The sequence below is a fragment of the Chrysochloris asiatica genome, unplaced genomic scaffold (assembly GCF_000296735.1).
Source record: "Chrysochloris asiatica unplaced genomic scaffold, ChrAsi1.0 scaffold00054, whole genome shotgun sequence".
Taxonomy (NCBI): Eukaryota; Metazoa; Chordata; class Mammalia; order Afrosoricida; family Chrysochloridae; genus Chrysochloris; species Chrysochloris asiatica.
Window position 1 is genome coordinate 12763708 of NW_006408572.1, and position 50479 is coordinate 12814186.

General features: G+C 45.7%; 1 protein-coding gene and 1 pseudogene across 1 annotated transcript; one reads left to right on the top strand and one right to left on the bottom strand.

Moving 5' to 3' along the window:
• Nucleotides 1-3142: 3142 nt before the first annotated feature.
• MYH3 (myosin, heavy chain 3, skeletal muscle, embryonic) lies at nt 3143-31987 on the bottom strand. Its single transcript, XM_006863430.1, has 39 exons — nt 31784-31987; nt 30171-30314; nt 29140-29296; nt 28180-28207; nt 27663-27771; nt 26941-27033; nt 26184-26247; nt 26001-26099; nt 24072-24175; nt 23832-23970; nt 22643-22761; nt 22410-22559; nt 21031-21201; nt 20624-20930; nt 20461-20531; nt 19696-19783; nt 19494-19611; nt 18811-18934; nt 18579-18715; nt 18234-18489; nt 17807-18049; nt 17541-17717; nt 17294-17439; nt 17123-17213; nt 16045-16434; nt 15801-15927; nt 14943-15061; nt 14600-14796; nt 12882-13065; nt 12098-12263; nt 10938-11062; nt 9200-9508; nt 8897-9100; nt 8693-8818; nt 6290-6460; nt 6084-6188; nt 5684-5779; nt 5458-5595; nt 3143-3169 (listed from the first exon to the last, which is right to left on the bottom strand). The coding sequence occupies exons 1-39, from the start codon at nt 31985-31987 to the stop codon at nt 3143-3145; spliced, it is 5823 nt and encodes a 1940-aa protein (XP_006863492.1).
• Nucleotides 31988-40119: 8132 nt separating this feature from the next.
• On the top strand, nt 40120-40566 carry LOC102828541 (annotated as a pseudogene).
• Nucleotides 40567-50479: the final 9913 nt, after the last annotated feature.

Consider the following 50479-nt stretch of genomic DNA (forward strand, 5'->3'; position numbering starts at 1 on the left):
GTGGTGGTGATGGTGATGATGGTGGTGGTGGTGGTGATGGTGGTGGTGATGGTGATGATGGTGGTGGTGATGGTGCTGGTGGTGAAGGTGATGGTGGTGGTGATGGTGATGATGGTGGTGCTGGTGGTGAAGGTGGTGGTGATGGTGCTGGTGGTGATTGGTGTGCTGTCGAATTGATTCTGACTCACAGTGATCCTGTGCAGGATTTCCCAGGTTATAAATCTTTACAGGAGCAGAAAGCCTCATGTTTCTCCCATGGAACAGCTGGTAGACTTGAACATATAACTCACTACACTACCAGGATTCCTTGGTAGGTTCATTGTATCTCTTTTAATCTGTAGATCTCCCCTTCCATTTCTTTTATGTTATTCCCTTGCAATTTATTTAAAAAAACAAAACTAGATGGCATGTCCAGTCAAGTTCCCCAGATCCTAGGTTCTATTGGCTGCATGTTGTCTCTCTCCCCTATGTTTCCCATGAACTGAAAATCATACCTAGAGGCTTGACCAGTCCCAAATGAGCTCTTTGGGCAGGAACTCCTCACAGGCAATGCCTACTTCTATCAAGAGGAGGCATATCATGTCTGGTTACCTTCTTTTTTTGTGCTGTTTGTTCTTGTTAAGTGCTGTCAAGCCGATTCTGACTCACAGCGACCCAGATAGGGTTTCCGAGGAGCGGCCGGTAAGTTTGAACTGCCAACCTGAGGTTCAAACCAACCTTATAGTCTAGTGCTTATCCTACAGCACCACACCAGGACGCCACTGTTGTTGTTAAGTGCTATGGAGTTGGTTCTGACTCACAGCGATGACCTGGTATAGGATTTCCAAGGAGCCACTGGTAAGTTTGAACTGCCAACCTTGCTGTTCAAACCAACCTTGTAGTCCAATGCATTATCCCACAGCAGCACATTAGGACTCCAGGATGCCAGTAGGGATTACAAAATAGTGAGATTTCTCTTCTTTGATTCCTCCTTTATTTATTTGTTGGACTGTGAGGAGAAACTTCCTTTGTTTTATCTATGACCTGCTTTCCCCTGCAGGTGGCAGTGCATTCTGAGAGGGTCTTAAAGGCCATGACCTTTGGGCCTCTTCTCATTGTCGCGACTTCCTCTCAGCGACAGCCACTATCAGAAGGACACGCCACTTCTTAATCATCAACCCGGCCATGAAATATAGTTATGTTTGAGAAAAAATGGTCTGAGATCAAAGATAAGTCTCACCTGACTCCTATTATGACAAATCAATAGCTGTTCGGCCTTTATGGCAAAGTCAAGGAGTTGTTCAGCTTGGTATTGGGTGCTGGAAAGATCTCCCTGTTCGTCTTCAATTCCTAACAGAGTCAAACGAAGCCGCCATCTAATCTTTTAGAATCAGATGCGGAAAACCTGGCGACTATTTCTGATCGGCTTATGATAATCAACCAATTATTCCAGTTAGAATGTGCAGTTTCCAGGGGTAGGACAGCTCCTTATTCTGAACCCTCCCACAACATAGTATTGTCAAGGAACCCATGGTGGTGCAGTGGGTTAACTGTTGGACTGCTAACCAAAAGGTTGCTGGTTGGAACCCACCAGCTGCTCTATGGGCGATAGATGTGCAGTCTGCTTCTTGGGAACCCTATGAAGGCATTCTCCTCTGGGTTTCAGTCATAAGTAGGAATCGACTTGATAGTGCTGGGTGGTTTCTCTTCCTAAGATACAGACAGGTTTACTCGAGGCACAGGGCAAGCTCTTCCATGACTCAGATTTGAAATAGTGCCAACCCAGCCAAGAAAAAAGGCCTGATGCTATTTGAAAGAACCAACAGATCTGTGTTGGAAGAAGCGCAGCCAGAGTGCTCCTTAGAGGCCAGGATGGCCAAACTTCGTCTCTCATACTTTTGGACATATTGTCTGGAGGGACCAGTCACTAGAGTAGGACATCATGTTTGATACAGTAGAGGGTCAGAGAAAAAGAGGAAGACTCCCAAAGAGATGGATTGGCCAAGTGGCAGCATCGATGGACTCAAACGTGGCAACAGTAGTGAGGTTGGCCCAGGATCGGGCAGTTTTTCGTTCTGCTGTGCATAGGGTCGCTATGGGTCAGTACCGACTCGATGGCACCCAACAATGGTTGTTAGGAGTCCTGGTGAGGTGCTGTGAGTTAATGTGCCAGCCTGCAAAGCCGTTTGAACTGCAAGGTCAGTGGTTCAAGCTCACCAGCTGCTCCTCGGAAACCCTATACAGGGTCACTATGAGTCGGAACCGACTCGACAGCACGTGACAACAAGTGCCCTCGAGTCAGTTCTGACTCATAGCAATCCAGTACGGGCTTTCCAAGGAGTTACTCGTGAGTTTGAACAGCCGGCCTTGTGGTTCAAAACGACCTTGCAGTCCTGTACTGCTAGTTAGCACGATTAGGAATCCTGGTGTGGCATTGTAGGATAAGCACTAGACTGGTAACCATAAGGTTGGCAGTTCAAATCCACCAGCTGCCCCCTAGAAACCATACACAGGGTTGCTACCTAACAACAATAGTTAGCACAGAGCTAGTTGCCCCAATAGACTATGTTGCCATTGCTGTTAAGTGCCATCGAGTCAATTCTGACTCATAGTAACCATGTATAAGGTTTCCAAGGAGCAGGTGGTGGGTTTGAACCATCGACCTTGAGATTCGAAGTCCAGTGTTGATCCTACAGCACCTCCCCAGGCCATAGATGAAGAGAATCTGGTCTCCTTTCCTAAACCAGTTCTTTAACTTGAGACATGGGTTTGCTGAACTTAACTTTTGTATTTCCTTCCTGGTATATTTCAAGGTGGCTTTTTTGACAACCCCTGCACCCTAATACTAGGAGTATTTTTTTTCTTTAGAATCTAATCTCAGATTTAAACCAAAAGCGATCTCTCCTTCCCTCCCTCCCTCCCTCCACATATACACACCAACTGAACTCATCAAGCCATCTGCGTTCTGAGATTTCAACATTAGAAATACAAATCACCAACCTAGGAACCATCTCTGAACAGGGAAGTGGGGCAAAAACTCCAAATTGAAAACAAAGCCAAGTTTATTGCATGTGAAAAGCAGTCACATGAAATGAAAGAATAATAGTCAGGAACCATGAAAATAGACATTGTGTGTATTTTCCATCCTGCTATAGAAGGCTACTCACTCTTCACTCTCATGCACTGCCATCTGGAAAGAAAGCACACTTGTTGGTTTATGTCAGAGACCAGAGAGATATTCCCTCCCCCACCCTCTTCCACATCATCATGGAGTGTTCTGACACATTTTATCAAACACAAGGGTATTTATTCTTTTGGGCCTCAAGAAAATACAAAATTACATGTTGTTGTTGTTTAGTGCCATCAAGTCAATTCCGAATCTGCAACCTTGTCTAGAGTTCCCAAGGAGCGGCTGGTGGGTTCAAACCACCAACCTTGCAGTCCAGTGCATTATCCTGCAGTGATACCACAATTGTATACCTACAAGAAATTCCTCATAGCCTGAGAAACTGGCCCTCAAAACTCTTCCATTAAAACAGCCCCATACTCAGTCAGCAGCAATCTGCCTACCTGGGTAGGGACTGACTACGCAAATCTCAGGGCCATGGTGGCGCACACTGTAGGATAAGCACCAGATTTCTAACCGCAAGGTTGGTAGTTCAAACCCCACAGCCACTCCGTGGGAGAAAAATGGGGCTTTCTGCTCCAGTCAAGATTTACAGCCTCTGAAATCCTATTCAGGGTCTCCATGAGTCAGAATTAATTTCACAGCAGTGGGTTGGGTAGGGTTTGATTTTTGGACTCCTGGTGTGGCACTGTAAGGTAAGCACTGGGCTGCAAACCCTAAGGTTGGTGGTTCAAACCCACAGCTGCTTCTTGGAAGCCTTGTACAAGGTCTCTCTGAGTCAAAACCCACTCAATGGCACTTAACGACACTCAATCGACTCTGGAAGGCACCCACACAGTGGCCAGAAGAGGGCGCTTGAGAGCTCTCAGGGGGACAAAGTTCACGCTTTTTCAGGAGAGTGTTTTTGCTCTCATTTCTTTTCTCTTCTTTTGTTTTAACTGGGTTACTTTCCCTTATCTTGCCGTCAAGTCTATTCCAACTCCTAGAGACCCAACTGGACTGCCCCACATGGTTTGGAAGGCTGGGTTTGGGATCTTTACAAGAGCAGAACTCCATATCTTTGGGTTGAACCACGAACCTTTCAGCTAGCAGCTGGGCTCTTGACCACGATGCCACCAGGTAAGTATATAGATAACAAAACATTTGTCATTTCAACATTTTTGACATTTGTCACTCAGGAGTCCTGATGTGTAAGATAAGCCTTGGACTACTAACCACAAGGTTGGCAGTTCAAATCCACCAGCCACTCCTTGGAAACGCTACGTAGGGTCACTGAGTCAGAACTGACTCGACAGCACTCAACAACACCTCAGTAGCATTAATAATGTCCATCATGTGGTGTAACCATCACTACTCTCCGTCTCCAGATTTTCCCATCATCCTTCACTGACCCCTCAGCAGTGCCTCCCCTTCTCCCTCTCTCTCCTTGGATATTGCTAGCAAGCTTTGGTCTCTAGACACTTGCCTATTGTAGCTATTTCATATATGTGTCATTGTTGTTAAGTAAGTACAGTGAAGTCAGTTCCTGTGTAGGGTTTCCGAGGCTGTAAATCTTTATGGGAGCAGAAAGCCTTATCTTTCTCCCACTGAACCTAGTAGATTTGAACTACTGACCTTTTGGTGAGCAGCCCAACTCATAACCCACTAGGCTACCAGAGCTCCTTCCTTCATACACGTACGTGGTGGTGGTTATTCACCGTGGAGTTGGAACCGACTCATAGCGGCCCTGTGCAGGGTTTCCAAGGCTGTAAATCTTTACAGGAGCAAAAAGCCTCATCTTTTTCCCACAGAACAGCTGGTAGTTTCGAACTGCTGACCTTGAGGTTCACAGCCCGATTCGTAACCACTATGCTATGGACCAGGAAATACATGTCCTGTTGTGCCTGACTTATATCATCAGCAGCACGCATCCCAGGTTGTTCCAGGTTGGAGCATGTATCAGAACTTCATTTCTCATCGTGGCAGACTATACATATGAGGGGGCTTCAAAAAGTTCGGGGGAAAAGGTAATGGAATTTTTCCACAAACTTTTTGAAGCCCACTCATACGTGCCACACTTTGTTTATACATTCGTCTGTTGATAGACATGCAGGTTGTTTCCAGAGAGTCTTTAATTTTTTAATGTGACCTGCAGATCTGGGATCTAGCTGTGCTCTGTCACAGCTCAGATCATGACATTAAGCAAGCCCCTTAAAACAAATCTTTCTGAGTCTGAGATTCCCCATCTCTAAAACAAAGGGATCTCTAAGATTCCTTCCAGCTCCAAACATCCGATGGTCACTGTGGATTCCACCCCGTCACCCAGGAACACATAGCTGCTGCCCTCCATTTCGTGCACAGCGAGGACTCACCCTGCTGGAGGAGAAGTTTCGGGTCTTAGCTCGAAGCTTATTGACTTGAGATTCCGCAATATCAGCTCGCTCTTCGGCCTCCTCGAGCTCATGCTGAGCTTTTCGGAATTTGGTGAGATGAACATTGGCTTGTTCATCCTAAAACCAAACAGCCCAGGCCAGTGAGGTCAATGTGTCCCTCCCTCACTGAGAAATGGTTCTGAAGCCACAAATGGATAGAACTTACAGCCTCCTCAGCCTGCCTCTTGTAGGATTTCACCTTGACTTGCAGTTTATCCACCAGATCCTGCAACCGTACCACATTCTTCCTGTCCTCTTCACTCTGAACATGAGGACACAGGACTGTAACTACAGGGGACGGGGGCATTGTTGCACAAGGCTGACACTTTCTACCCAGAGACGTCATGGTGGGATTTGCATTTTACAGAAAACATGAACCAATTCTGCCTCATGGCAACCCTCTGTGTGTCAGAGTAGAAATGGGCCTTCTAGGGTTTCCAGTGGCTGATCTTTCAGAAGGGGATCACTAGGCCCTTCTCCTGAGGCGTCTCTGGTGGATCCAAGCCACCAATCTTCCATTAGTGGCCAAGTGTCCGTACTGCCCGGTGATCCCTCTTTCTGCTTACCTGGTACGTTAACTCCTTGACCCGCCGCTCGTATTTCCTCAGGCCCTTGACAGACTCAGTGTTCTTCTTCTGCTCCCCTTCAAGTTCAAACTCCAGCTCTCGGATCTGCGGGAAATGGTTGGGCCATCATCAGTCTGGGGCTGTAGCCTGAAAGGGAGAACTCTGGAAAGTTCTGCCTCCCGTGGTGGGATTCTTCCCACAATTACCCGCGTCTCCAGTTTCTGGATCTGCTTCTTGCCTCCCTTCAGGGCCAGCTGCTCAGCCTCATCCAGACGATGCTGCAGGTCCTTCACCGTCTGCTCCAGGTTCTTCTTCATCCGCTCCAGGTGGGCGCTGGTGTCCTGCTCCTTCTTCAGCTCCTCAGCCATCATGGCCGCCTGAAAAGCAACCAATTAAACCCACCAAGAGTTAAGTGTGTTGGAGCTTAAGTCCCAGTTATGGCCCAAACCTGGGTATCACAGAGAACCAAGGATGTTCAAAAGCAAAACGGACAACAGGTAATATAATGAGCAAGCAACCTTTCCACCATGACTATGAGAAGAGCTCCACCAATTTTAGGAGATGATACCCACAAGGATTGGATTGCAGTGATTTCTTCCCTTTCTTAAATGGGCCTCCTTGGGACCTTCATTCCACTCTGAGAAAAATCTCTCATTTTCACTGTTGAATAGAAAGTAACTACAGATATTCCCTCTCTTTGAAAGTTCATTTTTCACACCACTTGGCTTTTATGAAAGAACTGTTGTTCGCTAACTGAAAGATCCAAAGAGGATTTTTGCTTTTACCAAAACAAGTGTTCAGCACCCCGCACAGTTATAGTAGGGTCCCCAACTTCCTTCCTCAGAGGCTACACTCAGCATCTCAGCATTAAGCCATCATAGCTCTGAACTGTGTCTGTGAGCTCTTGTTCCGGTTGCTGCCAAGTGCTGTGAAGTCAGTTCCAACTCATAGCGACCCTGTATAATGTTTCTGAGGAGCAGCCTGTGTGTTTGAACCACCAACCTTGCGGTTAGCAGCCCAGTGCTTATCCTACAGTGCCACACCAGGACTCCTGTATGTTAGGGTTATATTAGGTTTTATGTGCTGTTTAGTGACTTTGGTAGGTTTTTTTGGGGGGTTTGGGCCTGCTCAAAAATGTTTACATATAAATGAATATTAATTGCATCTTTATCTTATGCCATTTCAGTTTCTGAGAGTTTCATAGGAACGCTGTACTTTCAGATAGTGGGGAAAACCTATTATTTTCAAAGATCCTGAAACTTAAAGGAGTTTGATCTGATTTATAGGATAAGCACAGGACCATCAGGTTGGTTTGAACCACATGGTCGGTGGTTCAAACTCACCAGCTGCTCCTTGGAAATCCTATACTGGGTCGTTATGAGTCATAACCAACTCTACAGCACTTTAACAACAACAACAAATCATAGGCTTGTGTGCCGTAGGATAAGCACTGGACTTCTCACCACAAGGTCGGTGGTTAAACCCACCAGTTGCTCCTTGGAAACCCTGCACAGGGTTGCTTCAAGTCGAAGCCAACTAACTCAACAGCACGTAACAACAATCACAGGTTTGGGAATAGGGGTATTAAAGGACGGCTTCATGAAAAAGATGAAGCCATCTGCTCTCATAAAGATTTGGTGGTGGTGGTTATGTGCCGTGGAGTCAGTTCCGACTCATAGCAACCCTGTACAGGTTTCCGAGGCTGTAAATCTTTATGGGAGAAAGCCTCATCTTTCTCCTGCGGAACAGCTGATAGTTTCGAACTGCTGACCTTGCGGTTCGCAGCCCGATTCATAGGATTCGTAACCACTACCCTACCTGAGCTCCTACCATAAAGATTTACCGTCTTGGAAATCCTAAGGAGCAGTTGGACTCTGTCCTATAGGTTTGCTGTGAGTCAGAATTGACTTAATGGCTCTGGTGGGGTGGGGGGGAGCGTCTTGAGACTTATGGGGTGTGAATGTGCTGAGCAAGTTGAAGCTGAGTGGTGATGTTCTCTCATCCACAGCAGGTGGCGCTGTTGTAGCTGTGTATGTCAGGGAGAAGGCCAGCTACGAGATGCAGGAAGGGGTTTGATTGGCGGTGTGAGGGAAGCTGGCTCCCTGGGAGGTGAAATTTGGTGAGGTATTAACATGAGAGGGTCTCGGTTTCATATCTGGAATAAGTTAAATGTTGGAGGAAAGATGAACACACCTCTTAAGACATATAAAGAAAAAACCAGAATAGAATCCCTTTCTATCCTTTTTTCATGCTCTTATTTCTCATGGAGTTGTAGTGTGGTGCTGTGGGTTAATGCACAGGACTGCAGGGTTGGTTTGAACTGCAAGGTCAGCAGTTCAATCTCCAGCAGTCACTTCTCAGGAACCCTATACATGGTTGCTATAGGTTGGAAGGGACGCAACAATTATTTCTCATGCCCTCCTTTGAAAACCTGCACAGTCAGGAAGAAGCTGAGTTTGAGGAGAGTTGGAGCAGAATCCACACCTCATGTGTCCTGGGAGAGGCCCCAGCCTGTCTAATAGCATTAAACTCCAGTTTGAAGCAGGGAGGAGACTTTCATGCATACTAATCCCAGCAGCCAAACAATGGGCAGGAATGAAAAACCTTACATCTGTGATTGACTTCTTTGCTTTCTCTTCAGCATTTCTTGCATCCCTGCTGGCGTCTTCAACCTCACTTTGAAGCTGCGCGAGGTCTGTCTCCAGCTTCTTTTTGGTGTGAATGAGGCTGGTGTTCTGGGACAAGAGATGTGGTGTTAGCCTGGTGGATTGGCCTAGCTGGCACCTCTTGTCTGTTCCTCTCCCTCCTCTTACCTGAGTGTGCAGCAGCTGCACTCTCTCATTGGAATCTAGCAGCTCTTGTTCAGCCAGTTTTCGGGCTCGCTCCGTCTGCTCCAAAGAGGCCCGCAGCTCCTCCACCTCGGCCTGCAGCAGGCTGCCTCTGCGCTCCACAATTGCCAACTGCTCCTTCAAGTCCTCCTGGCCCCGGAGAGCATCATCCAGATGGAGCTGGGTATCCTAACCAGAGGGAAGAGGAAAATTCCACGTGAAGTTGAGGCATGAAGACCACTAGCCTAATCCACATCTTCAAGTACGTATCACGGAGTCTTCTCAAACCTTCAGCTGTCCCTGGACACTCCGAAGGTGCTTAAGGGTCTCGGCAGCCTGGCGATTGGCGTGGTTCAGCTGGATCTCAATTTCATTCAGATCTCCCTCCATCTTCTTCTTGATCCTGATGGCCTCGTTCCTGCTCCGCACTTCTGCATCCAGGGCACTTTGCATCGCCTCCACTGTCCTCTGGTAGTTCCTCTTCAGTTGCTCGTTCTCTTCGTCTTTCTCAGCCATCTTTCTGTCGATTTCCGCTTTTACCTGAGTCAGTTCAAGCTGGATTCGGAGGATCTTGGCCTCTTCGTGCTCAAGAGCAGCCTTGAAAGAACAAAAACAACACAGAAAGACCCCAGTGGCGCTACAGAGCCTGCCATACTACCCTCTTGGGTAACACTACCCTTTGGGGGAATAGTCAGTGGGCTAGTCCGAACTCCAGACAGTGGTGGTTCAGTGGAACAATTCCATGTGGGAGAACCACATTTGAGTGCTGGCAGGTGTGGCCGTCGCCTGTCTGTCAGTGCAAGCTTTTGTGTTAGTTTGGTGCTTAGCAAATTTCATCAGAACTTTCAAATTAGGAAGTCTAGGAAGAAAGGCATGGCAATCTGAGTCTTAAAATTGTTATTAAGTGCCATCAAGTCGGTTCTGACCCATAGCAACCCCATATAGGGTTTCCTAGGAGTTACTGGTGATCTGGTATCATAGTGGTTACAAATCAGGCTGCAAGCTGCAAGGTCAGCAGTTCGAAACTACCAGCTGTTCCACAGGAGAAAGATGAGGCTTTCTGCTCCCGTAAGGATTTACCGCCCCAGAAACCCTGTTCAGGGTCGCTATGAGTCAGAACCGACTCCATGGCACTTAACAACAACAACTGGTGATCTTGACTCGCCGACCTTACGGTTCAAACAACTTTGCAGTCCAGTGCATTAACCCACAGCGCCACACCAAAATTAACCAGTAAAAACCATATGGAACACAACAGTCCAATTTTTTTTTGCATGGGATCACCCTGAGTTGGGGACCAACTGAACAGCAGTTCACCACAACACGACATTCCTAACTCTAACTCAATACTACTTAAAACTACACAGTGGCAGCTGTGATGGATTCATTCAAACGTAGCAACGATTGTGAGATTGGTGCAGGACTGGGCAGTGTTTCATTCTGTTGTGCATCGGGTCACTATGAGTCAGTACCAACTCAATGGCACCTAACAACAACAATTTATCTTCAGTGCAGAGATAAAATCTGTTCATTGTTATGTTTCTGATAAAACCATCAAACAATGAATCCATATTTAAGTCATTGTCCTGGTGTGGCGCCGTAAGATAAGCACTGGACTGCAAGCCACAGGTCAGCCATTTGAACCCATCAGCCGCTCTTTGGAAACCCTATACAGGGTCACTATGATATGAGTCGGAACGGACTCAATGGCACTTAGTTAGCAACAATGAGATTCCTAAGCTTCAAGCACTTTATATTTTTAATGCATCTAAGATCTTCATAGAAATCTCATTTTTTACCTCATTTTAGTACAGTGCCTTTCTGCAAGACATTCAACATCATTTACAAACATTGTATCATTTTCCTTATGGCGGCCATTCAATTTGACAGGAAAAGAGCAGGCATGAGGAATATGGTTTTACAGAAGCAGAAATGGGGCTGCTGAGTGGGGTCAGCGAGCCCCCAGACCACAGCTCTGGTGTCATCGCATGTGTACCCACTGCCCCTCCCCAGGGTCCATGCTCACCTCTGCTTCCTCAAGAGCCAGCTGGACGTCAGCCTTCTCCAGCTCCGTCTGCTTTCTGGATTTCTCCAGTTCGTGGATGGTTTTACCATTTTCAGCGATCTGTTCTGTGAGATCTGCTATCTCCTCTGCAAAGAAACAAGTTTCAATAACAGGGTTTGGGCAGGATAAGCACCAACTAAGTGCTTTTTAACTAGTTTATTATAATTTTAAGAATTCATGTTTCCTAAAATCCTGGTGTGGCGCTGTTGGATAAGCACTGGACCGCAAGGTCTGTTTGAACCACAAGGTCGGCAGTTAAAACCCACCAGCCACTCCTCAAGAGACTGTACACTTGGTAACTATGCATCGGAACCGACTCCATGGCCCTTAACAACAACAACAAAATTAAGATACTGTATATGTAAAACCAACCAATTGCCATGGAGTCGACTCTAACTCATAGTGACCTATGTGTGTCGGAGTAGATCTATGCTTTGCAGAGTTTTCAATGGCTGATTTTTAAAAGAAAATGGCCAGGCCTTTCTTCTTAGGTACCTCTGATTGAACTCTAATCTCTAATATTTCAGCTACAGCCAAGCAACATCAACCATTTGCAATGCCACGGACACTCCTGTGTATATATAAGAACCAAATCCATTTCCATCCAGTTGATTCCATGACAATCCCCATGTTACAGGTTAGAACTGCTCCATAGGGCTTTCTTGGCTGTAATCTTTATGGCAACAGATTGCCAGGTCTTTCTTCCACAGCACCACTGGGTGGGTTTGAACCACCAACTGCTAGGTCAATTATTGTTGTTGTTAAGTGCCGTCGAGTTGGTTCCGACTCATAGTGACTCTGTATAGGATTTCCAAGGCTGTAAATATTTTGCAGGAGCAAAAAGCCTCATCTTTCTCTCAAGGAGCAGCAGGTGGGCTCAAACTGCCGACTTTATGGTTTGCAGTCCAATACTTATCCTACAGAGCCACCACGCTCCCATTTAGGTGAATAGCCAAATGCAATTAGTTTATGTTGCCCAGTATAACCCCTCTAATGACAAACATTTTCTGAGCACACAGGTAGGGACCAAGTGGTCTAAGGAATGATCAAGTAACAGAGTCATACCCATTCTAGCACACTGTCTGACCATGCAGTGTGAAGGTAGGTTTCAAACTACTTACGCTCTAGGTTCTTATTTTCTCGTTTCACAGTTTCAAGTTGATCTAAGGCTTCCTCATAGGCGTTCTTCAGCTTGAAGAGCTCTGTGCTCAGCGAGCGAGATTCCTTTAACGACGCTTCCAGCTCTGCTTGGCTCTCCTCACACTTTGTCTTCCACTCGGCTAGCACCTGAAACACCAGGTTGGGAGGCATTCCTTTTACTAGCATGTCTCCAAACGTCCATTCAATAGCACAAGTAGGGGGAGTATTCTTGGATTAGGGTGAAACATGGAGTATTCTTGGATTAGGGAGAAACATGGAGGTCTCTCTTGCCTGGCCCCTTGTTCTTGATTATTAGACCAACCAAGATTTTGTTTCATAAATTTACTCAAGATAAGCAGCCAGTCACAAGTAAATTTGCTTCAATAAGCAAATTGATCCTTTAAGAAGGAAATCAACTGGGCATATGCTGCACTTTTTAATATTTCATTAAGACTCAAATCATCCTTGCTTACCACACTGAAAGAAGAAGGGCTTCCAGAAAACTTTCTCATGGTGCCTAAATTAGATTCCCACATGTCAACCCAGCAACATGGGGGAAGACAAAATGTTTCAGACTGAACAGCACTGCAAAAATTCATTTGCTTCCAGTGACTGTGTTTAAAAGGGTGTTTAAAAGCCCTCTCCTATTCCTGTTCTGGTTTACAGGTGAGGAAACCACATCCCAGCAAAGTTCAGGGACCTGGCCAAGGTCACAGGGCTAGTGTGGGAGAGTCTAGACATTCCAGTGTGGGGCAGACCACTCACCTTGTCAAAGTTCCTCTGCTTCTTGTCCAGGGCAGCGGCCAGGGAGTTGGCTCTTTCAACATCAACCATCAGGTCCTCGACCTCTCCTTGCAGCCTCTGCTTGGTCTTCTCCAAGGAAGCACATTTGGCATTCACTGCCTCAACCTGTTCCTCAGAATCTTGAAGGCGCTGAGCAAGTTTTTTCCTAAAGGAAGATCAGCAAAGGAAATGCTATTTAAGTTGCCAGGCTTGAACATCTCGATTCATCAGGTTGGAATTGCTAATCTCAGTGATTCAAATACACCCACTCCTCTTTCATCCACAAAACTTCCAAAGACCAGGTCATTATTTGAAAATCAGTTATGCAGAAACGGAGGATGACCACTTCACCTCACCTGTACTGATAATGGCCACCTCACTCCTGCAGAGGTCTCCTGCCATGGTCTCCTCCCCTTCTCCCACAAGGCCCCCAGGAAAGCTCAGCCCCCATGACCACCCACAGGGGAGCTCTGGCTAGTCTTCCAGAGCTAGAACGGTCCAAGTGCCACCCCTTCCCCATCACTGGGGGCCCCTCCTTTTCCTGTCCTCACCATATTTTCAGATGGGTGACCCCAGTTCATTCTCTCAATGACCCCCAAATGCCCTTGGTGGCTGTCAGGCCCAGGAGACTCCCTTTTCATGGGTGGGATGGGTGCCATGTAGCGGGGTGCATGCTGACCATGAGGTTCCCTGTCCCCTAGTCTGAACATCCCCTAACTGTCACTGGGCAGTCCTGTCCCCTCTTTGTCCTCATGTCCTGTGAGGATGGACACTCCAGAGCTTCCACTGAGGTTGTGATGACCAAATCTGGACTCTGCCCTGATCCTTAAACTGCAGCTGCTGCTGACCCCTCAATCGCTGACCGCACCCTCACCTGGATAGTGTCTTGCCTTTGCCTATGTTCACCCCGGAGGGAGCATCAAAAAGTGTAACGGGCTTTCCAAGTGCCACAAATGAGGTCTCACAGGCCCTGGGCACCCGAATGTCCCATTTCAGGTCTCCTTGTGACCACAGTCGACCCATCCCTGATGTCCCTTGGGGCTGGAGCTGGGGCTAGATCCCAGGGTCCTGCTTCCTCCTTGCCATGAAGACAGTCCACCATCAGGACACTGGTTGCCACTGTCCGGGCCTCAGCCCCAAGACCCCAAGACCCTCCAGGCAGCATCCCGTCCCCACCAGCCTCACTCCAGCCCTCCTCCATTCTGCCCTGTACCCTGGTAGCTCAGAGAGAGCACGCCCCCCTTCCCTCCAGGGTGGTAAACATGCACAGGGGGCCCACCAGTCAGGAGCCTGTCAAGGACTTAGGTGTTCATTACTGCCAGACTGGTGTCGTTAATGCGCACAGTGGTTGGAAGTAGATTTGTTACTATTGGCATAATGCAAAATGTCAGATAATGAGATCATCGATAAGTGAGGAAGGAGTAGGCATACTGTTTTGCTTCCATCTGTCCAAGAGAATTTCTTGTCTGCTAAGAATCCATCATCAATAACTGCCTTGTCTCTAACTATGATCAAAGCTGTTCTTCTTAATGAAATGTGTCAGGTCCCTCTAATGAAACAGTATTGCATTCAAAGAGAAAGGAGATGAGGAAACATCTATTATCAAGACAAACTCATCCCCAAGTCGTTCTATAGTCAGCCCTCTGGCATGTGATTGTTAAAGGGTTCCAGTGCTCCTAAAGACAGACAGAGTAACATACTTAGCCTCCTCCAGTTCCTCCGTGCGCTGGATGGCGTCCGTCTCGTATTTGGTCCTCCACTGGGCAACCTCCGTGTTGGCCTTGGACAGCGCCCTCTGCAGCTCAGCCTTGGATTCCTGCTCCTCCTCATATTGTTCCCGCAGCAGGTCACAGTCGTGACGGGAGGACTGCAGGGCGTGGGCCAGGGCGTTCTTGGCCTGTGGAAGTAGATTCAAATCAATGCCTTGTGCATGATGCAACCCAAGCCTGCTTCTGCTGATGTCATCTACTGAATAAAATGGCTTTAGTTTCTGCAGGTGCTATCTGAAAGGTGGGTCTGGAAGCATTCCCTTATAAAATATACCTTGTTCTCTTCTTCTAGCTGCCTCTTGAGCTCTTCTATTTGTTGGGTAAACGCCTGCTTACTTCTGGAAAGATGGGATACGATGCTTTCCTTTTCTTCCAGTTGACGGCCCAGTTCACCTGTGTCCAGAGGTAAATATTTAAATTTTATTCACAAATACAACGTGTTCTAAAAGCTGGGGAAAACATAAGTGATAAAATGTAGTCCCTTCCTGGGAGGGAAGGGAGATGTCCAGAAAAGGGAAATTAAAAGCACAGCTTGATTTAAAAAAACAAAACATGGTTGGGGGGAGTAGGTAATCTTACATTCCAAGAACAGAGGCCCCTAGGACCATCAAGAGAGAAGAGCATGAGCGGAATGTGGGACTCTATCCAGAGAAGCAGTGACACCAGAGATGGAGGCAGAGGTGAGCACATGGAGAAAGGGAGCAGCTGAGGACTCTAGCCTCATGGAAAGAGAAAGGCTGTGTGCTGGTGGCCAGGAGGCAGGCTCACCCTTTGGTTGCTTAAATGATTCCTGAGTGTTTTTGTGCATAGCACCCCCCACCACACCCCCCCCAAAAAAATACCCAGAGGAAATAGAAGCAAATACTGTTGAATGATGATGCATGGAGGGGATTGTAATCATTGCAATAAAACAAAATACGATAGGATGTGTGTAAAATTGATGTTCTCCCATGTAAACTATCACTCAATTCATAATAAAAACTAAAAAACAAAAAGTGATCAGCATGTAAAAAATCACAAACAAAACACCATGATTATACACTACTGGAAAATCAGAGTGACTTCTACCCTTGGAGAACAACCTTGAATGTGAAACCTCTTACAGTGTCGGCATTTCCTGTGCAATGCTTACCCGCTTCCGTTTGCAGGCGAGACTTCTGGGTAGTTAGCTCACTCAGGGCCCTCTGAATTTCCTCATTCTTGCTCCGGGATTCACTTAGTTGATCCTCCAGAGTTCGGCATATCTTTTCAAGATTTGCCTAAAGGATTAAGGTGGGGAGTGGGAAGGAAGACATTAAGCCAACATTCCGATTTTCATAACCACAGCGATAGAGCTTTCTTGTCAAAAGCCCTGGGTGGCATCCCGCTCGGAGCACCTTGGATTTCGAAACGCTTTCCACGTTGCTGGAGAGGTCATCGATCTCGAGCTTGAGGTCGCTCTTCTCCTTCTCCAGCTTCTGCTTGACCCGCTGCAGGTTGTCAATCTGCTCCCCGAGCTCCACCGTGCTGTCCCCGTGTTTCTTCCTCAGCGCGGCAACCGTAGCCTCGTGCTGCAGCGTGGCCTCCTCCAGGTCCCTGCGCAGCTTCAGGAACTCGGTCTCTCGCTTCTTGTTCAGTTCGATTTGCGTGGAGGTGACGCCTCCCGCCTCTTCCAGCCGCTCGCTCAGCTCCTCCAGTTCCCGGGCGTAGTCGCTGCGCTGCTTCTCTGCCTTGGCACGGGTTGCCCTCTCGGCCTCAATCTCTTCCTCCAGCTCTTCGATTCGAGCCTGCACAGGACAGACACACAGCCAGTCGCCCCAGAATGACCGAATGTCAAGAACGGGCTCCTTTCCATTCCCATTAGATAAACAGATTCTTGGACTTCTCCCAGACAAGGGTGAATGTTGTCATTTCCTTTAGTATGCCTTTGGGTTTTTTTTCCCCCTTCAGCCCCCAAAGTGGTTATTACCCCTGAAGTAACCAATTCAGGATCTTTTCCCATTCTATTAAACATTAACCAAAATTGTCTTAAGTATGTATTTGTTTTTTTTAGTTTATGGAGAACATGTGCGACACTACTGTTGATGCTGTGTGCCATCCATAGTGACCCTATCTAGGGTTTCTGAGAGTAGCTAGTGGATTTGAACTGCCAAGCTTGTAGTTACCAGTCCAATGTTTATCCTATAGAGTGCCAGCCTAGAACAAAGGGAACCAATGAGACAGGAAAGACCCACGACCCTGCCCATGTGCTCCACCTGGCTCACAGCAGACAGCATCCAGCTCACTGTGTGTGACCAAACCCAGTGCCTTGGAGTCAGTTCTGACTCACAGCCACCCTATGTAAGGGCTCCAAGGCTATATAAACCTTTACCCAAACATCTTTCTCCCATGGAGTGGCTGGTGGGTTTGAACCATTGACCTCGTGCTTAGTAACCCAATGTCTAACCTACATTGGAAAGGAAAATTCCCCCTTACCTGGAGTTCTTTGATTTTCTTCTGAAACTGGAGGCCCAATGTCTGCTCATCTTCCACTTTGCTTTGTAGTTGACTATATTCAAAATCCTTCCTGTAAGGAGAAACACAGACCACATGAAGACAAACTATCTGAGAACTTGCCACATTGTAATCAGGGCTTGGGGCCCTTACTTCTTGAGTCTTTCATCTAGTTGCTGCTTGTCATTCTCCAGATCCAGTATGGATTCCTGGGCCAGCTTCAAGTCTCCCTCAAGCTTCCTTTTGTTCCTTTCCAGGTCCACACGGAGCTTCTTTTCTTGTTCTAAGGAGCTCTCCAGCTAAAAAGGGCATTGAGAATCAATGTCTTACACCAAGAGGACCCTTGGAGGCACTTCCAACCCTGAAGGTCTAGACCTCCCAATGAATGTTATTTACTTACATCATCAACTTGTTGTTCTAGTTTGGTCTTGATTTTACTCAAAGAATTGACTTTGTCTTCTTCAGCTTGGAGGTCATCCAGGGTCTGCTGGTGGGCCTCTTGGAGGGCTTTCTTCTCCCTGGTTAACTTCGCTATTGTTTCATCCAACCCGGCAAGTTCCTCAGTAAGGTTTTTAACCTAAGAAGAAATCACAACCTATTGTAAGAAGAAAGAAAGTTTCAACAACCGTGACTACATCAGGCTAGAAAGACCTACAAAGAGAAGACCTTGTTCTCCGTGGCATGCTTCTCCTTTTCAACCTTGGCCAGTGTCAGCTCAAGGTCATCTATGTCTTTCTTGAGCTCTGAACATTCATCCTCCAGTTTCCTCTTCTTGGCCGTCAGCTCAGCATTGATCTCCTCCTCATCCTCAGCTCTCTCTGTCACCTCTTTGATTTTGGCCTCGAGTTGGAACTTGGCTTTGATCAGCTGGTCACATCTTTCCTCTGCATCCAACAAGTTTTCACTTTCCTTTTAAAAAAGACGATTGTAACATCATTTATTAAGATAATGTGTGTGCTATTCCAGTAGTTTGTTATAGATGAAGTCCTTTATAAAGCATTCCAGCTGAAAAGTGAAAATCCCTGCCAATGGCCCAGTTTTCCTAAATAATCAAATCTAGAAATTAAAAAGAGAAAAAATTTTAAATACTTACAGCTTGCACCTGGAGCTGCAGGTCATTTTTCTCTTGTACCAATGTTACCAATTTTTCTTCTAGCTCCTTCCGTTTGGCCTCTGACTTGGCGAGTTCTTCTTTGGTTTTTGCGAACTCCTCCTTCATGGTGGCCATCTCCTTCTCGGTCTCCGCACTCTTGAGAAGGGGCTTGATCTTGAAGAACAGCTTCATCCAGGGCCAGTGTTTGACATTCATGAATGAACGAATGTTGTACTGAATGCAGAAGATGGACTCCCTAAAAGCAAAGTCTTGGTTATTCCCCAAAAGGGACTCATCCCTTTCCCCGCCCAAAGAGCTCATGTTTGAACAATGATGCTGCTGGACCTTCTCTGCACCATCTTCTGGAATTCCACACGCATGAGAAACCCTCTGCATACAGCTTGGGTGCGGGTGATCAGTTTGGCCAGGCGGTCATCCCGCATCTCTTCCAGTGTTCCCAGCAAGCCAGCCTTGAAGAACACCTGGTGAGGAGTTGAGGGGAGAAGGGTGACGTGAGTCCGTTTTCTGGAGGAGTTGGTAACTAAGCAGCCAACATCTGTCAGAACAGATGCATTACCTTGGTGTGGCCAAACTTGTACTGAGTGTGGTCAATGTCAATGGAAGCCAAGAGCTTTTCGCAAGCCTTCTTGCTGTCGATGAATTGTCCCTCGGGGATTGCACTGGCATTCAACACTCGGTATCTGCCATTGTTGACACAGAAATCATCACAGATGCTTAGCATAAAGAGATGGCGAGCATCTCTTCCACTAAGGCAATGAGCTCAAGGTCCAGAGTGGTAAAGAAAGTTGCCCAAAGCCACACAGCTAGATGATGGCCTAGAATGGAGACCCCCCTGACTCTTAACTAGTACCAGTAACAGTACCAGTTCTGACTCATGAAACTCTAGATGTGTCAAAGTAAAACTGTGCTCCATTGAGTTTCCAATGGCTGCTTTGGAGGAGGGTTTTCCTCTGAGGCACCTCGGAGATGCCTTGAACCTCCTCACTATTGGTTAGCAGTCATACAAATGAACCATATGCACTTCCCAGGGATCACCCTGATTCCTAGGCCAAATTGTATACAAGTTAAGCTCCTGAGAAAAGAAGAAGAAGCAAGTATCACACTTTTGTCAAGTGGTAGAATATTCATGTTTATAATTGTTCTTTTGATAAAGGTCTTTTCACATCTATCTTTGTCCCTCTCAAATTATACCATTTGCGTATCTCACTAGGAAGCATGTAGGACCTTTACATGACACACCTTTGTTTAAAATCTCCATAGAGAATTCTATTTGGGAATCCTTTCCTGCAAATGCGGATGCCTTCCAATACACCGTTACACCGCAGCTGATGGAGGACAAGGCTGTGTTCCATCGCCCCTTAGAAGAGAAGCCAGAAACGTGAGCATCACACACAACTTCTTCAACACTGAGCGCCACCTGGAGAGTCGGCGGGTGTCTTACCTGGGGTTTTGGTTTCGTTGGGAATGATACAGCGCACAAAATGAGGGTGAGTCGTTCTTAAATTTGACATCAGCTTGTTCAGGTTTTCCTAAAAGAAGATTAAATTTGACGGCTTATTTTGTTGTTGCTTAGTGTCGTCAAGTCCGTTCCGACTCATAGTGGCCCTGTTTAGGGTTTCCAAGGAGCAGCTGGTGGGTTTGAACTGCCGACCTTATGGTTTGGAGTTCAGTGCTAATCCTACAGTGCCACACCAGGAGAAGCCTAGAAGACTTTACAAATCTAATTTGTGATGAAATATAAGATACAGGCTTTTAATTCATTATGAATTATCAGAAATAGCAAAATGAACTCCTTCTTTTAATTCTTGCCATGGTTTGGAGTGAACTTAGCGGCAATGAGAGTGGTTTGGGGTTTTTTTGGGATATGGCTAGAGGGGGTGACAAACCAGAGACTAACATAGTACAAAATTCTTTCTGAAATCAACTCAAGGATGTATCTATCTAACTCTCCTGGAAGCATGGGGTATCATTTTATCCTTACAACATCAGAGTGTACTGACGATCCACCTTCCAGCCCAGGACAAAATGGTCATTAAATTCTGGACCTGTCTTTCTTAGACCTCCTGATTCTATATTATTATATTCTCATTCAACCTTACTAAGTGACAGCAAATAGATCAGGACATTACTCTTCTACATTGTCCATTTTGAGATGGTATAAACCAATCACAAACAAGCAAGCAAACTGTGTGGCATTTTCTCCTACCCTGAAAAGGGCAGACACGGTCTGGAAGGAAGAACCCTTCTTCTTGGCAACTTTCTTCTTCCCACCGTCCGCTGCAAGAAATGAAAGGCAACACAGACTGTTAGCATAAGGAACAAGTGACTGGAGACAGCATGAATACAAGACCTTTCTGAGAGTCCATTACCATCTGTTGTAGCAAAGGTGGCATAGAGGTGAGCCAGAAGCCTGTTTGAGGACTTTTGGTACAGCCCGACCACAGTCTCATTCAGGGGATCCTTGTTTTTCTCCAGCCAGCCCGAGACACTGTAGTCCACTGTGCCGGCGTAGTGAATCAGTGAGAAGTGGGCTTCAGCCCTCCCCTTCACCACCTTGGGCTTTTGGAAGTTGCTGGACTTGCCCAGGTGTTGGTCGTACAATTTGTTCTTGAAGGAAGTGTCTGTAGCCTTGGGGAACATGCACTCCTCTTCCAGGATGGAGAAGATGCCCATGGGCTGGATTTGAAGACACATGGAGTAAGTATGAATGGTAGTAATGATCAGCAGAATGAAGGAGAAGAAGCTACTGAGTGGAGAGGTGGAGAGGGGAGGATACCTTCTCGATGAGTTCAATGCAGGCCGCCAGGTCCATCCCGAAGTCGATGAACTCCCACTCGATGCCCTCCTTCTTGTACTCCTCTTGCTCCAGCACGAACATGTGGTGGTTGAAGAACTGTTGCAGTTTCTCGTTGGTGAAGTTGATGCACAGCTGCTCCAGGCTGTTGTACTAACATCAAAATATAATGTTAACATGAGAAGTCCCACTTCTTTCAAAATCAAACGCCCATCAACATTCCTTCTCCTGGCCTCAGGCTGCCACCAACTCATTTAGTTAGGGTCCCTTCAAAGTCCAGCTGAGGTCACTTCACGGGACTTTTTGGACTTCCCACTAGAAGGTGTTTCTCCCTTTTCTGATTAGCCAGGGTCTTTGAAATTACTTAACAACAACAACAAGGCATCTCCTAGAAGTCCTGGTATTGCACTGTGGGTTAATATGCTGGACTACAAAGTCAGTTTGAACCACAAGGTTGGCAGTTCATGCACACCAGCTGTTCCTTGGAAACCCTATACAGGGTCGCTCTGGGTCGGAACCGACTTGACATCACTTAACAACAACAGCAGGTATCTCCTAAGGAGCTCTAGTAGTGTAGTGATTACAAGCCAGGAGCTAACCTCAAGGTCAGGAGTTTAAAACTATCAGTCATTCCGCAGGAGAAAGATGCTTTCTGCTCCCATACAGATTTACAGCTTCAAAAACCCTATACAGGGTCGCTAAAATTCGGAACTGACTCCACAGCACATCACCACCATCACGGGGCAGCTCATGAACACCAACCATGTTCTGTCTTATTTTGTGGTTCCCTGGTGTGTGCCTTATGTGTTTCTCTGCTTCCTCTACCAGGAGTATTGTAGTTAGGTTTAAGCTTATCGGTTCAAGCTCACCAGCCACTCTTAACAACTAAGTGAATAATTGCGTTTGTCGTCTTTTGTTTTGTTTTGTTTTGATCCATTTGACAACGTTCTCTGAAATTCCACTTAACAGGAGCCACCCTCTCTCTTAAAATCGCACAAACCCCTCCTTCCTAACTGGAACTTCCATTCCACCTCCATCAGTTAGTTGATACCTTCCCTCTTACATTTAAAAAACAAAACACAGTTTTGTGTTTATTGAGTCCAGTCTGACTCCCGGCTACGTCATGCATGTCAATGTAGAACTCCGCTCCCTAGGGTTTTCATGGTTGGTTTATTCAGAAGCAGATTCCAGGTACCTCTGGGTGAACTCAAGCTTCCAGCCTTTTGGTTAGCAACCAAGTGTTATCCATTTGTACTACCCAGAGACTCCGTCTTTCCTATAGGCTGATGAGAGACAGCCTCCAAACCCAACACACACACAAAGCCGTATGAAAACACAACATGGCTATAAGTAACACAAACCTCGAAGATTTCAAACCCTGCAATGTCCAAAACCCCGATGAAGTGCTGTCTCGGGAGCTTGGTGTCCAGTTGCTGGTTGATACGGGTGACCATCCACAGAAACAGTTTTTCATAAACAGATTTGGAGAGGGCATTCACGGCATGGTGCACCTGTCAGGGGAAGAGAGGCTGATGGGTCACTCACAAGTCCATGGGTACCTGCGCCCCTGCCTGGCCCCAGAGCAGCCCCTCACCTGATCCACAGTTTGGCCTTTGGTAACATACTCATTCCCAACTTTCACTCTGGGGAAGCACAAAGCCTTCAGGAGGTCTGATGAGTTCAAGCCCATCAGGTATGCTGTTTTGTCAGCCACTGTTAGAATAGAAGGGTAATTATGGAAGGGCGCTCCAGGTGCTTGGAAAAGCAGAAGAGCGACTCCAAAATTCCACCAGGTATTTCAAAGCTTGGAGAGGCCCACTACTGTACGGTTCTGTGCTTTGGGGTTTTGTTTTTTTCATCCTGAATAATACCCAATGCAAATGAGTATTTCATTTTTCTTTTTTCTGTCAACACTCACCATTTCTTACCAAAATGTTTTCATTGCCCCAAATAGAAACTCTGCACACATTAAGCAATAATTCCCTATTTCCACCCCCACCCCCAGTCCCTGGTAATTACTAGTCTATTTTCTGTCTCTATGCATTTGCCTAAGGAGCTCTGGTGGCGTAGTGGTTACGAATCGGGCTGCGAACCTTAAGGTCAGCGGTTTGAAACTACCAGCTGCTCCGCGGGAGAAAGATGAGGCTTTCTACTCCCGTAAAGATTTACACCCTCGGAAACCCTGTACAGGGTCGCTATGGGTCGGAACCGACTCGACGGCACTTAACAACAACAACAATGCATTTGCCTAGTCTAAATTTTTCTTGTAAGGGGGATCCTACAATATTTGCCCTTTTGTGTTGCCTCAATGTGTTTTACCTTCCATATCCCTAAACTGCTTATGAAGCCCCAGGGTGATGAAAACGGTTCTGAGGTTCGAACCTGCCAAGAGGCTCTTCAGAAGACGGACCTAGTGATCTGCTTGTGAAAACCCAGTGGAGCACAGTTCTACTCTGACACATGGGGTACTCACGAGTAGGGATACACCAGGCAGCAACTAACAACAACAACAAAACTGCTTCTATGTGGCCAATGGAAACAAAATCACTGAGAATAGGAAAGAGTTTCTGAAAAGGCAGGATCAGAGTCCAGAAAACCCCGGACACTTCTCACTGTGTCTGAAATAGGGATATTCCCTGTGATTTTGCAAATGTGGATGCCAATGGTACCGGAAGCCATGTGAGCCAGGTGGAAGAGGTACCAGATGATGTCAGCGGAGCCATTCCGCTCCTAGCCCCACACCCCCAAACTCTGGCTTCCGGTTCATTGCCTTGGTTTTTTACCTTCCGTGCCATCTGGCTCTGCCTGCTCCTCTCGCTGTTTCTGCTTGAACTTCATGTTCCCATAATGCATCACAGCCCCGGTCAGCTTGTAGAGCCCAGATTTCTCTTCTGGGGTGAAGCCCAGGATGTCAATGGCACTCTGGCATTCACAAAACAGTGCGTCGATTGTTGTCCCGAGTGATGGAAGAGGAACACTCCCCCCCCACACACACACACACCTTTCTCTGGGCCCCTACTTACATCTGTGGCCAACAGCTCCTCAGCGTCGTCAATGCTGGCCACCAGGATCTCCCCTTGGCTGATGAATGGGTAGTCGTAAGGGTTGGTTGTAATAAGCAGCAGCTCTGTAATGATAAATAGTCTGGGATTCTATAGATGTGAAGAACGTATCCACCTAGTTGGTTTGAGCTCCTACACCCTGAGCTGGATGTCCACAGGTGTTGAAAGCTTGACTGAGTCTACCCAGAGACATGAGGAAGAAAGGTTTGGCATTCTACTTCTGAAAAATCAGCATTGAATGGAACACAGTTGTATTCTGACTCACAATCAATTTCATAGCAACTGTTCTTGGTTTTTCTTCTTTCTTTCTTCAAATTTTTGTTTTTTTTCTTAACTTTGGTCTGTGCTTTTACTGTTGGATCCCAAATTGAATTTTGAGTGAGTTACAATTTTGTTTTTAGACAGCCTCATATACTCAGCTGTGGTTAAAGGGAAACTCCAGGGAAACCTTTGCAAGGTGTGTGTGTGGCACTGTAGGGTAAGCACTCCACCACAAAGTCAGTTTGAACTGAAAGGTTGGCGGCTCAAACTCACCAGCTGTTCCTTGGAAAGCCTATACAGGGTCGCTATGACTGGGGACATACTGGAGGGCACTTAACAACGACAAAATGCAAGGTAGTGATGAAGCCTCCAGAGACCATTTAAATTCTGTTGCTTTGCATATATTCATATGCCCACTATTCAGTGCCCAGCAGTGGTTGGGAAAGACTAATAGTGGAAACTGACTGGGATGGGTTAGGACTCATGAATGGGCTCATGAAATGGGTTCATGAGCCCATTTGTGTATACTGTTGTTGTTAAATGTCTTGGAGTTGGTTTCAGCTCATAACAACTCTATATAGGTTTTCCAAGGAGCAGCTGCTGAGTTTCACTTTGCAGTTCAAACTGACCTTGTAGTCCAGTGCTTATCCTACAGCATCACACCAGGATTCCCTATGTAGTATTTGTTGTTGTTGTTAAGTGCTGTCGAGTGGGTTCCAACTCATAATGACTTTGTGTAGGGTTCCCAAGAAGTAGCTGATAGGTTTGAACTGCTGACCTTATGGTTTGTAGTCCAGTGCTGATCCTACAGCACCACACCAGAAGTCCAGTGTGGAATGCTGTTGTTAAGTGTCATCGAGTCAGTTACAACCCATAGAAACCCTGTATAATGTTTCCAAGGAGCAGCTGGTGAGCTTGAACCCCCAACGTTACGGTTCAAACCAAGTTTGCCGTCAAGCGCATTAACCCACAGCGCCACACCAGGACTCCCAGTGTGGTATAGTCATACATAACCTTTTCCAGACTTGCTGCTGCCAACACTGGCTCCAGGCTGGAGACCAGCAAGCTGAATGAGCACCGCCAAAGTGCAAGGCAGTCAAGGTACGTGAAAGCTTCCAGGGTGTGCACATCAAAGAGCAGAGTAAATATCCCCGGGTTAGATTTTTTATCTAATTTTAGACTCGAATTTGGTGACAGGCCATTTCCATTCTAGAACACAAGGGGGAACAGGACACATGCTTACTTGTTAAGGTTTTTTGATTAATCAGCTGAATTTCGAAAGGTGCTCAGCAGCTAAACAAAAAGGTTGAAGGTCACTAACGAAAGGCCTAGTGATCTACGCCCCCCAAATTAGCCATTGGAAACCTCAGGAAGCACAAATTTACTCTAACACTCATGGGATTACCATGAATCAGACTAGACGCAACAGCAACTGGTAACATTCAATTTGATTGTTTTTGTCTACACTGGCATTCCATTATCCAAGTACCACCCTCCCTTTCTAAAATAAACTCCATTGCCTGTTGAGTTACCCGTGCACAAGAACAATGAACTCCCATTGGTCGAGGGATCTAGGAGCCAAAACACCGAACAGGCCCAGCCCACAGACGGAAGCACGTATTTCCTCACCTATGAGCTCAGGCTTCTTGTTGGAAAGAATCTGGTAGAAGATATGGTAGCTTCTCTCCGCCTTCAGCTGAAAGGTCACTCTTGATTTTTCCAGCAGATCTATGAACACAAGCACAAGACTGCTTTCCCAGGCCGCTCCCCTCCTCACCTTGAGACGTGGTCTGATCCCATTCATTTACTCACAAGTTTCAATATCCGCAGAGGCCAGCTTCCCAGTGGTGCCAAAATGGATTCGGATGAACTTGCCCTGTGGGAGGAGGAGGACGGGATCTCACGGGGTTGCAAATGGTTCTGACTAGCCTCCTGGAAGGAGTCACTGGGCAGCACAAACGGTTAATGTGCTTGCTGAAAACAGAAAGGCTGGAGATTCAGATCAACCCGGAGACCCGTTGGAAGAAAGACTCAGCCATAGATGTCCAGTAAAAACCCTGTCCAGCCCAGTTCTCCTGTGGCACACCAGGGATGGCGAGAAGCAGGTGTCTTCCTACCTCTTCTGCCTTATCTGTCTTATAGCTGCCCCCTTACCTACCTCTCCACAGACACAGGGACCTTCTTTAGGTCACCTCAGAGACTGCACAAGCTCTTCCCTCACTCCGACCCTTGTCCTTCCTGTTCTTTTCAAGTCAACCTGGCTACTTCTCATTGTGCAGGTCTCATCCTGCGCCCCCATAGATGCCTCCCTGCCAAGCCTGCCTCAGTAAAATGCCTCCCAGGTACATCTGTGTGAAGTTCGTATCCCAGGGCTTACCCATTTGCCTCACCCAGGGACTCCTGTGTTCCTCACACATCACTCATACCTGCTTACTTAACTCCTCCTTTGTCATTATCTGAAATGGTTTTAACTTATTTGTTCCCAGTAGTCAGTCTGTAAACTCTGTGAGGAGCCCAGCCTAGCCTGTAGAACACAAAGAAGGTCCCTCTTAACAGAATCCAGACTCACAAAGCGAGAAGAGTTGTCGTTCCGCACGGTCTTGGCGTTCCCGAAGGCCTCCAGCAACGGGTTTGCGCTAATGATTTGATCTTCCAGAGTTCCCTAATGCAAGAAATCAAGAGAGGAAGCAGAAACACGTTTTAGGTCCCAGAATGGTCAGCAGAAGTGCTCATCAGCTCTGTCTCCTGCCTGCCCTTGCCAACTCCTCTCTAATTGTCCAATTTGAAGACCTACCAACTCTACAGCCTATCTTACACAGAACACTTCTGCCACTCAGATATCTTGGACTATTTTGTTATATATTTCTTCACTTTTAAATTCCTCCAATGCTATGATTCCTCGATTTTCGGCAGGTTGTCTGCTTTTGTGAAAATACATAGGTTTACAATTTTCTCAAGCTGATAGATGTGATTCTGCCATAAAAGGACAGCCATGAAGCTGCCCCCAAACTTATCTTCCCCAGTTAAGCTCGAAAGCTTAACTTTTTAGGATATCACAGGTGCTGGTCCCAAAAGAGCACACACAAACACACACACACACACTGTTGTCTAAGATGACCCACAATCCCCTGATGTTTTAAATCCCAAACTGCTTTTCTTTCCTTGAAGAGGTCCAGTGCTCTGCTACCAAGAGTGTTTGTTGCCAGCCTCTGCCTCCTCATTCTGAAGTCAAGACAAAAGTTAGAAATGGAAGCAAAGCAGGACTTTCTCCCGGCTCTCCCCATCCCATACCTTCATTTTGGACTCCTTCTTCTTGGTAAGGTCCCCAGTTGCTGCAATTGTTGCAAAATACTGGATGACCCTCTTGGTATTCACAGTCTTTCCTGCCCCGGATTCTCCACTATCCGGAGCGACCGAAAGAAAGAAAGCAAAGATAATAAGCTGTTAGTATGAACAGTTTCCCCCAGATGGCACCCTCATTTTGTTTGCTTGGGAGCTCAGGAAGGTGGCCAGTCACACCAAAGTCTGAACATACTCTGAGCCACACTGGACACACACCTATCAACATAGGGACCGGGAGAAGATTCATCACAGCCACCACTGAAGGTGATCCAAGAATGGCTAACTCCACTTTTCCAGGGCCTTAGACATACCTCCTTGCCCATCCCCAAATCTATGTTTTCATCATAGACTGAGTTCCAAACACTTTTGAACTAACAGGCTATAACAAGTAGTCTATTAATTCATTGCCTTCAGCTTTGGTGACAGTGGCCACATCTATGAAACCATGTGTGCTGTGGATACTTACGTGATCAGAATCGACTGGTTTTCACGATCTGCCAAAGAAGAAAGACAGTAAAGCAGAGTTGACGGCGATACGTAAAAGTTTCACAACTCTACTCTGTTTCTCGAGCAGTCAAGAGTGGAAGTGCACACTCCTTCCTCCCTGTAATGTGTTCTTCGCTGATAGATGAGAACCTAGAGTCCCTGGGTGGTAAATGGTTAATGCACTCAGCTGCTAACTGACAGGCTGGAGGCTCAAGTCCACCCGGAGGTACTGCAGAAGAAAGGGCTGGACACCTACTTCCAAAACATCAGCCATTAAAAATCCTACGGAGCACAGTTCTACTCGGATACACATGAGGCCGCTATGAGTCAGAGTGGACTTTCAGGTAACTGGTAGATGGGAATTGAGCCTTTTTGAGAATGACACTTGAAGAGATTAAGCCCCTCCTTAAAGCTAGTCAGTGGTGTCTTACCAGTTAATGGCTTTTAGGTTGAAGGATAATGCACATGACTGCAAGACCGGCGGTTCAAACTCATCAGCTGCTCCTTGGAAACCCTAAACAGGTTCGCTGTAAATCAGAACTGACTCGAGGGCACTTAACAACATATGAGATTACCAATCCTTGTCTTTGACCCACTAAAATTTCATAGGGTTCAGTTCGTAAGCCGGTTGCCTGATTGTTTTCCTGAGTTATCTCCGAATAATGGCAGCCTCATGTATGCAGAGTCAAATTGCACTTAGAGGATTTGCAAGGCCTTTTCGAAGCAGATTGCCAGAACTTATTTTGAGGGACCTCTGAGTGGGTTTGAATCACTAGGCTTTCAGTTAGGAATTGAATACCTAACCAGTTGTACCACCCAGAGACTCCAAACTTTCACCCTCCTATGCCCCGTGCTGGGTGGCATAATACTAGACAGGCCCAGGGCCAGAGCAGCTCTCTTGAGCCCTGTCTAATGCATGTGCCCTCATATGGAAACATACCAGTCAGCATGAACTGATAGGCGTTGTCAGAGATGGAGAAGATGTGGGGCGGAGCCTCCTGGCGCTTTTTGCCTCGGTAGGCATCCACCACCTCGGGGTTGTACACCGGCAGCCACTTGTAGGGGTTGACGGTGACGCAGAAGAGGCCTGAGTAGGTCTGTGGAAGTTAATAATAGTAATTGTAATTATTATTATTATGTATGAATATATGTGCATGTGTATATAAAAACTTGTGCCTTCCCAACATTTTGGCTTCTATCACCTCTCCCATGCTGGATGCCCTAATGCCAGACAGCCACCGCCCCAAGGCCAGAAAGCAGCTCTCCTAAAATCCTTCCTCGTTTCCTGCTTCATCCTCAACCGTCGAAGTCAGTCCTGACTCATAGAGACCCTGCATAGGGTTTCTGAAGAGCAGCTGGTGGGTTTGAACTGCCGTCCTTGTGGTTCACAGTCCAGTGCTGATCCTACAGCGCCACACCAGAAATCTGTTAGTGCCGCATTTTTCTTTATGAAAACCTTCTAGAGGAGAACATTACAATCTCTATGTACAGAAGGCAATCCTGGTGTGGCGCTGTGGGCTAATGCACTGGACTGCGAAGTCGTTTGAACTGCAACGTTGGCGGTTCAAGCTCACCAGCTGCTCCTCATACACCCTCTACAGGGTCGCTATGGGTTGGAACCAACTTGACAGCACTTTACAACAACAACAACAATGTGTAGAGGAGGCAACTGAGACTCAAACTGAGATATAACGGGACCTCACACAGATCATAAGTGTAATGCCAAGACCCAAACCTAGGCCCCATCCTTTCTGTTCTCCCGCTTTCCCTCCTCCGAACGCTCTTTCCAACCCCTCTTCCTTCTATCCTGTCCATGCCCTGCTTTCTCATCTTCTACCTGCCTTGATTCTCATCCACTTTTCTGCTTTTTCTTTTTCCTGTCGTTTTCAACAGTCTAGTCAAGCCAGCATCTGTGGAAACCCTTCTCCCTCCCTCCAAGGACCTAGAAAGTGTGGTGAGATGGGCACTGACGTAGATCATCCAGGAGGTGTAGCGGTCCTTGAGGTTGTACAGCACCGCCGGCTCATTCAGGTGGGTGAGCATGGCCATGTCTTCGATCCTGTCGAACTTGGGAGGGTTCATCGCATACACGTCCTCAGGTCTGACCACCAGGGTCTGAAAGAGAAGCAGCGCAGCCCCCCAATGGTATTCTCTGTTGCAGAGTCTGCCACCCAGAAAGAGACTCAACCCCTGGTCTAGAGGGGAAACGCCTAGTTCACAGGGAGGTGAGGTTGTAAGGATAGTTAGTCCTGGTGCGGATGGAATGAGCTTTATGTCAGTTATTCATGATTCTTCTTCATCTCCAAGGGCCTAAGGTGGAGGGAAGGATAAAGGAAGTTAGAAAAGAGGCTTTCTGAGGGAGGATGAGGAAGGGAGCTAGCAGGAGCCCTTTAGCTGGTGGAACCAAAATTCAACTCTAACAGCCAACCGGGCAATTTCCCATCTAATCATAGGAAATAACATACCTATTGGTGCTTCTCAGGGAACACAAGAAAAGGACGGGGTGTGTTGGACCACCAGGCTAGCATGCATGGTATTAACCAATGTTCTGAGTGCTCTGGAGGTAGCGGCCCAGGCCCCCACCTGCCCAGATGTGCTCCCCCTCACCCTTCATCGCTCCCTGGATGGAAGAGTGTGACAATCCAAGGCAAAGGTACAATGAGGCAGAACAATGGTTCCAAATGCTTCCCTCTAAGGAAAAGCCCCTTGCCCCAATGCCCTCAGGCCCTAGGTGTGTGGGGCTGGTCTTCCTCTCCCCTGCCCCACCCGCACTTTCTTCTTTCTTCCTCCCTCTGAAGATGGTGGCGGTTCCTTCTGGGTCTCTGAACAAGGTGGGAGAAATACCTTTTTCGTGCATGCAAGCAGTAACCGCTTAAGTCACCCCATGCAACTGACCCTTCTTCTGAATGGGCTCTTGTATTAACTTTTCTTTTCATTCATTAGGTCTAACTCACATCCTTCCTGCTACTTTGTAAGCTTATTCTTAACTAGTTCGTCTGAACATGCTGTCTCACAAAACCACAGTGCAATTAGGGTCCCTTACATGTTTGGTAAGGTGGAGGGTCAGAGAAAAAGAGGAAGACCCCCAGCAAGATGGATTGGCAAAGTGGCAGCATCAGTGGTCTCAAGCGTGGCAATAATAGTGAGGTTGGCCCAGGACCGGGCAGTGTTTCGTTCTGTTGTACATAGGGTCACTATGAGTTCGTACCAACTCGATGGCACCTAACAACAACAACAACTTCCCTGAGTGGGTACCTTAAACTGGAAGAGATTAAAAGGGAAACCTAATCTATCCAAGCAGTGTGTTCTGAAACAGCGCCTTCTAGTGTTGGAGCTCAACTCCACACCCTGGGCATGAATGGAGCTGGTCTCTTGACCTGGAGCAGCTTGCTCGTTGACAAAGGCTCCTGAACTCTAATTGCTTTGCTCATCTACAGTCAGATTCTTCTTCCAACCCACGATCTGAGGGCAGTACTGCTGGAAAGGTTAAGGTAGTGTGTGGTAGGTACGTTGGGAAGTGGGCACAGTATGAAGAACAGAGAGAGGGGCTGGAGGCCTTGCAAAAGGGAGAGATCAAGGCTTACCCTGTTGTCTTCCGTTTCCACGGTGACCTTCCCATCTTGAGTACTCTTAATTTTCCCCTTGGCATATTCTTGCTTGGAGTCGACCACAAAGCAGTAGGTTTTGGCATCAAAGGGCTGGTTCTGAGCCTCGATTCTCTCTTTCTCCGACTTCCGGAGAAATAGAGCGGCAGAGCCGAACACTTCCATGTCTGTATCACTGCTCATGCTCTAGCTGGAAGACACGCACATCAAGTGTGCTAAGTAAGCCACCTCGGCACCCGCACCTGGCTTCCTTCCGCCTTAGACTGCAGAGCCCACACAAACCAAGTCTCAGTGGCCCTCCCCCAGTAGGATTTCAGAGCTGAGAAAATCCAATGGGCGCCTATTTGTTGCAAGGAGTCCCTGGGGTGGGGGCGGGGAGAGATTCATTACATGCTGGGCTGCATTGGAGGTGCCTTTGAAGAAAGGTATGGTGATTTGCTTCTGAAAGATCGGTCATAGAAAACCCTATGGAACACAGTTCTACTCCGACACACAAGGGGTCGCCATGAGTCAGCATCGACTTGGTGGCACTTGGCAGTACTCTGTACCAAGGACACAGAGAGCAGATTTCATCCAAGCGCCTCGAAGATCTGAGGCTTAGATTGGAGGAAAGTCCTTGTAGTGCTTAAGACTCGGGCTGCAAACCTCAAGGTCAGCAGTTCAAAATTATCAGCCGTTCCATGGAAGAAAGATGAGGCTTTCTTCTCCCATAAAGATTTACAGCCTCAGAAATCCTGTACAGGGTTGCTATGAGTCAGAACTGACTCCACAGCACATAACCACCACCACCTCAAAAAGAAGTGCCCTTCTCTGAACCTCATTTGTCTCTGCTGTGAAACTCAGGCTAAGGGAAGTCTTAAAAATAAAATCATAGAAAAATAAATAAAGTATGAGAGTGGCTTCAAAAAATGTGTGGAAAAATTCTATTCCCTTTTGATTCCATTTTCCACGGACCTTTTTTGAAGCCTCCTTCTTCAAAGAGAATGTTTCGTACTCCGTGGAAAAGAGTTCTTGAACTATTTTGATTCAAAGTGTCTACCTCCACGGACAAATAAATCAGCCTTTTGTTAAGAATAGAAGCTAAGTCTGACCTCACACCATTTGGAAAGTCTCAGATCTCCTTTCTGATCCTCTCCAGCTTAGCCTTCCCTGATCTGAGAGCTCTAGCTCCTTGGGGTCTCTGTGCTCTAATGCAATGGACAGGAGGAGAAATTGACAAGCTTTGACCATCTGGAGACTTCCTACAGCAAAAGGGGCATGATCTGAAGTCTCACCTGGAGTCACACCCACAGGAGGATAGCAGATGACAACAGGAACTGCAGAAATTCCCACCTGCAATAAATACACAAAACAAAACTTAGTCTCACCTGGGAGCGCTTGGTTCAGTGATGAATCAACTCTTGACAAGTTCATTAATAAGGATGTTGTCACTAGCTGTCACTGAATTGGCCCATGACGATCCTTGAAAAACTAGATGGAACTGCTGTGATCTGTAAGATTTTGCAAACAGATCGCTGGGCCTTTTTCCCAGTTCGTTTTAGTGAAGAATCTCTCCTAAAACCTGTTCAGCATCATGGCAACATGCAAGCGTCCATGGACAGATGGGTGGTGGCCATGCAGGAGATGGATCCAGTGGCCGGGAATTGAACCTGGATCTCCCATACGGAAGGCAAAAATTCTATCACTGAGCTGCCACTGGCATCTATTAATAAGAATAATGAACTCGTAATTTTGAAAAGCAGATGGGACATGACCCACTGCCTACCAACTGCCCTGAAATCTGTCTCCTCCCATCCTACCATGGCGGCTTCCTCAGTTCCTGCTTACTCCTCAGGCCACAAGGACAGAATCCCTGTTAAACAGCTTGTCTCATCAGGAAAAGCTCAGATGCCCTTGTTGCCTGTGACCATGGAGAAACTTCTGAGACTGGCTCCCAGGGAGCTACTGCAAGTGGACGACACACCCAGCAGGCAGAAAACCCAGGTAGGGAAGGTCAGGACAGGGGAGGGAGTCCCATTGGCCACTGCACAGATTAGAGAGGCACCAGAGATAGGCAGATGCCTTTGGCCTGTCCAAATGCACTCTGCCTCACATAGCCCTGAAAGAAGAGGACCAGGGAAGATGGAGAAGAGCAAACAGCCTGAAGGACAGCCAGGTGCTGACCTCAAGCAGGCGTGGGAGGCGAGGGTGTGCCGGCATCTAGGCCTGGGGATCTATCTTCACATCTTGCCATGGAGTCAGCTCTGACTCATGACACCCCCATGTGTGGCAGAGTCCAACTGCACTCCATGGGGTTTCTAATGACAGATTTTCCAGCAGATGGCTAGATCTTTCTTCTGAGGTGATCTTTTCAGTTAGCACCTGGGGACTCCAATTCTACACCATCTTAGAAACAGACATGAGATGCTGCCACACAGAGCCTGCAGGGCCATGCTAAGGTGGCTTAAGCAGCCTTTGCAAGAGGAGGTCAAGACTTACCTCTGCCTACCCCGAGCCAGTGAGCGAGCCACAAAGGGGCTGCTGCTCATCCTGGGCTTTTATAAGCCACTGCTCACACCCTGGGTTCATTCCTGCTCTATATTTGGAAAGAGAATGACCGACAACACAGGCTGAGAAGCAGCTCCTTCCTATTTTTTTTCTGTCATTGCCAAGGGAAAGGTATATATAGAAATGAACAGGGTCGACAACCATTTTTCCGACTGTAGAAAAGTTGCAAGTTTGAGATGCCTTTCTCTGAAAGTGGAGCTGCCATATCTTCCCTTGAAGTGAAGGGGCCCATCGCTGTGGGGAGCCCACCCCGCCAGGACTGCTGGATCCATCACTGTGAGACCCCACCCTCATGTGGACTAGAGGCCACCCCATGGGGCAATGTGCTTGGAAACCCCATCATCTGGAAAATGAGTGATGCGGGAGATGAAAATCTTAAATTCTTCTAGGCACTTGGAGTGAGGTTCTGACAGCACCATGTGACTATAACACTTGTGCCCAGATATTTTCTTTTCTGTTTGTTATGTTTTGTTTTGTTTGTCATGATGTGACTTTCTGCCTCATTAGACTCATTACTAACTTAATCCTTTCTTATGCACCAGTAGGACCAACAAGTTAATTAATGACAGGGAGCTTTTGTGTCAGTTAGTGCTCACAACAACAGCTGTTCTAGGATCCGTTCTTATTAGGATAGATCACCAATTAGGAAAGGCCAGCTGCTGGCCTAGATGGGGGGCGAAGGGGGGGTGGCCTGCAGAGAAAGGGAGGGCTGGGGGCAACAAATGATTCGATTCTAAATCAAGATTGAGAGGAAGCCTGAGGAGAGGGACAAGGTTAGACTGAAAGCTTTCGTCTATTCCAATTCTGTTTTGTTAATGTGTTTTCCTTTATTTCTAACCACATCTCTGAGAAGGCAGCATGGTGAGTGCCTAGGGCTAATTCGCTCAGAATAGAACTGCCTCTAAGTCAATTTCCACTTGAGGATGAAGACCCTTTGTCATGTTCCCAGTACACCCATGCCAAGCCCAGACTCAAATAAGGGAGGAAACCGAAAAGGAACAGGGCTGCAATCCCTACGATAAAGGGACTTTTATTAAATACCTGCTGTATGTTGACCCCTATAGAGACTATGAAGTCCTAGTGTGGCACTGTAGGATCAGCACTGGATTCTTGGCAGTCTAAACCCACCAGCTACTCCTTGGAAACCCTATACAGGGTAGACATGAGTCGGAACCAACTCGACTGCACTTAACAACAACTTCACAGCAATACAAAGCATTACTAGAGGAAACAGCCTTTACTCTGAGATCATTTATCTTATAAATGATGAGTCACATGGATTACACAGACTCATTCTGAAGATTTCAGTGATTTCGTAGTGAGGCGACACTGACTTAGTCTGTGCCTTTTGTGTGTCTGCTGCAGGAATAAAGTTGAGACAGCCCCCATCTCAGTACCCCACTTCCTCAATTTGCACTGGAAAAGAGAAGCCCGTCCTCACCCAGGAAGAGAACACCGGTGCTCCTTAAATGTCCATCCATGTCCTAGAACAGATACGGGATGGGGACAGTCATGCCTAACTCACAGACCTGCAATGAGAACTGTCCACATACGGACACATCCTGTCTAAGTGCTGTGTTTGGCTTTATTGCAGGTGTCCGAAGGTTTCCATGGACCATAGGACCACTGGATTTCTTAATGACCACCCCCAGTAGAGTACATTTCTCCTCTGACACACACACACACACAGGGTCATCATAAGTCAGAACCCATTCACAACCATTGATAGCTGTTGAGATGTGGGAGGCAGAGACGGACACATAGACTATTAATAAAATAAAACAGAGTTCCAAAGAGGTAGAAATCTTGGAGGAGACACCCTCTTACGGCTCAAAGAGGCCTCTTTCCCTGACTACCTTGTTTGGAATTAATTCCTCCTCTGATGAATGGGGGACAGATGATTTATCAGATGATGATTCTCAGTATATTCTGAGCCAGTTTGGGAACAGGAGGAGCTCTTGTTCTTTCAGCCATCACACAGCAAGCGATAATCCCCACAGCAGGGCAGAGAGCTGCATTTATCGGGGCAGGAACCAAGAAAAAAATGTATTGTGTCTAAAGAATGCACGCCAGGCTCCGGAGGAGACAAATTGAGCAGAGAGGGCCCTGGGATGGGCCCTGCCGTTCCTCTGGCGTGGTTTCTGTTTGGTATGCTATGCTGCCTCGGGAGCAGGCCTCTCAAGACCACCTCTCTGCCAGCACATGAAGTCACTCTGGGGAACACAAGCTTCCTGGATCAAGTGGCTTCTCCGTGTCCCACTGCGAGGGGATTAGGTGTCACCGGAACTGGAGTATTCTGGGCCAACACCGCTCTCTGACTCTGAGGTGGAGGCTGGGGGTCTGGAATTAGCTCTTGGGGGTCCCAAAAAGAAATAATTCATTTCAAACAAGCACTCACTTTTCCCATTGCAAAAATTTCAAACATAGGGCTAAATGAATGAGCATCCTTTTTCATCTCTTTATTAGTTGCCAGGGAGTTGGCCCTCATCATGGTAACTCACGTGTAACAGAATAAAATACTACCCAGTTCTTCACCATCCTCCTGATGGGTTGACTATTCCATCATTGGAATCCATAGGATTTCCCTTGTCTGATTTTCGCAAGTAGATCACAAAGCCATATGTTGTTGTTGTTGTTAGGTGCCATCGAGTTGGTACCAATTCAAAGCAACCTTATGCACAGCAGAACGAAACACTGCCCAGTCCTGGGCCAACCTCACCATAGATGCTGCCACTTTGCCAATCCATCTCATTGGGGGGTCTTCCTCTTTTTCTCTGACCCTCCACCTTATCAAACATGATATCCTTCTCTGGCGACTGGTTCTTCCTGACAATATGTCTGAAGTATGAGAGATGAAATTTGGCCAGCAAAGCCATAAGTTGTTATTGTTAAGTGCCGTCGAGTCAATTCCGACCCATAGTGACCCTGTATAGGGTTTCCGAGGAGCAGCTGGTGAGCTTGAACTACCAACCTTGCATTTCAAACGGCTTTGCAATCTGGCACATTAACCCACAGGGCCACACCAGGACTCCAACAAATTTACTCTCCATTGAAATTCAACATCTGATCATGATTTGCCAATTTGTTGTCGGTCTCTTTATCTACACACACGCGTACATATAAGGAGTCTCAAAGAGTTTCTGGGAAAATCCAGTTACCTTTCAATTCCATTTCTTCACCTTTTAAGCACCCTGCTCGTGTGTGTGTGTGTGTGTGTGTATATATATATATATATATGATGTTGTTGCCAAATGCTGTTGAGTTGGTTCCTACCCACAGCGACCCTGTATAGGGTTTCTGAGGAGCGACTGGTGAGCTTGAACTGCTGACCCTGTGGTTCAAACTGGCTTTGCAATCCAGCACATTAACATTAACCCACAGTGCCACACCAGGACTCCATATATATATATATATGTGTGTGTGTGTGTGTGTGTGTGTATATATATATGTGTGTGTGTGTGTATATATATGTGTGTGTGTGTATATATATGTGTGTGTGTGTGTATATATATGTGTGTGTGTGTGTGTGTATATGTGTGTGTGTGTGTATAGTTCTTTTTTGTTGTTGTTGTTGTTGTTGTTTGAGAGTGTATGAAGCTTCACCCACAAATACTTCAATATATATCTCAAAAAAAAAAAAAATGCCCCATTTCCACCTACAAAAATTAGCAGTAACTTTGTAATATCATCTTTCATGCCGTCTGTATTCAATTTTCCCTAATTTTTTCCAACAACTGCAATAACTATATAGCTTTTATTTTTTTCAAATCAGGATCTAATGTAATTTGGGGAATTACATTTGGTGGTTATGTTTCTTTGGTTTCTGTTAGTCTAGACCGTTCTCTCCATCTTATATTTTTGAAATAATCAAATTATTTATCACTTTTATGTGCTAAGTACTCAACACCATGCAGAACACAGAGATGTGTGTGGCCTGGCCTTTGCCTTCATGCAGGTCTGCCTCTAGGGGTGGGAAAAGGGATTAAGAGAAATTTCATCTGAATGAACTGTGTAGTACCTAGGACATTCAAACAAGGGAGGAATCGTTCACTGCCAGGTGAGTACGCCTCCAGCAGGGGGCATGAAAGAGCAATTCGGAACAAGACTTTAGAGTTGGACTTTGAAGCGTGAATGGAGCAGCAACTTGAAAGACAGAGGTTGCAGAAAGACGCATTCTTGGTGAGAGGAAGGTAGGAGTAAATACACAAAGGTAGGAAAGTTTGCAGAGCGCTAAGGTGTGGTGCTGTGGGTTAATGTGTCAGACTTGTAAAGCCATTTGAACTGCAAGGTTGGCAGTTCTGCTCCTTGGAAACCCTTACAGGGTCGCTGTAGGTCGGGATTGACTCGATGGCCCTTTACAACAAAAAGGAAACGTAGGGACTTCTAGCCTGCAGTCCAGTGAAAGACAAGTCCATCGGAAGCAAATCTCTTACTGATTTTTCAGAAGTTCCGTTTCTGGAGAGGAGTACCAGATGGCTGAGAGGACAGAGGAGACAGATTTACGAGTCGGGCTGTTAATCTCAAGGTCAGCAGTTCGAAACTACCTGCCTGTCCGCAGAAGAAAGATGAGGCTTTCTGCTCCCATAAAGATTTACAGCCTCGGAAACCTTATACAAGGTCACTATGAATCCGAACTGACTCCGTGGCACGTAACCATTTACCATTGTGGCACTTCGTACCTGGTACATGTATGAAAGGTTTCAAAAAGTTCATGAAAAAAATTCCACCATCTTTTAATTCCATGAACTTTTTGAAGACCCCTCGTATAATCTATTCCAAAAAATTAATTAATTAAAATGGAAAAAAGATATCCTATGAAAAATGGTCCAACATAAAACTACACGTTATGGCTGCTTTCAAGAGTGTGCTTGCCACAGAAAATGCATTCTGTGGTTTGTTGAATCTCATTAAAGATGGGAGTGAGGTGAAGGGGTGCATCACAGTTCTCCATTTCCCCCTCCCTTGTCCCCTCTTTCCAGATCCACTCACTCACTACCCTGAAACCCCAGAACTGAAAATCTCTCTTGGTTTATGCCAAGTGGCTTCGTCATCATCCTAAACCTGGACGCAAACCCACCAGGGGGGAGGGGGGATGGCGAAATTGCACCCCAGGTAAAGCATTTCCTTACAAAACCAATTCCACTCTTAAGACAGAGTCTCACAATAAATGATTCTAAAATAGCATTCTCTCCATTTTCTGACCCCCGACCTGCCTTTGACACTCAGGGTTGCACCCTGGAACCCAACAGCAAATGGCTCTAAGGGGCCTATAGGGTGTCAGCTCTCCCCTGCCATGAACCTGCTGTTGCCACATCACTGTTTGCCACCTCACTGTCAGTTTGCCTCACCAATTCCTGTACACCTGATTTTACAGCTTCCCTCTCAGAGGGATGGGAACAGTCCTGTTTCCTTGTGGTCAAGGTGCACGGGTTCTCACCACGCCAAGCATTGGATGAATGCAGAGCAGCCTCCCATCAGCCTCGTCCTGCGAGGGCCCTCAGGCACCATGCTGCCCTGTGTCCCATGCTTCTTCTCTTTCCAAACTGTGGAAACTCAGTGACTTTTCCAAATCCTGTAATGGTCTGGAATCAGGGCCCTGGCTAAGACTCATCCCTTCAAGAAAAATATATCATGGGGGAAACAAGATGGCCGACTTACCGTAAGGAGCTGTCAAGGGCTGGAAATAGGTGTGCCTAGCAGCAGATTTGAAAAGCAGTTTCTCTTCACAGCATCTCTTTTTATACCATCTGATAGCATCTTGATTCACCATGGCAGTGGCAGCAGTAAAATGGGCTCTATCAAACAGAACTGCTTTGAAACATTTACTTCCAGTTCAAAATGGCGCTTTATATTGTGTTTGTCATAAATCTACATATTCTTCTCTTCCAGATGACTATAATTGCAAGGTAGAGCTTGCTTTGACATCAGACGGCAGGACGATAGTATGTTACCACCCTTCTGTGGACATTCCATATGAGCACACAAAAGCTATCCCTCAACCAGATCCTGTGTATAATAATGAAGAAACACATGATCAAGTGCTAAAAACCAGACTAGAAGTAACGGATGAGCCCCTTGAGCAAGGACCCATGATAGAACAACTTAGCAAAATGTTCTTTACTACTAAGCACCAGTGGTATCCTCATGGATTGTATCACAGACGTCATAAGAAATTGAATCCTCCAAAAGACAGATCATTTCAAGGTTCTCATTAGGAATCAGAGAAGAATGTTATACTTTGCTCATTTGCCACTTGAGAAAATATGATCTGGTGTAGTCACTACTATGTTAAATAATAAAATAATAATAATATAATATAAATATATATATATATAATGGGTTCTCTAGGAAACTGGGAGGCCTGATGTGGCACTGTGGGATAAAACACTGGACCACAAAGTTGGTTTGAACCACAAGGTCAATGGTTCAAACTCACCAGCCACTTCTTGAAAATCCTATACAGGGTTGCTATGAGTCGGAACCGACTCACCAGCACTTAACAACAACAACAACTAGGAAGGGGCCTTGGTGGGACTGTAGGATAATCACTGGACTGCAAATCACAAGGTCAGTGAGTCAAAGGGATTTCTGTGAGTTGGAATCGACTCAATCGTAGTGGTTACGGAACTGGGAATGGGAATGACAAGGGGTGGGAAGAAGAGTAAATGTTAAATGATTTGGTAATCAGACTTTGATTTCCCAAGTTTTGTTTTCCTGATTACAAACCTAATATCCACATAAAATTTTTCATTACTGGAAAGTATAAAATAAAGAAGATAAACCATTTTTGTCTTTGCATGCAGTGCTGTTGTTGTTGTTAAGTGCCTTGGAGTCGGTTCCTACTCATAGCGACCCTGTACAGGGTTTCTGAGACTGGAAATCTTTACGGGAGCAGAACGCCTCTTTGAGTTCTTTGAGTTTGAGGGGCAAAAAGAAATTTGAAGGAGCAAGATTAGGGCTGTAGGGTGGATGGGGTAAGGTTTCCCAATGAAATTCTTATAGTATAATGCGGGAGTCCAGCTCTCGCAGGGTCGGGAGATTCTAGAGGAGATGCGGAATTGGTGAAAATGAAAGTAATTGAGGAGTCTCTGCTTAGTTGGCTGATGGAGCTCAACTGCCCCAGCTTAGCAACAGTCTTTATTTATACTTAAAGTTACACAATGCATAACGATCTGACACATTAATATTTTTCCTTGAAGTACTACACATTTTTGATTATATCAATCATTCTTTTACCTTGTGATTATAAAATATTAACAAACGTATTTCTACAATGTCCCACTTGACCTTTCCATATCCTGTTCGTTTTCTTATCATTAGATACTTTTCTTCTGATATCATCTCTTCTTCTACATAAGTGATAAACTGTCTTTTCTTATTCCTATTAAAAGGTCAAGTTAAACTTTAGACAGATGATTTTTACTTTTTAGACTTTTAACTACATTCTTTTTCTAGTATAAGTTTCTGTTGACTCAATTATCTTTGCTTACACTATCCCATTGTTTTTTCTAGCTATTCATTAATCTTTACCCTACATAAGGTACTACTCATATTCTCTATAGCAACAGCATTGCCAACATTTATTCAATTGTTTTGTCTTTCTAAAGTATTCATTAAATTGCCTAGCAACAGTGTTTCTATGTTTCTTTCTTACTTCTGGGGTCATGAGGCATGCTGAAGGGCCCAACCTGGCTAATTGGTGCAGAAAAGGAAGACTACTAAAATGTGTCCACTTTCCATTTATGTTTACCATTCTCTGCCCATCTATGTAGGCTCCTGTATATGTTAGTGGGGGGTTTATGGGTTCTGGTCAGTAATAGGTAGTCCACTTTCCTTGAGAGGGTCACCATAATTTACCACCTATCTTAAGTGAGATCCATGGGGGTTGGTCAGCTTCACTTTTGCTTTTTATCTGCTTCTATGATCTCATAAATGCAGCTGCTTTGTATTCGGGTTTTTCTGTGGGAGGGAATAGGTCATGCTGCCTTGATTTATTTACAATTCCCTTTGAATCTAATCCAGTGAAGTTGAGACAATTTTGCAAGACTGGTTTTTCCTAAGCTCTGCAGAACTCACAGTGGAAGCCGTGAATGTGGCAGTACACTCTATCTCCACAAGTGGTATCAGAACCATCCCAAAGAAGAGAGATAAAGGGTGCTCTCCCAAAAAACACCTGCCATGCGGATGCTTCTTTGCTGGGGGACTATGTCAAACGGCAATAGGGGGCTGGCTCCCAGCAGGATAACCTTTGCTGCCTGGGAAGAATGAGCATTGTTCTTCAGCAATACTTTCCTGGCCTTTTTCTCACCAGTGTAGTGTTCAGTTTTCTTAAAACTTCCTCCAAATAAGTCCCTGTGCTCATCCTTTGAGAAAAATCTCTTGAGATGGCTCTTTTTTTTTTTTTTTTTTTGAGATGACCCTTTTCGATTAAAAAAAAACACCCAGTTGCCGTAACCTTCTGAATTGACCTTTCTGCCTTCAGAGGCCACTGTTTTGATACGATTTTAGCGCTGTAGGATAAAGCCCTGGCTCACAAGGTTAGTTGAACCACAAGGTTGGCAGTTTAAACTCACCAGTCGCTCGCTCCTTGGAAACCCTATACAGAGTCACTATGATTCAGAACCGACTGGACAGCACTTAACAACAACAACAACAATAAAGTGTGGTGCTGTAGGATCTGCAAGGTCAGCAGTTAAAACCCACCAGTCACTCCTCAGAAACCATATACAGGGTGGCTATGATTCAGAATCGACTCAATGGTACTTAATAACAACAACAACGAAACTAAGACAAGTTTATTACTGAGAGAACGTGTTTGAAGCCCTCCACTGATGGCAGAGACATGCTTAAAGATGTTTTGTTTAGAATAAACTGGAGCATATATGAACTAGAACCCAAGTAGCAGTACTTTTTGACTCTTACTCTTGTGAGTGTAAACTTGTATCTTTTGAGCATTTTTCCAGTTATTTCTTTACGATAAACACCAGAAGCAGGGTTCCTGAATCATGCTTTTGGAACATGTAACCATATTACTCTTCTATATGATCAACTCCATTTGCCATTCTCCCCTCCACATGCATACACACAAACATGTACACACACGTCTATGCATACAGACTCACTGTGCGAGGATTTATCTCCCCACATCTTTGCAACTGTATATCACCACACAAATTTTGCCAATGTTATAGTTGAAAAAAATAATTTACTAGGGTTTTCATCTTTTTTTAAAAAAAACTGACCATGTGTGGAACTGAACTTCATTTCATATGCATTTTGGTCACATGGTTCTTCTATGAATAACCTTCATATTCTTTGGCAATTTTTGTGGTTTATTTAAAGGACATTCCTGAGTCTAAGATGGTAGTAATCCCTCTCGCATATTGCAGATGTTTCCCCCATTTAGACATTTGTCCCTTATCTTACTTGAACCTCACAATAATCCCATGGGCTAGGCAAAGCAGCTGGCATGATCCCCACTTAATTGATGTGGAAACTATGACTCAGCGAGGAATGGGTTGCCCAAGGTAACAACACTCTTGAGGTATACCAAGCTGTTCTGTTGCTCAGAATTCTGCCCACATCCTTAGGGATTCTGGGTTAGGCATTTGTCTTGTTAATCAAAAGGTGACCAGTTCAGATCCACCAGCTGCTCCAATGGAGACCTATAAGGCAGTTTGCTTTCATAAAGACGGGCAGTCCCAGAAACCTATGAGGCAGCTCTATTCTGTCCTATACGGTTGCTGTCAGAATGGACTCAATGGCAGTCGATTTTATTTTTATATAAATTTAATTAAGCCTTGGGCTGCTGACCCAATATGTTGATGGGTCAAACCCATCAGCTACCCTGCAAGTAAAGGAAGAGAATGTCTGCTCCCGTAAAGATTTACAGTTCTGAAAAACATACAGGCTCTCTATGAGTCACAGTTGACTCAGTGGCAGGGTTTGCTTTGGGTATATAAATTTAAATTTCTTAAATATCTGGGCTTCTGTTTTCTTCCTGCGTCAGAAAGGGAGCTGAACTAAATGATCTCTCTCAAACTCTCTTCAGCTCTATTGTCTTCAGATTCTGTGATTTCAGGAACAAGAGTGAATCACATGGATACAAGGGCAGTCTTTATCCTCACAGCACAGATGTGACTGTTGTGTGGGTGGGCGTAGGCACAGCTGAGTTACCCTCCTAGTGGCCCTCCCCTCCTCCACGTCTGCAGAGCAGGAAGGTTCCCATGACTAAGGGTCATGTTGTCACCCCCAGGTGGAGAATGAGGTGAGTGAGGGCCTTCAGACCTGCCACGCCTCCCTTTTATCAAAAGGAACCAAACAGGGCAGCAACAATCAACTTCAGCATTGTTTTTTTTTTTCTTTCCAGGATTGGAAAATACTAGATCAAAGGAGCAGCTACTTCTTTCCATGACCTCAGCAGACATCATTAATGGATGCCTGCACACACCCTCTGAGCCTGCCTTCATCATCTTCCTTAGCACTACATAGCATGAAGCAACTACTATTGACTGAAATCAACAATGAGGGTAGGGGTGGGGGTGGGGGTGGGGGAGGGGAGTAAAACCTTGCTTCCAAAGTGCAGCTGACTAAGGGATCTAATCATTGACTTCTCCATTAGCAGCCCGGCACTTAGCCCAGCACACCACCAGAGCTTAGAAAATAGATCCTCAAAAATCAGAAGACACATAGTTAAGCTTTGTTAACCGCGAGAAAGATGAGGCTTTCTGCTCCCGTAAAGATTTACAGCCTTAGAAACCATACAAGGGGTTGCTATGAATGGGAACCAATCAACCAACCAACCAGCCAATAGAATGAACAAATCATTCTTAGGGGAAATACATCCAGAATAGTCCTTAGAAGCAAGAATGGTGAGATTTCAACTTGCTTGCTTTAGACACAACGTTAGGAAAGCTCAAACTCTAGAAAACGCCATTGTGTGTGTTAAAGTCGAAGGTTAATGAAGCTGAGGGATGGACTGATACATCAGCTGCAACAGTAGTCTCCAACCTATCAACAATTAGGAAGATGCCGCAGGACCACTGATTGTTTCTTTCTCCATGAGTTGGAGCTGACTTCATGACAAATAACAATATGGCCCTTTCTATGGAAAATTCATAAAGGCAGAGTGGTTGACTTGCTACATGTTGATAAATTTCCATCCAAAAAAGTGGTCACATTTACCCTGCCACCAGTTGTATGACTATACATTTTCCCATATCCTCATCCTCAATGGGTAGCATTATTCTTTTGATTGTTTTATCAACCGGAAGGGAGAAAAAGTCGACTCTTAATTGCATTTGATCAATACTAAGGTTATTTTTTTTTTAATGCAGCTATTTAACTATTCTTTTGTGAATTACCTGTTTATATCATTTGCCATGATTTTTCTTGGGGTGTTCATCTTTTATTTCCTTTTGGATTTGCAAATATTCCTTATACATTAGTGATAGTAATTATTTGTCATATATATTTTTGATCAAGTCTAGCAATGTTTTGGAGTCTTGGTGTGGCGCCATAAGACAAGCACTGTACCACAAGGTCGGTGGTTCAAACTCACCAGCCTCTCCTTGGAAACCCTATACAGGGTTGCTGTGAGTCGGAACTGACTCAGGGGCACTTAACAACAACAGTAATGTTTTACTTTATACTTTCTGCCTTTAAAATCGTGTTTACAAAACTCTTCACTGTTGTTTTAGTCTTGGGTTTTTTTGGTTGTAAGAAACACGGTTATTCAGAACCTTCAAAGGAAGTTGGGTTACTGTAAGAATAGGTGAGTTTCATAAATCACAACTCAATGTAAAGAAAGCAAAAGTCTTCACAACTGGACCAATAAACAGCATCAAGATAAAAGGCGAAGATATAGCTGTCAAGGATTTTATTTTGCCTTGATCAACCATTAGTGTTCATTCATGAAAACAGCAGTCAGTCAAGATGCCAAACAGCATATTGTATTGGGCAAATCAGTGTGGGGGAAAAAAAAAATTTTTTTTCCCTGTTTATTGTATTCGGGTAAGCTCTCTTTTTAATTTAGGATTGCTCTTTTTTTCTTTTAACTATTTCCTGGAGTAAAGAATTTATGATCGCTCTCATTTTCTTTTCCTAAAGTAGGAATACGCACCTTAAAAATTTGAACTAGCCAACCGGGTAAGGGAAAAGATTGTGAGGTCAAAACCCTAGCCAATAGGGTGAGACACAGCCTTGAGACTCGCATCAGGGATTAAAAACCCGAGTGGACTGCCCACTCGGTGTGCTCACTGGCCTGTTCCTGTATGTACGGCTATGCGCACGCACCCTCTTGCAGGAGTAAATTTTGCTATGCCAAGATAATTTAGTCTCACCGAGTGTCTTTTATGTGACATCGGTATTCATTTCTAATAATTTGGGGGCCCTTCCGGGATTTCCCATTCCCTTTGGGAAGCAGCGTCAGCCTTCTCCTGCTGTCAAGTTACAGAAGCCGTCAGATGAGATCTGCTGAAGTCTCCCAAGGAAGAGAATAAATCCTGACCCTTGGCAAAGTAGCAAAAAGGCCTACTAAAGAACCACGTGGCACCCAGATAACTTCGTGCACAGATCGAAGGTAAGGAAAAACCGCGGGGGCGAACCTTTGGTGGTTGGGACATCCCGGAGGTTGTGTGTGTGTGAAAGAGACGTGCCCTGGGCACGAAGCGAGTGTGGAGTCTTGATCCGCAGTTCCGTGACCACCTTATACCGCTGAGGGCGGTCTCGAGTCAAGGACTCGATCCCAGTCGGGGGTTTATACCTACACGCCAATTGCTAAGAGGGAACCAATGTTCTCACTAGGGAAGTGGCCAGAGATAGACGAAGAGAAAATAAAAGACAGCAAGAAACCACCAAGTATAAGGGTGGATTGATCCTCTTTGTAAACAGCCAGGTAGCTGGGATGGGAAATTACACTAGTAAAAGAATCTCTAGAGAAAATGGAACCCAAAACAACAAAATCCCCCTTGCTAGTCCATTGGGATTAATGTTAAAATCCTGGAAAGAGAACCCTCGGACTAAAGGGAAGAAAATGGTTAGATATTGCTGTTTTATTTGGACACAGGAACTCATCCTCAAACCCTCTTCTATCTTTGGCCCAAATTTGGCACATGTGAGGATCGGATTTGTCAACTCTTGATTGAGTATGTAAAGGATAACAGCCCTGTGTCCCAGGAAGAAATTGACTATGCTCTCTGTAGGAGGCAGGGCCCAGTTGTCCTTTTCCCCCTTAAAGCTAAAAATAAGGAAGGAGAAAGGGAAGGAGGAGGATTGGCCCAAGAAACCAAACCCCCTTAATGGGATCCCCTCTCTTCCCTTTATAATCCTCCCCCCCAGCCTGTGTCCCAAGCTTCACCTGATTAACCCACCCCCACTCTTGACCCTGCACTAGCCTTCCCGAAAAGCTCCCCCAGTCCCCTTGTCCCCATTAAATAACCCTCATTGCCAAAACTTAGAAAAGAAATCGAACAATGCCAAAAGGATATCCAAAATTTCCCCTTTCCTCCTCTCCCCGAGGCTCACCCTCAGCCGTTTTTTCCACCGAGAGAACTTCCTTTAGGGGGAGGAGGAATTTGTTAACACACCCTTAACTAGCTTCGAAGTAAGGACTTTTTAATAAAAGAATTGAGACCATTACTTGAGGATCCACATGGGGTCGTGGACCAAGTGGATCAGTTCCTGGGTCCTCAGTTATACACCCGGGCAGAATTAATATCCATCCTTGGGATCCTCTTTTCAGGGGAGAAAAGGGCAGGGATCCGTAGAACAGCAGTGGCTGTCTGGGAGCATGAACACCCTGCTGGCCCCGGGGGGTCCCAGCAGTTGACGTTAAATTCCCTAACCAGGATCCCCAATGGGACAATGATTCTTCCACTCACAGGGGTGACATGAGAGGTCTGAGAGAGATGATAATAAAGGGAATCAGGGAATCAGTCCCCATTCCCAAAATGTATCCAAGGCCTTTGATGTACAGCAAGGGAAAGATGAAGGACCTGCAGAATTCCTAGAAAGACTTAAAGGACAAATGAGAAGATACGCTGGGCTAGACTAAGAGGATCCTATAGGACAAGGAATGTTAAAGCTCCATTTTGTCATTAATAGCTGGCCTGATATTACAAAGAAATTACAAAAAGTAGAAAATTGGAAAGATAGGTCTTTGGAAGAATTATTGTAGGGAGGCTCAAAAGGTATATGTAAGAAGAGATGAAGAGAAACAGAGACAAAAAGCTAAAATCATGCTGCCTACTTTTGGACAGGCAACCCAAGGGATAGCTAAAAGTCAAAGAATCAAGGGACCCCAACCTTCACCGTTAGGATCAAACCAGAGGTCCGGGAACCCAAAAGTAATTAGAGAAAGAAGAGAAAACAGATGCTTTAAATGCGGAAAGGGGGGACATTTCAAAAGGGAAAAGACAATAATCCCCCTTATGACCTTTGATGAGGAATAGGGGGGTCAAGGGCTCTTTTATGTTGATAAGCCCTACCAGGAAGGAGCCTTTGGTAAATTTAGAGGTAGGGCCACAGAGAGAAATTATAACCTTTTTAGTAGACTCAGGGGCTTCCAGATCATCCTTTTCTAACCAACTTCCTGGTCTCTTATGCTCCCCTGAGGAAATTTTAATCTCAGGGGTTAAAGGAGAAGGATTTAGAGTCAAGAAACTTGAAGAAACATCTCACTGTTAGACTCAAAAAGAGAACAACCACCATTAAATTTCTTCTGGTACCAGAATCAGGAACGAACCTACTAGGGAGAGATTTAATGTTTAAACTAGGCTTAGGTTTACATATAAACCAAGAAAGAATTCATATATCTTTAAACCTCCTAACTCCATGGGCAGAGAAACAAATTGACCCCATTGTATGGACTAAGGAGGGGAATAGAGGAGGACTCCAAATATCTCCCATTCAGATTAAATTTAAAAATCCAGGGGAGGTCACAAAAAGGAAACAATAGCCTATCCCCCTTGAAGGCAGGTTGGGATTGAAACCCGTAATTGAAGGATTAATTCAAGACAAACTCCTCAAACCTTGTATGTCCCCATACAACACCCCAATTCTACCAGTAAAAAAACAGATGGCTCATATAGTTTAGTCCAAGACCTGCGAACTATAAATCAAATAGTGCAAAGCAAACATCCTGTAGTTCCTAATCCATATACTCTACTCAGCCGGATTCCCTACCGTCAGTCACCAGTGGTTTAGTGTAGTAGACCTAAAGAATGCCTTCTGGGCATGTCCCTTGGCAGAGGGCTGTAGGGATCTGTTTGCCTTTGAATGGGAGGACCCCCACTCAGGAAAGAAACAACAATATTGATGGGTGACTCTCCCACAGAGGTTAACCGACTCCCCAAATTTGTTCAGTCAAATCCTAGAGCAAATATTAGAAAAATTCCTCCTCCCATCCGTGTGCCTCCTTCAGTATGTAGATGACTTACTTCTCTCTGGTAATAACCAGAAGGAGATCACTAATATAGCCATAGATTTCCTAGATTTTCTGGGCTCCCAAGGGCTATGAATCTCCAAAAACAAACTCCAATTTGTGAACTGTAAAGTGAAATACCTAAGGAGCTCTGGTAGCGTAGTGGTTACAAATAGGGCTGTGAACCTCAAGGTCAGCAGTTCGAAACTACCAGCAGTTCCGCGGGAGAAAGATGAGGCTTTCTGCTCCTGTAAAGATTTACAGCCTCAGAAACCCTGTGCAGGGTCACTATGAGTCAGAACCGACTCTGTGGTACTTAACAACAACAACAAAGTGAAATACCTAAAACACCTAATTAGCCAAGGGAAATGAAGATTAGGACCTGAGAGAGTAGAAGGAATTGTAAGCCTCCCTTTGCCATGTGCCAAACAAGAACTCAGACAGTTCCTAGGGTTGTTTAGATATTGTCTCATATGGATTGATTCATATGTCCTAAAGATTTAAAAATGTTTATCATTTTTAAGGGGCCGGATCCTCTCCTCTGGACTACTGAGGAAATCCAATAGGTAGAAGAATTAAAACAGGCCCCTGGCTTAGTGCTGCCATCCCTGCCTTGGCGCTGCCATTGTTAGAACAACTCTTTCATTTATTTGTAAATGTCAATAAGGGAGTGGCGCTGGGAGTATTTACCCAAGAGTCTGGGGGGG

Bases quoted from the DNA above. Each gene is read 5' to 3' on its own strand.
- MYH3 (XM_006863430.1), bottom strand. From the start codon at position 31,987: ATGAGCAGTGATACAGACATGGAAGTGTTCGGCTCTGCCGCTCTATTT. The intron at 30,315-31,783 runs GTAAGCCTTGAT...CTTCTCTTTCAG, and splicing joins TGGAAACGGAAGACAACAGG to ACCCTGGTGGTCAGACCTGA. The intron at 23,971-24,071 runs GTAAGTAGGGGC...TGTGAATGCCAG, and splicing joins AGGAGCTGTTGGCCACAGAT to AGTGCCATTGACATCCTGGG.